The sequence below is a fragment of the Papaver somniferum genome, chromosome 7 (genome assembly GCF_003573695.1).
Source record: "Papaver somniferum cultivar HN1 chromosome 7, ASM357369v1, whole genome shotgun sequence".
Classification (NCBI taxonomy): Eukaryota; Viridiplantae; Streptophyta; class Magnoliopsida; order Ranunculales; family Papaveraceae; genus Papaver; species Papaver somniferum.
In genome coordinates, this window is record NC_039364.1 from 227,459,558 (window position 1) to 227,531,646 (window position 72,089).

General features: G+C 37.0%; 4 protein-coding genes across 4 annotated transcripts; 2 read left to right on the forward strand and 2 right to left on the reverse strand.

The window, feature by feature from the left end:
* Window positions 1-36,063: 36,063 nt before the first annotated feature.
* LOC113293442 (GDSL esterase/lipase At4g16230-like) lies at window positions 36,064-37,572 on the forward strand. Its single transcript, XM_026542077.1, has 4 exons — window positions 36,064-36,335; window positions 36,427-36,557; window positions 36,650-36,895; window positions 36,990-37,572. Exons 1-4 carry the CDS (start codon window positions 36,065-36,067, stop codon window positions 37,485-37,487), a joined length of 1,146 nt encoding a protein of 381 aa, XP_026397862.1. The 5' UTR covers window position 36,064; the 3' UTR covers window positions 37,488-37,572.
* On the reverse strand, window positions 37,540-38,927 carry LOC113293440 (omega-hydroxypalmitate O-feruloyl transferase-like). Its single transcript, XM_026542076.1, has one exon. The coding sequence runs from the start codon at window positions 38,925-38,927 to the stop codon at window positions 37,542-37,544; it is 1,386 nt and encodes a 461-aa protein (XP_026397861.1). The 3' UTR covers window positions 37,540-37,541.
* A 743-nt stretch (window positions 38,928-39,670) lies between these two features.
* LOC113299733 (psbP domain-containing protein 5, chloroplastic-like) lies at window positions 39,671-42,203 on the forward strand. Its single transcript, XM_026548808.1, has 11 exons — window positions 39,671-39,774; window positions 39,857-40,056; window positions 40,155-40,272; window positions 40,656-40,705; window positions 40,800-40,867; window positions 40,951-41,049; window positions 41,152-41,211; window positions 41,430-41,489; window positions 41,570-41,624; window positions 41,711-41,760; window positions 41,877-42,203. The coding sequence occupies exons 1-11, from the start codon at window positions 39,701-39,703 to the stop codon at window positions 41,973-41,975; spliced, it is 933 nt and encodes a 310-aa protein (XP_026404593.1). The 5' UTR covers window positions 39,671-39,700; the 3' UTR covers window positions 41,976-42,203.
* A 157-nt stretch (window positions 42,204-42,360) lies between these two features.
* On the reverse strand, window positions 42,361-58,804 carry LOC113299732. The gene is made up of 23 exons (XM_026548807.1): window positions 56,473-58,804; window positions 55,811-56,009; window positions 55,594-55,653; window positions 54,632-54,736; window positions 53,649-53,789; window positions 53,311-53,373; window positions 52,683-52,913; window positions 52,498-52,581; window positions 52,159-52,316; window positions 51,490-52,012; window positions 50,885-51,058; window positions 50,736-50,795; window positions 49,384-49,506; window positions 48,513-48,785; window positions 47,412-47,477; window positions 47,054-47,185; window positions 45,617-46,417; window positions 45,222-45,502; window positions 44,857-45,113; window positions 44,009-44,247; window positions 43,715-43,906; window positions 43,167-43,439; window positions 42,361-42,825 (listed from the first exon to the last, which is right to left on the reverse strand). Exons 1-23 carry the CDS (start codon window positions 58,563-58,565, stop codon window positions 42,679-42,681), a joined length of 6,675 nt encoding a protein of 2,224 aa, XP_026404592.1. The 5' UTR covers window positions 58,566-58,804; the 3' UTR covers window positions 42,361-42,678.
* Window positions 58,805-72,089: the final 13,285 nt, after the last annotated feature.

The following is a 72,089-nucleotide window of genomic DNA, read 5'->3' on the forward strand; positions in this document are numbered from 1 at the left end:
AATTGCTCAATTGAGGGTAGTTGCTCAATTGATGAGTTAATGATCTCGTGTTGTCAGTTTGACGTGAGATTGATGATACTGATGATGATCCAATCATGATTCAGAGACTTATTTATATTGCTGGAATTTTAGACAACATGATCCCATGAAGTGTGACAGTTGACGGAATCAAGGAGTGGGGAAGTGGAGATCGTGTTTGAAACCATTTGCTCATCGTGTGGAGACTTGGTCGATTTTCCACCCACTACCTCGTGAATTCCTTCAACTGATTGCACGACTTGCTCACATTCCATCGTGTGTTTGAACACACGTGTCGTAGACCGCCAGACCAAAACCCTAAGTCATATCCCCCCAAGTGACACGATTGACGTCTCGTGGTTTGTTAGTCAATTGATGACTTCGTGGTTTGATGGGACGATGAGTCCATGTAGTTGCTGAGTTGAACATAATGTTCTGAAACTCATGAATTGAACATGTCATGAGACAGAGGTATAGTTCTTACGATGAAGTGAGCAAGTATTGCTCATTAGATGGATCGATGAATATTGATTGATAAACCAATATTCCTTGGTTTGAACAAATATTTATCATCCGAGCAAGTGTTGCTCATGTGATGAATTGTTGAATATTTGGTGTGTTTCTCGTTTGATGGATTATTGGCAGCGTACCAAAAATATTAATTAGGATACTGGTCGTTGAACCGAGTATAATTAATAAAATTAATGACCATGAGGTCGTCATAAAATTATTAAAGTTAGAATCTGGAATAATGATCCTTGGATTCAGAAACCTTAATTTGATCAATTGATGATCAACTCATGGTTCGTCAGAATTTCAACCATGGGACGAATGAGGGAGCGATTACATGGGACCGTGGATCAACCATGTAGTGTCCATATGCTCACGTGAGCAAATTTGAAGAACTCCTGAAGAGTTGACGATTTGTTGGTGAAAGAATGATTAAATGCTGGTTTAATCATTTATTCGAAAATGCTCGTCTGAGCCTTAGGTGAGAAAACCTAATTAAATATGACGAGGCGAGGCGAGGGACCGAACATGGAGTCATGAAACCGGCCCTGGGTTGTCGCGTGACCGCCTGACGATCACTTCATGAAAATCCAAAGTGTTTGGGAGAGTTTTGGACCTAATACGAGCGATTGTGCAAATTAGGTCAAAACTGTGAAAATTGATGGGACCGGCTTCCGTGAGCCAAATAGCCAATCTTGGTCGGTCAAGATAGTGTGCTCGTGTCCCCAAGGCGTTCGCGTCTCAGTCCTGAGAATTTTGATATTTTCTGGCGTGCAATTGAGCATCCATTCGAGAAAATATGCCAAAATTAGGGTTTCGACGAAACTGAGGAAAACACCATGAGATGATGAAAAATAATTATAAAATAAGGAATGAGAGGCGTGTGACCGCCGTGGTCAAGGCATGGTCGTCCGGTCGTGACCACGGTCCCGTGGTGCCTTTTCCTTAATTTTATAATATTTTGATGATTTTATGAAAAATTCATGAATTTTGAGAAATTTGATAAATTTTGGGAGTTTCCATGAATTGAAAGAGTTTTCATGAGTTCAAGGAAGCAAAAAATATTAAAATAATAAAACAAGGGCATGTGGGACCGTGGAAGGCATGGCCGGCCGGCTAGGGCCCGGTCCCACGAGTTTCCCTAATTTTATAATGATTTTATGAAAAATTCATGAATTTTGAGAAATTTGATGAATTTAGGGAGTTTCCATGAATTGAAGGAGTTTTCATGAGTTCAAGGAAGCAAAAAATATTAAAATAACAAAACAAGGGCGTGTGGGATCGTGGAAGGCATGGCCGACCGGCTAGGGCCCGGTCCCATGAGTTTCCCTAATTTTATAATATTTTTAGGTATTTTGATGATTTGAGGGAATTTTTCCTAATTTGAGAGAAATACCATGAAATCAAGGAATTTGATGAATTCAAGGAAAAGTAATAATAATAAAATAATAAAACAAAGGGGCATGTGGGACCGGCTAGTGCATGGCCGGCCTACCAAGGCCCGGTCCCACAAGTTTTCATAATTTATTTTATTTTATTATTATTTGATGATTTGTGCAAAAATACCATGAAATCAAGGAGTTTTTTCATGAAATTAGAGAAATAATAATAATAATGATAAAATAATAAGGAACCGTGGGTGTGGGGCCTGTTGGGACCAAGGCATGGCCGGTTGGCCAATGGTCACGCCCCACACTCCTTTCCTTAATTTTATATTATTTTTTATGGATTTATGGAAGTACCATGAAACCGAGGAGTTTCCTCAAGACGAAGGAGATTTGATAAAATGAGAGAATTTTCATCAAATCATGGAAAATAATAAAATGCATTAAAAATATAAAACTGGTGTGGGATTGACCACGACACGGTCGGTCGGTCGTGTGTCCGTGCTCCAGCACCCTGGTCAATATTTTTAATTATTTATTATTTTCTTCTCTATTTTGCATAGGTTCATCGTTTCGTTGTATTTTTGAAATACTCGTTCGTGCGGTGACTGTTAATGTATCATCGTTGAATACACTTTTACCATTTGAATCGGGGCTTACTTAGAGGTAGCTCAGACGCCCGGTTGTTGATTATTTATTACTAATTGTGGAATTCAGTAGAGAATAATTCACAAAACTGAGTAATAAGATGTTTATTATTAATTCATAGGATCAGCTGAGGATTCGACTACCAATTCAGAATAATAAAGTGAGCATTACCATTCCATGGGATCGTAGATTCGACCATAGAATCGGAGTAATTAAGGTTTATCTATTACCATTTATGAGACCAGTTGTGGATTCGATCATAAAATCGGAGTAATGAGATAATATAGTTATTGTTATTCTATGAGATCAAGTTGTGGATTCGATCATAGAATCAGAACAATTGTTATTGTCATTCCATGGGACCAGTCGCGGATTCGACCATGGAATAGGAGCGATTGTAATTAGGAATAATTAACTTTGTGGCTCTATACTAGCATAGCAAGCTGTCTAGGAGCATTAATTATCCTGATACGAGCTTGCCGATAAGTCATATCCTTTATATAGTCAGGGTAAACTTGTTGTTTGTTCCTGAAGACGTTATCGCTCTATACTAGCAGAGAAAGCTGTCTAGGAGCCGTCCATCTCGCGATGCTATATAGAAATAATCACTGAAAGTATTCCGTATTCATGAGATATGCCGTTGTCCAGTCGTGAGACTACATATCTACATGTACTTTGAGAGAAAGTACTCCCCGTTAAAAATTCGATGAGAGACCCGTTTCTCGATACTCACGTCTGATTGCTGAATCAGAGCTTCATATAATTATGAGTTTACGAATTTATCCTTTATCGAAAATCCACCATCTACAACGTGTGGCACTATGAGATGGTTTTCCACAGTTTTTGTACACTTTCCACATGGGTTTATATTGTTGCAGATGTAATTTATCTATTTTTTCTATGAAACTCAATATTTTTATTCTATTTATTATATTATTACATTTGTTTCATCTCCAAAAATGGTACCTGACGACTTTTTAAATAATATAGACCCTTCATGGTGGATGAAATCAAAATTTTAAATGCAGTTTCTACGGATGGAAGACTTACAAGAGGCGTTATTGTCCCCTCCTTTTACTAGGTCTTTTGCTTGTTGTTTTGGGGAAGAGGGGTCACACTGAAGAATAGAATCCCCAAGTAGAGTAGTGGAAAAATGCGCTCCTCGGTGTTCTTTTTTTGTCATTGTAAATCATGGTTTTTGATCTTATACATAACTTGATAATGATTTTTTGTGTTTTAATACATTTACAAGGTTATGGATAAATAATTGACACCTCTTGGCATGTATGATGTGTTCTTGTTAGGGATGTATCTGTAGATGGGGGAAAACGATTTACTGGTTTTTACGGAATTGATGAGACGTCCGTGTGGAGACTCCTTGAACCGAGCAAAATTTTGAACCTCACATAGATGCACTTCAAGAAGGGAGTGCTTTAAGTTCGAGAGATCAATCTGTAAGACTCCATCCTAAACCAAGAACAATGGTTGTTCCAGAGTCAATTCGGTCACAAGAGAGGATGGGTTGATCTGTAGGAGGGAAGCTTAGAAATGTGTGAGATCAATGGTGATCTGAGATTGTAAGTGTGTTGTGAATTCAGCGGAAGAATGCTCTGAATGATTGAATTTTACTCAATTGAGAGTGATTGCTCAGACGATGAGTTCGTGTAGACGAAAGATTGTCTGTATGAACTTGCCGAGAATTCCTTGTCCTTTTCAATCATGATTCAGAGGTCTTTTTATAATACTAAATTAAAAATACCATGACCCCATGAAGTGTGACAGTTGCTGGAATCAGAGAGTGGGGAAGTGGGAAATCATGTCAAAACCAGTTGCTCATCATGCGGAGACTTGGTTAATTTTCCACCCACTACTTTGTTGACTCTTCCAACTAATTGCACGACTTGCTCATATTCTCGTCGTGTGTATGAACACACGTGCCGTAGACCACCAGACAAAAACCCTAGTTAATATCCCCCCATATGACACGATTGATGTCTCGTGATTGTGGAGTCAGTTGCTGACTTTATGGGACGATGTGTGCATGTATTGCTGAATTAAACATGATTTGAAAATGTTCTGAAACTCATGAATTAAATACGTCTGCTGAGACGAGGTATTATTATGTTGATAACCTAAACGAGCAAATTGTGTTGCTGAATTGTTGAATATTGATAGTTGAACCAATATTCTTCAATCTGCGCAAATATTGCTGGTTTGAACGAATATTGCTAGTCTGAGCGAATATTGCTAGTTTGAGCAAATATTGTCGATTTGAGCAAATATTGCTCGTTGATGAATTGTTGGTAGCAGGACCAAATAAAATAAAATATTAATTTAAGATACTGACTGCTGGGCCGAGTATAATAAATAAAAGTGTTGATCATGGGATCAACATAAAACTATCAATATTTGAATCTGCTCAGAATTATGTTTTGCAGAGCTCTGGATTCAAAACTCTAATTTTAATGAATTGATGATTTATTTAAAATCAACCAAAGAGCGACGCAGGGACCGGCTACATGGGATGATAAGTCCACCATGTAATACCCAGATGCTCGAATGAGCAAAGTACCAAAGTTTCTTGAGGACCAGTTGGTGAAGGAATGATTAAATGCTGGTTTAATCATTTATTAAAATAATGCTCGTGTGAGCGTCAGATAATAAAACCTAGTCATGAAAAGATGAGGGACCGACCAAGAGGTCATGAGAACGGCTCTTGGTGGCCGTGAGACCAATTGATGGTCGTTTGAGCAAAATTGTTTGAACCTAATATGATCAATTGAGCAAATTAGGTTAAAATCATTAGAATGTGTGGGACCGGCTGTTTGCAATCCTTAGGGCCACCCTTGGTCGGTCAAGGGGATGTGCCCGTGTCACCATAGTGTCCATGTCTCAGCCCTGAGAGTTTCAATATTTTCTGATGCGCGTTTGAGCAACATTTTGAGAAAATATGCAGAATCCAGGGTTTTGCTGAAACTAGGAAAAATACATGAGATGATGAAAAATAATTAATAAAACAGGGAATTGCAAGGTGTTGGACCGGCCAAGTCTAGGGCACGGCCGGCCGGCTGACAAGCACGGTTCCACACACTTTTCCCAGTTTTATGTAATTTTATGTATTTTCTCTGAATTGAGGGAAATTCCATGAAACTGGAGAGTTTTATGGAATTAGGGAACTTCCATGAGATGAGAGAAATAAAATAATAATAAAATAGGGAATGATGGAATGTGGGACCGGCAATGGCTAAGTCATGGCCGGCCGGCCAACGGGCACGGTCCCAGGGCACTCTTCCAAATTGTATGTAATTTTCATGATTTTAAGGAATTTTCATAAAATCAAAGAGATTTATTGAAACCAAGGTATTTTGTTGAAATCAGGGAGTTTTCATGGAATGAGGAAATCAAAACAAGTAATAATTAAAAAATAAGGGGCGTGTGGGACCGGCTAGGGCATGACCGGCCGGCTAGAGCCCGGTCCCACGAGTTTCCCTAATTTTACAATATTTTTCATGGGTTTAGGGAAAATTCAGGAAATCAGAGAATTTTCATGGATTAAGGGAAATAATAAAGGACCGTGAGGTGTGGGACCGGCCACGGCTAGGGCATTGCCGGCCGGCTAGTGGGCGGGTCCCGCGACACCTCTCCTGATTTTATTATTTCTCTGATATAAGGAAATACCATGAGACCGGGAGTTTCCTTGAAACAAAGGAGGTTTTCTCAAATGAAATAATTTTCATGAGATCAAGGAAAAATAATAAAATGTGATAAAATATAAAATTGGGCGTGGGACTGGTCACGGCATGACCGACCAGCTGGTGAGCCCAGTCCCCTGGCGCCTTTGCATATGTTTTATTATTCTTATTTTTCTTCCTATTTTGCATAGGTTCCTCAGTCCTTCATGTTTTGGAATGCTCGTTTGCGCATTCATGTGTTCGTTTGTGCATCATTTGCTGAATACACTTGCACCATTTAAATCAGGGCTTACTCGATAGCTGCTCAGATGCCCGCACGTTGAATATTTATTACTAACCCATGGATCTGCTGGAAAAACCATAAATTGAAGTAACGAAACATTCAAAGAATCGTAGAATATAGTTGAATATTCAGCTACGATTAGAGATAATTAATTGATGGCTCTATATTAGCAGGGCTTCTTATCTAGGAGCATTAATTATCTGAGAGTTGAGCAATATAAAATTGTTGGAGTGTCATATTTCTCCTATATAGTCAGGGAAAACCTGGTTGCATCTTGAAGACGTTGTTGCTCTATACTAGCAGGCATGTTGTCTAGGAGCCGTCCAATCTTTCGATTATATAAAGAAATAATTACTGAAATTGCTCAGTATTCATGAGATGTATCGTGGCCTCAGCTGGGAGACTACACATCTTCATATACTCTGAGAGACAACCTTATCAGTCAGAGACTTTATGGCATGAGCTTTCACGCCTTATTGAGAGACATGAGTCTCAATACTCATCCGATTGCCGGATCCGGAGTATGCATAATTATGGTTTTACGATTTTTCCCTTGTCGAAAATCCACCATCTATATTAAGTCCCTTGCTTAGTGAGGGACAGTCATGTTCCTTAGTCAGCATTGAATGGTGATTTTCTAGGTACTGACTAAAATAAGTAATTGAACTTTAAAAGATAAGATATTACCGGATTTAAACTGAATGAGTAAACCATGGTTTGAGCGCAAACCCCAGTGGCATAATAGAGCATCATCCAGCAAGCATAAATTGGTGTAGAACCGTTGATTTGATGACGGAACCTTAGTTGGTTTAGAATTCACGGGTCGGGCCCGACAAGAAACTCTTGTCTTAGGAATAGACGCTCGTTCGTTCGTTAGTTTAAGGAACAAACAAAATAGACCTGAGTCTAATGATATAAAATTTTATCTATGAGCTTTCACGGAAACCAAAATTTTATTTTTTAAATATGTGAGATTTCGTAAAGTGGAATAAACTCTCGTTTCAAAGGTGGATGCTCGTACGAGAGAAAAGTTTTTTTTTTTGAATAGACGTGCGTCTGTTAGTAATAAAATTTTGTTTATGAGCTTTCATGAAAAATTTTATCTTCGAGCTTTCGGAAATCTTTGAAAATATACTCTCGCTTCAAAGACATATGCTCGTGCGAGGGAGCAAAAATATATAGATATATTTTTCAAATTTAAGTGAGTCTCACGTTAAATATATATATATATATATATTGTAAAATCAATGTTTTGATTTTGAACAACTGTTGAAAGTAGACAATTATACATGGTGAAATAATGTCTGTATGCGAGTTTTCACAATTGTAGAATGAACGTCTGTCCAATTTTTAAAAATCAGTGAATGTTCACATAATAAAAATTTATGTAGGTTGTTCACGGTTTTATGTAAATAAAGTCATGATTTTGAATAATGAATTTTGCTCGTCCTTGCAGGTTTGAAGGAATGAGCAAGTTTTCGAAATTCTGACGTATAATCACTACAGCTAGTGAAATTGTAAATAGGTAAAAGTTGGATTGTTACCATTTTTGTAGACACCGACGTGAGCACCTTTGTTATGCTTTAATTACACTGCTTTGATGAAATTTGCACCTCTGAATGACATTCTGAAGTAGAAATATCACATGGATACCGCAACTACTTTGTAGAGATGTCAAACGGTGGTTATGAGACTCCTTTAGTTGATGAAGAGGAAGAAGCGGTGACTAAGAGTTATCCAAATGCGAACTACGAATTCTTCTTGGTCCAATATAAACCCGAAAAACGTCATCCAGGTTCGAGCACTTTAAAGTCCCCTGTATCTTTGGTGAGTTGTTAGCGATCCTTTGATCATGACTTTTTCTTGTCCGTGCAATTGGGATCACGAGACCAAGGTTTGTTATTTCTTTTTCATAATTTTGCTCCGGCAAGCCTTGACAGTCTTCAATTCTCTGTTGCTGGGAAGACGGTTTCTGACTTGAGTATTGAAGAAGAGGCTGAAGTAAGTATTTCTTCATGTAACAAATTATGATGCTTCGCAGATAAAATGCTAATTATTGAGAATATATCCAGAAGGATGTCTCCATGGAAGTGGAGAGTACTGGTGATGCTCGCTCGGAGAATGGCGATAAAGAAAAACTCCCAGAGCTCAAAACCGAATGAATGTAATGGCATTGTCGACGTTGACGCGAGCAATTCTGGTTCTTTGAACGCTTCAGAGACCACCCAAGTAAGTATTTCCCTTGAATTTTATCCATAAAAGTATAAACTTGTTGATTTATGAGTGAATGAACGAGAATCCATGTGCATATACGAAAAACTTGGTCGAAATTCGTCGTCAGAAAATTTAGAACCCACTCTTTTAGCAAAAATACCATAAAACCTTCATCTGAAGTCGGATTTTCATGGTCCGCATATGTATCTTTAATCCCGGAGAATTTCCAAGCTTTAGCAAAGAAGCTTTTTAAGTTTTGAGCGCGTTCAGAGCCTGAAAAAGGCGAAACAGTAAACTTCCAGGATACTTTCAGAACTTTTTCAGACTGTACGTTGTCCGATGTTTTAAGCACATCTCCTTGCTCGTTTCTTCAATTGCTGTGAATTTTGGCATGTTACAGAGGACATCCATACGAAGAGAATGGTATATGATCCATCCCCAGGTTCTTCACCAATTGCTCCCAGCTCGTCGGTTTGTACATAACAGTGTAAAATCATCTCATAAAACACTCATGTTGTGTCTTTATACCATTCGCTTGTGTCTTGAACGGTAGGTGAAGGATTTTAATGTCATTGATTCATTTGAGATTAGGACCCCTTGATTGATACATGAGGTTGGTGCTTGCAGCGCCATCTTGTTTCTGTCAGTCGTAGAAACATCACATCTGAAACCATGGTCACGAGACCATAACTGAGGTTGCTCTCGAGAGGGGATGATGTAACGACCATGGTTTCATGTCCCGGAGGTAGCATTACTTTTATGATGAATGATTAGCACATGAGAATCTGGTGCCACGAGTCTTGGACTGTGAAACCCGTCGTCATGATCAGTGGACCGTCAGTCCCCAGTATTTTGTTAGATCTCTCCTTTTCGTTTTCTCTTCTTCTGGCAAGACTTGGATAGAGGACCCAGGTAGAAAAATTGATGTAAATACCTAGGTGGTCGAAGTTGGAGGTACCTTGATGAAGTAGTTAGTGGAAAGACCTAGTGGACACCGATCGACTGTGGAAGTCATGAATCCCGTCTAAGAATTGATGCTTGCATGTTGTACACTCTGGAAGCTGTAGGGACCTCATACAGGGTCGGAATTCGATGCTTGACCCCAACTTTTGAAGTTAAGAGTCTGAGTTATCACATAAGAAAAGAATCACTCAATTTGGCGTTGTAGATTTCAGCCAACGGAGCGTGCACATTTGTAATTTGTAATCCCGTACAAATTTTTTCAGATTCCGTAGACCTGACGGTAAAAGCCATATCTTTCATCTCGTATGTCTGATTGATGCGCCCTTTTGGAATGTTGTATAAGAAACATAGGTGAACATCTTTCATTGAGGAAGTATTGTCCCATTCCTCACCCACTGGTACGTTTTTGTAAACCCATGGCCTGGAGCATGTCGTATCTCATTTGTAGAGCGATGATAACATCTTGTAGAAGACTTTGATTTGTACCCGTCCGTGTGCAAGCTTTGGGAAGATGTTCATGTTTTCGTGTTTTCATGTTTACATATCTTGATATGAATCATTAGGGCTTGGAGAAGTACGATCCATCGGGTAACACTTCAGAGAATGGATAGTTGATGAATCCGGATGTTGTGCCTGAAACTATTATTGATGCTGAGATCATGATTCAATTTTCTCCAGAAATTATTGTTGATGCTGAGACCATGAATGGAGTTTCTCTACATATCCTTTCTAATGTCGGTACTATGTTTGGAGTTGCTACATAGACCGAAGATGATAGTCTTTGCTCCTCCATCCAGTGATCCTTTACGAACTAGTTGGCGGGTTGAGAATTCTTTAGATGAAGGTGTACTAGGATTTCAACCCAAATTCTCTTGAATATGACTTTACAGTGGAGTGGCTTCGTCAGGGAATCGATATTGTTGTGGCAGATAACAGCGGCAGTCTCCATTCTGGATGTGATTGGTGAAGACGGGAAATTCCTCAGTCGTGCGGACGTTTCATGGAATCACATCAGGTTGCAATAACTTGTTATTTCTTGAATCTTGTCCAATAAGATCAAGTCCCCAGTACATCTCTCATTCGCTTAGCTAAGCAAAGTTGAAGGAGCTTGTGCCATCCATGGATGAATGATGTTTCATCTGCTTCAGAAGTATTATCATGGGATAATGAAGACTTTATCGATTGTAGTTCAGTCACACTTTGATCATGCTGGTGTTGAATCAGTATGTCATCATCGAGATATTCGTGTTGAAGCCATATGCGCCACTATCGAAGGTGTACTCTTTGATTGGGAGTACAATTTGAAGGCTTCTTAGATGCTTGAGCGTTGAAGCGTATATTCCTTAAGCATCGAATGTCTTAGGATTGATCGTCTCGGCCCTGAGTATCTACTGTTGATTCAGCATTCCTTTAGTCGTGGTAGTGGGATTCAACACTTGTGCAGACATCAGAGCTTTCTGATTTTGTGGCACACATGAACACTCCTGCAAGGCTATGGAGAAATGAACAAATTGTTCTTTGACGTGCTTGAACATCATCTCAGTAATGAATGTCTCAGTGAGATGCTCGATTCGTAAAAATGTCAGATTCAACCACTTGGTAAAATATTGCTGAAGTGAGATTACCCACTTATAGCATAGCATAGATGCTAGAAAAATTGAGTCCCCATGCTAGAATAGCATGTGAGGAAATAAATGATATAGGCATGGGAGGAATGAGACTTGCCTGAGTACATGACCTTTTGATGAATGTCTATGCATCTTTTGCAGGTTCTTGTTTCAACCTCGTCAAAGTTTGAAATTCCTACAAGTGCTCTGATGATGGAACGTCCGCCAAACCTTCTGGATCGGAACTTTCTTCGTTGAAGAGATGTGTAACCAAAGCGCTTTGTAAGTACCCATATTTTCAGCATGGATCCACGCTCGTCTGAAGGATATGTCATATCCTGGATCTCCTGATTATGTGAAACTTGGTTTCTGTCCAGGCCGAACTTATGTTCGCTTTGAGAGTGATGTAGCCATAAGTATTTCCGAGCGTTCCTTCAAGGTCTCTGATTGAGATGGGAGCATGAGTATCTCCTTGCCGAGTGATGCCTGTGGATCTATGGTTTTCAGTGGAATGTTGTTGATGGAGGTGCCAGCATCGATCAACGTTCTTCCAAATTCGTTTCTTCTGGGATTGACTGTGGTAAGCAGTCCCCAGTCATACATCTCTTGGTCTGTGGCTGGAGGCTCAAGAAGTATTTTCGGAATGGAATTCTTGACACGATGTGGTTCAGTACTGTGAACATGTCTCTCCTTTATGCCTTCGACAGATAAATCAATTCACGTTGGACCAATGATTGAACTGCCTATTTGATAGGTTGTTCAGAGAGTGTAAAGGTTCTGAATGGGAGAGGATTCGTGGGTACTCCTTCAGTCCCCAGTTGAAGCTATTGTGGATCAACCTTCTCTTTGAAAATGTGTTCCAAAACTCCGCAGTCGCTTGTGGGATGATTGACGAAACTGTGGAAGCGGCATAAACGAGGACTTTCCATGTCTTCTTCAGTTGGTTCTTTCTTGACATATGGAAACTTGATTGCACCATCTTGGACCCAGACATCCAGGAGTTCAATCACCTCTTCAATGGAAAAAGGAAATTTAGGTGCTTCTTGATCAGGAACTCTTGTACGTTGGTCAGAGGCATGTGCATCTTGCTTATCCTTCCTTTGTGCTTTTGAAGGAGCTGGGGTATGCTTGCGTGGCGGTTTGGATTTCCGTTTGCTCCCTTCTGAAACAGTGTTTGTGGAAGGATGGAGGTTTTACTGCTTCTTGATCAGACGCCTGCTACCTCGAGTGTCTCGCGGTTCTTCAGCCTTTGTAGCTTTTGTTCTTTCCAGTAAAGCGGGCGCAGTAGTTGCCGATCCCTTTGCCGCTTCATGAAGCTCTGAGAAGGTCTGGAAACGAAGATTTTCCAATAAAGCTTTGTAGACCGGGATCATATCTTTGATACACAAGTCTACCAATTTCTGCTCCGTGATGTTTGGATCATGACAGTCCAGGGCCTGGACTCTGAATCTTTTCACGTAGTTATTGGGACGTTCATTGTTCCTCTGAAACATTCTTCCAAGATCAGAGAGTAATTTGCTCTGACACAAAGAAGTATTTTCTGTAGAAGATGTTAATCATTTCTCCTCAATTGTTGATAGTTCCTGGTGCGATGTTGTTGTACCAGGTGTATGCCCTGCCTTTCAAGGATTTTCAAAATTCTTTGAGGCGGACAATATGGTTATGTTCATGTTCACCCAAGGCTTCCAGGAACTGATAAACATATTCCCGAGCATTGCATGTTCCGTCGTACAAAGTGAAGGTTGGAGAGGTATAACCTTTTGGAAGAAAAATCCTTTGCGTGGCAGCAGGGTACGGAGGTTGGTGACAATGGACATGTAATGTCGTGTCTTTTACACGGTTCTCCAAGATGCGTTCCAAATCTTCCCGAGTAATGAAATTTGATAATTCCTTTGCTGATGGATCGTCTGCAGATTTGCGGACTTCGTTGCCATCCACTGTATGAATTGGAACTACTTCAGGATCAGCATCTGGAGATGTATCCTTTTCCTTTCCCTTTCCTTGAGTTTTCTCTGACATATTGTCAGTGAGAGTCTTCGGATGGTCAAATAGATCCTTCTGTGTTGTAGCCATATCGTTTTGATTCTTTGCAAGAGTCTCTTGCACTTTGATGAGATCAGCAATGGTAGGAGGTGGGTTTGTTATAATTTCCTCAGGGTGTCGGACGAACATGGGATGACCTTCTGAGGAGGAGTAACATCACCACCGCCAGTGTTAGAGGCCGTCATTGTTTCAGGGATATCCTCATTATTGTTGTTGCTAGTGCTAGCGTCGTTTGTATTGGAAAATGTAACTAACCCAAACCTAAGACCAGCCATCTTGTGAAATTGTGAGATTGCAACCGAGAGATTAATCTCCCAATGTGGTCGCCAATCTGTAGATGGGGAAAAACGATTTGTTGGTTTTTACGGAATTGAGGAGACGTCCGTGTCGAGACTCCTTGAACCGAGTGAAATGTTGAACCTCACATAGATGCACTGCAAGAAGGGAGTGATTTAAGTTCGAGAGATCAATCTGTAAGACTCCGGCCTAAACCAAGAACAATGGCCCTTCCAGAGTCAATTCGGTCACAAGAGAGGATGGGTTGATTTGTAGGAGGGAAGCTGAGAAATGTGTGAGATCAATGGTGATCTGAGATTGTAAGTGTGTTGTGAATTCAGCGGAAAAACGCCTTGAACGATTGAATTTTACTCAATTGAGAGTGATTGCTCAGACGATGAGTTCGTGTAGACGAAAGATTGTCTGTATGAACTTGTCGAGAATTCCTTGTCCTCTTCAATTATGATTCAGAGGTATTTTTATATTGCTAAATTGAAAACACCATGATCCCATGAAGTGTGACAGTTGCTGGAATCAGAGAGTGGGGAAGTGGGAAATCATGTCAAAACCAGTTGCTCATCGTGCGGAGACTTGGTTAATTTTCCACCCACTACTTTGCTGACTCTTCCAACTGATTGCACGACTTGCTCACATTCTCATCGTGTGTATTAACACACGTGTCGTAGACCGCCATACCAAAACCCTAGTTAATATCCCCCCACACGATTGATGTCTTGTGATTGTGGAGTCAGTTGCTGACTTTATGGGACGATGAGTCCATGTATGTCTGAATTGAACATGATTTGTAAATGTTCTGAAACTCATGAATTAAATACGTTTGCTGAGACGAGGTATTATTATGTTGATAACCTAAACGAGCAAACTATGTTGCTGAATTGTTGAATATTGATAGTTGAACCAATATTCTTTAATCTGAGAAAATTTTGCTGGCTTGAACGAATATTGCTAGTCTGAGCGAATATTGCTAGTCTGAGCAAATATTGCTGGTTTGAACGAATATTGCTAGTCTGAGCGAATATTGCTAGTTTGAGCAAATATTGTCGATCTGAGCAATTATTGCTCGTTTGATGAATTGTTGGTAGCAGGACCAAATAAAATAAAATATTAATTTAAGATACTGACTGCTGGGCCGAGTATAATAAATAAAAGTGTTGATCACGGGATCAACATAAAACTATCAGTATTTGAATCTGCTCAGAATTATGTTTTGCAGAGCTCTGGATTCAATACCCTAATTTTAATGAATTGATGATTTATTGAAAATCAACCGAAGAGCGAAGCAGGGACCGGCTACATGGGATGATAATTCCACCATGTAATACCCAGATGCTCGAATGAGCAAAGTACCAAAGTTTCTTGAGGACCAGTTGGTGAAGGAATTATTAAATGCTGGTTTAATCATTTATTAAAATAATGCTCGTGTGAGCGTCAGATAATAAAACCTAGTCATGAAAAGATGAGGGACCGACCAAGAGGTCATGAGAACGGCTCTTGGTAGCCGTGAGACCAATTGATGGTCATTTGAGCAAAACTGTTTGAAAAGAGTTTGAACCTAATATGATCAATTGAGCAAATTAGGTTAAAATCATTAGAATGTGTGGGACCGACTATTTGCAATCCTTAGGTCCGCCCTTGGTCGGTCAAGGGGATGTGCCCGTGTCACCATAGTGTCCATCTCTCAGTCCTGAGAGTTTCAATATTTTCTGATGCGCGTTTGAGCAACATTTTGAGAAAATATGCAGAATCCAGGGTTTTGCTGAAACTAGGAAAAATACATGAGATGATGAAAAATAATTAATAAAATAGGGAATTGCAAGGTGTGGGACCGGCCACGGCTAGGGCATGGCCGGCCGGATGACAAGCACGGTTCCACACACTTTTCCCAGTTTTATGTAATTTTATGTATTTTCTCTGAATTGAGGGAAATTCCATGAAACTTGAGAGTTTTATGAAATTAGGGAACTTTCATGAGATGAGAGAAACAAAATAATAATAAAATAGGGAATGATGGAGTGTGGGACCGGCAATGGCTAAGTCATGGTCGGCCGGCCAACGGGCACGGTCCCAGGGCACTCTTCCCAATTTTATGTAATTTTCATGATTTTAGGGAATTTTCATAAAATCGAAGAGATTTGTTGAAACCAAGGTATTTTGTTGAAATCAGGGAGTTTTCATGGAATGAGGAAAGCAAAACAAGTAATAATAATAAAATAAGGGGCGTGTGGGACTGGCTAGGGCATGACCGGCCAGCTAGAGCCTGGTCCCACGAGTTTCCCTAATTTTACAATATTTTTCATGGGTTTAGGGAAAATTCATGAAATCAGATAATTTTCATGGATTGAGGGAAATAATAAACGACCGTGAGGTATGGGACCGGCCATGGCTAGGGCATGGCCAACCGGCTAGTGGGTTGGGTCCCGCGACACCTCTCCTGATTTTATTATTTCTCCGACATAAGGAAATACCATGAGACCGGGAGTTTCCTTGAAACAAATGAAGTTTGCTCAAATGAAAGAATTTTCATGAGATCAAGGGAAAATAATAAAATATGATAAAATATAAAATTGGGCGTGGGACTGGTCACGACATGACCGGCCGGCTGGTGAGCCTAGTCCCCTGGCGCCTTTGCAAATGTTTTATTATTCTTATTGTTCTTCCTATCTTGCATTGGTTCCTCAGTCCTTCGTGTTTTGGAATGCTCGTTTGCGCATTCAGGTGTTCGTTTGTGCATCATTTGCTGAATACACTTGCACCATTTAAATCAGGGCTTACTCGATAGCTGCTCAGATGCCCGCACGTTGAATATTTATTACTAACCCATGGATCTGCTGGGAAAACCATAAATTGAAGTAACGAAACATTCAAAGAATCGTATAATATAGTTGAATATTCAGCTACGATTAGAGATAATTAATTGATGGCTCTATACTAGCAGGGCTTCCTATCTAGGAGCATTAATTATCTGAGAGTTGAGCAATATGAACTTGCTGGAGTGTCATATTTCTCCTATATAGTCAGGGAAAACCTGGTTGCATCCTGAAGACGTTGTTGTTGTATACTAGCAGGCATGCTGTCTAGGAGCCGTCCAATCTTTCGATTCTATACAGAAATAATTACTAAAATTGCTCAGTATTCATGAGATGTGTCGTGGCCTCAGCTGGGAGACTACACATCTACATATACTCTGAGAGACGGCCTTCTCAGTCAGAGGTTTTATGGCATGAGATTTCGCGCTTTATTGAGAGATATGAGTCTCAATACTCATCCGATTGTCGGATCCGGAGTATGCATAATTATGGTTTTACGATTTTTCCCTTGTCGAAAATCCACCATCTATAGTATCATACACAATTTGGTTGTCAGTAAAATTTGAGAGGAATAACTATATTATCCATATTTTCATCTATGGTTATCTTTTTGAACTTGTCCAGTTTTGAATTTTAAATTTTAAACTAGTTTGGTTTAGTTATTAGAATTTCAAATAATAAGGGTATTTGAGTAATATTATAGATTTGGATTTCCATGGAATCCAATTAACCCAACCAAACAAAAAAAAATATATAGGAATCGATTTCTGGGAATTCATTCCTAGGAATTGGATTACCCCGTAATCCAATCCATGGGCATTGAAAATATTGAAAACGCACTCTAAATAATTTTAGATTTAAGAATAGATATAGATGTGAGTTATATATTATATATGTGATATATGTGGTATCACATATAACGCAAATTAAATCCTCCTTGTTGTTATATATCGTATAAAGTCTTTAGATAATATCTATTAGAACAAAATGACATATTTCTTGCCAAATCCAAAACATTAACATGTGACAAAAACAAAACTCTTTGTTAGGTAACCAACTGAAAAATGGATAGTTAACAACTAATCTATGTGGTAGGTGAAATGGCGAAAATAAATGATTATTCATCCCAATCACGTCATCAAAAAGAAAAAATATATAATTTTTCTAGCCAGCTATGGCCATTTGGAGAATGCAGACTAGGATGTGACAGGTAAACAAGATGACAATTAATTGGATAGTCGGATGAAGAGAACTTGTTGCATCTTCCCCTGAAATGATAAGCTTTTCCTCGGTTCCAGCTACTAAGGTGCCTCCCCAACTACTTCCGCATTGGCGTCACGGTCATCTACATTTCCGTTCTTCTTCATTTTGAACTTATATGTTGGAAGGACATCAATGGTTTCTGCGGGAGACTTGTTGAATTTATATGATGTTGACGAAATTGAAAATATGCCTAGTTTGCTATTTGACAAGAAAGACTTGAGTGATAGTATATATTCTTGAAATGATTTTTTTTATTTCTTTAGATCTATTTCATTACAATGAAAATAGATTTTTAAAAGAAATAGAAATATATATAGTGTGATTATAAACTAGTTTTCACTCATTTGATTTAGTGCTAATGTTTTTGAGATTGTGTGTGATTGCACTAGACATGAGTATGGTAGCTTGGTATGGTTTTTGCTACGTGATTGACTATATATATATTTTTTGTAGTGGGAGTGTAATAAATTACTTCCGTAGTGGGGGTTTTATATTTTGATTTACCAATCCTAGTATGGAAAATTGGTGAAATATTGAGAAGGTTATGAGGTGTTTCAAACACATATTACACCTAGAAATACACTATCTAAATGGTTACCGCAATCATTAAGGATATTAAGAAGATGATCGGACATCCTTTCAGGATAATCCTCCAAGGGATGGAGTGATTGGATCCTCTACAAGATAGAGGAACATGCATATTAATCTAATATGATAGTACCGCGGCTATTGCAAGAGTTGAGAAATGTAACTATCACTATAAGAGTTGATGTTACGAGAATGGATTATATAGTGTCTGAAAAGAGTATTCGTTAATCCTTTGACGAAAGGATTAATAAGAAGGTGTGAATACATATTATGGTATGAGGTTGATGCCCATTGAGATTGAGTCATTTATGATTGATACCCAACCTAGAAATAGGTTCAAAGGGACTAGACGAAGTCATGGATAATATGGAGATGCGAGAATCATGCTTTTGAAGAATTCATCCCATGGCATGACATCCTGAAACGAGTAAAGGTTGAGTTTAATTTTTTATTTTAAAATTTTAAACTCTTAAATGATGTTTATATCTCTATTTAGAGTGGGGTACTTTCAGGAGTACTCTTGATAAACTCACCTATATGAGTGTGAAAGTGTGGAAGCTTTCTATGAGAATATGAACAGTTCTCTAATTCATTCATTAAACAGAGATACAAGCGCAGGGCTGTAATGTACTGGCTTTAGACTTTAAACTAGTAAATTTGTGTGTGTAAGTAATCTTTTTATCTCCTAGAGTTCAAGACTTATGTTCACTCTATGGTCATATTTTAAGAGAGCTTATTAACACTACGTAAAGGTTCAAGTCGCCAGATACCTTTGCTTATGCACAACTCTGTACGTTCTTGCTCAATGTTTTAAAAATATAAGTGAGGGATTGTTGGGAATATATATTTAAAACATAAATTGAATTCCCAATAAAAATGTTTTTAATAGCAACTAAATTTTTAATAAAAGAAAATTTAATTTTGTTGGCATTAATTTTGACCGTTACATATTTGTGGTTTTAGTGGTGTTAACTCCACCATAATAACATTTTTAATAACATTTAAATGTTTTGAAACTCTTGACTAAAAATCATAATTTTGGTTGGAAAAACAAAATGCGAGATGAATGTTCTTTAATGTTTTAGTTTTTGATGAAAAGAATTGGGAGAGTTGTAGAAGACTTTTTCTTATGTGAGAGTTTTCTATTATGTCGCTTGAGTTTATTAGAAAATGAATTTTTGTGAGAAAGAAAAACAAGTGTGTGATCATCCTTAGTTTTTCTAAAGAGTTTCTGGGAAAGAATGAAGTGTAGAAGTTTCACATCCTCTCAACGTGCAAGAGCGATTATGTAAGAGATTGATCTCAGCTGTTTTATCCTGGGGACGACGCGCAATTGAAGAACTGCTTGCACAATCTTGGGCAGAGCCGCAAAACGTCTTAAAGAAAGCGACCTAGTCCGCGACTCAGCCATAACGTTATTTTTTTCGTCTTTGATTTAATTTGTTGTGCATGCATAATTCGGAAATTGTTCCAACAATTTTAAGACGTTTTATTCTCCATGGATATCAAAACAAAACGATTGCTGAAACGCAATAAGTATCACTGTTTTAATTTGTTTTCTAGAATTATATGAATGGTATAATTTTTATTTAACGATTTAATATGATGCTTGGAATTAGGTTACTTGGTTCCTAAAGTAAATTTATTTTTGATCTTGATGCACTAGGCATATCATGGTTAAATATTTTTCTTCGTTAATATTTAGCATAAAAAAATATTTTTGATGATAAAGAAATGTTTTTAACATGCTATAGAGTTTTATTCTTATCTCCTACACGGAGTTGAATTTGGTGTATAAATTTTTACTAGAGATATTAGACATCCCGAAGATTTTCCATGTTAAATTTCATAAATTTTGGACACGGAAAAGTATTTTTAAGGTATTTTACAAAACTCCATAAAGTTGCTGAAAAATTTTGACGAGTAAAAATTTACCCCTAATTAAATTTGTTTGTCTGATTCTTGTGTAGAAATTTTGAATTCATGTGTGACATGAGACATCTAGATCAGAAATTTATATTTAATACCCATTTTTGAAATTTCGCATTTACATTTTTATTTTAAGAGATGTGGTGATTTCAAAATCGTTGTGTGTGTCTATCAAAAATAGGAGATGTAATACTTGAGTTTAGAGATTAGAGATGTAAGAAATTACATTACAAATCATGTTTTAATTCTAGTACTTCATAATCTTGTTTTGGTAATGAAAAATAAGATCATTGTTAGAAATCAAACTTATGCACCGCATATGCTTGATAATATGCTTATTAGAAAGTTGTAAATACATGATGTTATAACTAAAGAACTTTGTATCTTTGTTTGATATTTAAGAGCAGCTTGGAGTACTAATTTTGTGAATATTCTTGAAGTAATTATGTAAGTGCATACCTTGCTTATTTTTGGTTTCAAATACTCACATGTAAATTATTATGACACGTGAAAATTCACTTACTTGAGAAAGTTTTTATTTTCCAATGACATAAAAATTGCGGAAGATTAGTCGATGTGTGGAGCAATGGTGTTGCTGATTTCTTTGTTGTTGTGCAAAGAATGGACAATGTTTTATGACCAATTGAGTTTTCAAAGCAAAAGAGATATGTTTGATGAACTATTTGTAGTTATTGTAGTGATCAAATAATTGCAATCTGAATTGAATAAATTGATTATTAAATCTTATAATAAATTTTAGGGAAACAAGATATTGAGAATTATTGTGTATGACAATAAACATGTGACTCATATGAGTTTGGAATTTATGAGATAGAATTTGATACAAAACCAAAACCCAAAGAATGAAACCTAGTCAAAACAAATTGAAAATCAACTCTCACCAAGAAATGAACATAATTTTGATTATGAAGGTATTTGATATGCTTACACGACATTGCAAGGATATCAAACGTTATTAACAATTCTTTTTAATCTAAGTTAATGTGAATTTTGGATACGGTGAGAGGTCGGTATATATTGGTGTTTTACACCATGTTTGTTTTGATAGGTTATACGTTCAAAAGTTGGACCGAATCGTTTAAAAGAAAGTGGTGCTGAGGTACACTCACATCATTAGAATTTTCGGTATTGGTATGGTCTCAAAGTTTACTTCGGGTAGAACAATTCTATCAAAAATGTTCATTCTTTCGGAATGAGAAAAAATCTAGTTTCCGCCTGTCTTGTTATTAACAAGATTGAGATTAGAAATTTGTTGAATTTTATCATTCCACTACTACAAATGATATGTTTTGGATAAAATGTTTGAATATAATATTAGAATTTTATCGTAACATTAATTGAATTTTGAATTATGAGATTTTGTCATGCTTTTAGGAAATCAATGAGTTAGTGATGAATATGAGCATGTTATATTTTCTTACGAACTTGGTGAATTTTTGAGTAACATGTATGTAATAATCTTACCTAACTCATAAAAGCATGTACATTTTCAAATCTTACGCAACTTGTAATGATATTGAATGAAATAAAATATTTGAGAATTTATAAAGATGCTTCGAGGAACTTGTCTTGATATCAAATATGATCTTTTGAGTAGTGAATTAGGCAATGTTGTTTTCACAAAAATTATTTGAATCTTTATTCTCTATATTGTGCAAAACGTTTTGGGCTTAAATCATTGGTTCATTAGTTCTTCACAATTTTTGGAGTCTTTTGATATTGTTTTGAAATTCTTGTTTGAGTTGAAAATTAGTGGGGGTTGCATACCTTATGTTTTACCAAATTTGATTTAAAATTAGAGGAACTAGAAAAATGAAGGTAGCAAGTAATTCACTAAGAATGAACCTACAAAAGCATATTTATAGTGAGACTAAACTTTATCCATGAATATTGTGTTGCTTATAGTTTTGGAAGATAAATTCTCACAGAGAGTAACTTTGTTCTTCAAAAACAAAAATCTTTGGCAAAAGTTTTTATGAACCTACTGTATTTAGATAAGCAAACAGAGAATGTACATTTCGTTGACACTTATATTTGTGTCGCTAAATTAACTTACATTATTGTTTTGTTTATGTTGTTTTAATGTGCATGATTTGTTATACTCATAAGTAGAAATACACTTGATTATGTAAGTTAAAGATAAGAATCTATGTAAGCTAAGCATGGAAAACTGTGTAGTTTTTACAAGAAAAGAAAGCATATAGGATAAATAAGTCATCATAATATTCTGAAAACAACTTTGAAGCAATTGAAAGAAAAACTTGTTTACTTGATTAGTTTGAATCATTTCAAAACTGATGAAACTGAAATGCATAACACTCTTTGTTTGTATGCAAAACTGATTTGTTGAATTTATATTATAATTTATATGATGTTGACGAAATTAAGAATATGCCTAGTTTTCTATTTGACAAGAAAGACTTGAATGATAGTATATATTCTTGAAATGATTTTGTTATTTTTTTAGATCTATTTCATTACAATGAAAATAGATTTTTAAAAGAAGTAGAAATATATATAGTGTGATTGTAAACTAGTTTTCACTCATTTGATTTAGTGCTAATGTTTTTGAGATTGTGTGTGATTACTCTAGACATGAGTATGGTAGCTTGGTATGATTTTTGCTACGTGATTGACTATATATATATATATATTTTTTGTAGTGGGGGTGTAATAAATTACTTCCGTAGTAGGGGTTTTATATTTAGATTTACCAATCCTAGTATGGAAAATTGGTGAAATACTGAGAAGGTTATGAGGTGTTTCAAACACATACTACACCTAGAAATACACTATCTAAATGGTTACCGCAATCCTTAAGGATATTACGAATATGATCGGACATCCTTTCAGGAAAATCCTCTAAGGGATGGAGTGATTGGATCCTCTACAAGATAGAGGAACATACATATTAATCTAATATGATAGTACCGCGGCTATTGCAAGAGTTGAGAAATGTACCTATCACTATAAGAGTTGATGTTACGAGAATGGATTATATAGTGTCTGAAAAGAGTATTCGTTAATCCTTTGACGAAAGGATTAATAAGAAGGTGTGAATACATCTTATGGGATGAGGTTGATGCCCATTGAGATTGAGTCATTTATGATGGATACCCAACCTAGAAATAGGTTCAAAGGGAATAGACGAAGTCATGGATGATATGGAGATGCGAGAATCATGCTTTTGAAGAATTCATCCCATGGCATGACATCCTGAAACGAGTAAAGGTTGAGTTTAATTTTTTATTTTAAAATTTTAAACTCTTAAATGATGTTTATATCTCTATTTATAGTAGGGTAATTTCAGGAGTACTCTTTATAAACTCACCTATATGAGTGTGAAAGTGTGGCCTCTTTCTATGAGAATATGGGCAGTTCTCTAGATCATTCATTAAACTGGGATACAAGCGCATGGCCGTAATGTACTGGCTTTAGACTTTACACTAGTAAAGTTGTGTGTGTTAAGTAATCTTTGTTATCTCCTAGAGTTCAAGACTTATGTTCACTCTATGGTCATATTTTAAGAGAGCTTATTAACACTACGTAAAGGTTCAAGTCGCCAGATACCTTTGCTTATGCACAACTCTGTACGTTCTTGCTCAATGTTTTAGAAATATAAGTGAGGTATTGTTGGGAATATATATTTAAAACATAAATTGAATTCCCAATAAAAATGTTTTTAATAGCAATTAAATTTTTAATAAAAGAAAATTTAATTTTGTTAGCATTAATTTTGACCGTTACATATTTGTGGTTTTAGTGGTGTTAACTCCACCATAATAACATTTTTAATAACATTTAAATGTTTTGAAACTCTTGACTAAAAATCATAATTTTGGTTGGAAAAACAAAATGCGAGATGAATGTTCTTTATTGTTTTAGTTTTTGATGAAAAGAATTGGGAGAGTTGTAGAAGACTTTTTCTTATGTGAGAGTTTTCTATTATGTCGCTTGAGTTTATTAGAAAATGAATTTTTGTGAAAAAGAAATACAAGTGTGTGATCATCCTTAGTTTTTCTAAAGAGTTGTTGAGCAAGAATGAAGTGTAGAAGTTTCACATCCTCTCAACGTGCAAGAGCGACTATGTAAGAGATTGATCTCGGCTGTTTCATCCTGGGGACGACGCGCAATTGAAGAACTGCTTGCACAATCTTGAGCAGAGTCGTGAAACGTCTTAAAGAAAGCGACCTAGTCCGCCACTCACCCATAACATTATTTCTTTCGTCTTTGATTTAATTTTTTGTGCAGGAATAATTCGGCAATTGTTCCAACATTGGGCCTTAATGTACAAGTAGGCACCTTAGATGAAAAAGACTCGTGGTTTCCAAATACGAATTTCCAAAGATTTCCAATAATAAGCAACACCAGAAAGAAGATGTGCGATCCAGGTATATGGACGTCGACCCTGATTATCATAATTTGGTCATCTTAAAAATAGTACAAATCCTGAATTTGGCCCATGCAAGCAGTTGAGGGTCCTCAAATTTCGATAAAGATAACACAATGGTGGAGGCCAGATGTAAGTCCCCAAAATTAAGCTACTTAATTATCTAAGCGATCAAACAACATATTGAGGCATTAGGGATTTAAATCAATAATTCAATATTAAAATAGAGATTCTTGACAAAGATTAACCCAAATATAAACCCTCCTTCAGAATACATATATGAACATCTCTCAAATGATATATACATAATAATAAGTTTATTTTCAAATATAATAACATCACAAATATATATAACGTAAAATTTTAGAGCACTGCTCGGTTGAACCCACCAAGCGTTGATATGTCAAGGTTGGTTGTTATATTTTAGTATAAAAACTCATAAGTCGCTTGATTAGATTACTAGAGTCGACTTCGTCAGGTTAAACTAGAAATTTTAGAATTGTTGAGACATACAAGTATTACTCTAAAGACTTGAAGATTCCGAAGACTATTGAATCAACGATAACATCATCCTTCCACTTGAGGTCAGTAATACATGACTTGACTTTTCCATTTCTATATCGTATGCTTTCAAGTCGTTTATGATTGAAAAATATAACATGCGGAGTTATATTTATGAAAATCTAGTATATTAGACTTGATCATCATATTGTGATCAAAGTGTCAAGGAATAATATATATATGTATTTTGTGTTGGTATATTGATTTACGAAGTATAATGCTTATCTTTTGAACTTCGTAATTGCGACATCAATATAATCTTTGTAACTCGTTACTAGATTGTGTAATGAACATAGGTTTGATTTCATACCTAGAAACACTATCTTTAATTATATGAGTTAAGGAAGTAGACGTACGGACTGTTTCATAGTCGAAAGGAAATCAAGGGGATTGATGGTCGATCCTAACCGATATAGGAATCAAGGTAGAACCGATCCTGTCTTATGTTGGAAGTCAAGGTAGAACCGCTCCCAACCTATATTGGAAGTCAAGGTAGAACTGATCCTAACTTGTTTTAAGAGTCATGGTAGAACTGGTCCCAGTACGCAAAACCGATTTCTTCAAGTCATGTACACTTTAGGGTTTGTGTGATTTGGAAATTGGATTTGCAAAATAGGAAAGTTCAAGATGTCGACATAATGAGTAATTTGAACATGTGCTGAAATCTTATTTCTTAATTTTCCAAAGATATTCCTTGATACTCAAAGTGAAATCCCAAACCGAAATAGTAGAGAATCTTTTTGAGATTTTCGAAATTAATATGTTTTGTTTTAACAACAATCAAAACATATCTATGGAAAGATATATTAGTTAACCTAGTGCAAGCTAATATTGAGTTGTTCATGAAGATTTAGGTTATACAGTTGGATATTGGTTGTACAATCCCTCTCTTTCCTCACCTTTGCCGATGTCAATTAAGATTTGGTACTCTAAGTGCGCATCTTAGCAATCTGTAATTTTTGTTATACAATAAATCTTTTTCTTGATTGATAAAAAATTGTAATTACTGAGTCTTTTGATTTATATTGTTATCTGCTTGATATTCAGTCAAATTTATATTGTAACTTTACCAAAGTATAATAAACTAATTTATGGAGTGAACGATTTGGTCATATAAACTATAGAATGCTTGAGAGGCTCCTTAATCATCAACTTTTCAAAGGAGTTCCAAAAGATCCCACTTAATTCTGTCAAAAGCCTTGAACATATCAAGCTTTATATCCATTAAATATTACTTGGCCCTATTCTTTTTCGTAGTATATGCAAGTCCATGTGCAATCACTATGTTTTCCTTGATTTTTCTAGAAGATAAGAAAACAACTTGATAAGAACTAATGAACTTATCCATGATTTTTTTCGGTCTACTGCAAGGATCTTAGAATTAGATTATAGGAAACATTACTAAGACTAATATGACGATATTCAGAAGCATGCTTAGGACAACCTGACTTAAGAATCAAAGTAAGAAAGTTATAATTCATTTGTTTGAACAAGTGTTTACTATGGAAAAAAGGTTGAACCACACTGACAGTATTAGTACGAACCAAGTCCCACATATTCTTGCAGAATCGAGGTGGTAGCCGTCTGGACCAGGTGAACACATGCTGCATTTGAAAGACAATCTCTTTTACTTCATCAGAAATGAGAACAACAATGAGAGCCTCAATTTCACAGGAGTAATACAAGGGATAATATTTTGAAGAAAACCATCAGGTCTATTAGGATTAATACTTTTACTCATTTTTGAGAAATAATCTTTAAGTTCTTTAGCAATACTATCCAAATCAAAATTTCTATACTAGATTGCAGATAGAGAATCAATTTTTTTTCTCTTTTTTCTAAATTCAACTTTATCATAAAAATATCTAGTATTCTTGTCATTAAAAGTAAGCACAATATTTTTTTAGACCTTTGCATATAATACTCACGTTGTGCCTCATACCACAATTTCAGCTTATTTTTGAGGTCCACAATACTACTTCTACAACTAGCTTGGTTAAGATGCATAAGTTCATCTTGAACCATTCTAAGTTGACTTTGAATATTAGCAAAGTGGATTGTATTTCATTTTTTAAGCGCAATATTAAAACTCCGTAGTGACCTAGTATGTTTTAAAAACATGAGAACCATTTTGTAACAACATTCTAATAAGCATTAATGACCTCCCTACAAGTATCATCAAGGTGCCAACATTTATTAAACTTATAATGGATTCCTAGTAGTGTTTTTCTCCCTTGTACTCACAAGAAGAATTGGGGAGTGATTACGTCCTAGTGCAATTAGATGGTACCATTTGGGAAAAGATTGAATCATTCTCTATTTCTACATCCTATTAGAGCATAGCTCGGTTGAACCCACCAACCGTTGATATGTCAAGTTTGGTTGTCATATTTTAGTATCGAAACTCATCTAGAGTCGCTTGATTATTTACTAGAGTCAACTTCGTTTAGGTTAGATTGGAAAGTCTAGGAATGTTGAGACGTACAAGTATTACTCTAAAGACCTGAAGAATGTGTAGAAGTAACGACTGCAACGAAGACATCGTCCTTCCATTTGAGATTAGTAATACTGACTTGACTTGTTTCATTCCTAGCATATCTTTCAAGTCGTATTATATTGAAAACATAACATGGGAAGCAGTATATATAATACTCTAGTGATTAGACTTGGTCATATCATTATGATCAAAGTGTCAAGGAATTATATTGAAGTATGAAGTAGAACGCTTATCTTTTGAGCTTCGTAAATACGACATCAACATAATCTATGTATTTAGTTACTTGATTATGTGTAGGATATAGGTGTGATTTCATCCTATTGGTTTAAGGGTGTTAGAGCACTGCTCGGTCAAACTCGCATGCGTTGCTATCTCAAGCATGTTTGTCAATGTTAGTGATCAAAACTATAAGTCTTGATTTCTAGTCTATTATAGCTAAGTCTCAGACTAGGATAGTAAGTGTAGTTGAGCTCAAGGACTTCATGGCGATTCATCATACAAGTAGAAGGTCCACTCAAGGAACCGGTGGAACTTCTCGACAAAAAGGTATGTGGAGACTTGAACTTATCTATCACTTAAAAGTCTATCTATTCTATCTCCTACTCTTTGAGAAAAAAGTCGTATGATATATATATATATATATATACTAGATCATACATATTTGGTATTTTGAGCTGAGTATACCTCGCCTATGTATATCTCGAAATATGTGTTGGTAAGCTTTTCGCTTCGACCAAGATTATCTTTACCTAGTCACGAAAGTCATGAATGTTTCAATTACTTTGAAAATTGCTTTGATGAGAAATAGTGTAACAACTATATAACGTCCTCTAAGAATGTTCCAATGATTGGAATGAGAGTTTATATTACATAACCAATGCATTCCTTGAACCGAAGTTTTCGACTTTGTTGATCAAGAGAACCGTAAGTATGGCAAGTGCCAAGTCCGCGAACTGTCGAAGTTCTCAAACCCGAGAATTTCTGCTGGAGTTGACAAACTACTTGCGTGAGCCAAGTCCGCGAACCCAGTCCGCGAACCGGCGTAGTTCTCGAACCCGAGAATTTCTGCTGGAGTTTATAAACTCTATCCGGTGTCTTAAGTCCGCGAACCTAGTCTGCGAACTTGAGAAGGTTATATATCTAAAGATGATTTCTGAAATTAATCTTAAAAGACTAAGGAATGAATTTGCAAACCATGGCTATTAAAGTTCATGAACCGATTCGAGTGAATCAAATCATCTTTGCTTCAATTGTGTCTTGTGTAGTTACATAAGATTTCCTTGCAAGTGAACAACTCTCTTAACTAGTTCATTTGAGTCAATTGAACTAGTTATGGTGAAGAAGAACATGGTTGGTATGAAACGCTCATATGGTTAACCTCTTTGGGTAGACTATCGTTGAACCAACAATGTACACATTTGGGTGCGGTTAACAAACCTAGAAGCGTACAGTAATTTGTGTATGACAAGCTAAGTTTTCGATCTAACGGTTGAGAAATATTAGCTTGAATCTAAATTAGGTTTTCATCTAACGGTGAATATTAATTGCTTTGTAACTAAGGCAAAACCCTGATTTGAAAGGCTATATAAAGGAGACATCTAGTATTGTGCAAAACTAATCCCCACACCTTACGTGTGATACTAGTTTGCGTGCTAGAGTCGCTTCTCCTTTAAACTTTGGTTTTCTTCTTCTAAAACCAGGTTAACGACTTAAAGACTTCATTGGGACTGTGTAGCCAGACCGATACTACTTTTATCGTAGTTGTGTGATCTTATCTTGCATCTTCTATCGTAATAGTACAATTATATTGATTGGCTTGAGATCGTGAGAGTTCTCCGATAGGCAACATATAAAAAATGATCACAAACACCTTCGTCTCATCGTTTGTGATTCCACGACATCTTGTTTCGCTACCATACGATTAAGATTGTTGTGAGGTGATTGATTAATCTAGGATGTTCTTCGGGAATATAAGACCGGATTATCCACCTTGATTATTATCAAAAGACGGAGCAAAAACTTTTAGGGTTTTTCTGTGGGAGACAGATTGATCCTTTGATAGACTTGTCTGTGTGAGACATATTTGTTTATTGTTAAAGCATGCGATTTTTGGATCGTAGCAACTCTTAGTTGTGGGTGAGATCAGCTAAGGGAATCAAGTGTGCAGTATCCTGCTGGGATCAGAGGCGTAGTGAGTACAACTGTACCTTGGATCAGTGGAAGACTGGTTTGGGTTCAACTATAGTCAAGTCCGAAGTTAGCTTGGAGTAGGCTAGTGTCTGTAGCGGCTTAATACAGTGTGTATTCAAGCTGAACTAAGTCCCGAGGTTTTTCTTCATTTGCGGTTTCCTCGTTAACAAAATTCCGGTGTCTGTGTTATTTCTATTTCCGCATTGTATTTGTTTATATAATTGAAATAATACAGGTTGTGCGTTTGAATCAATCAATTGGAAATCCGACCTTTGGTTGTTGATTGATATTGATTGATCCTTGGACATTGGTCTTTGGTACCCTCCAAGTTATTCCTTGTGTTTGATTATAGACTCGCTGATTTCTATTAGCTTGAGTGAATCAAAACAAGAGAGAGATATTAACTCCTTGAGATACTTTTACCTAGATTGAGTCTGACTGTCTAGTTGATTCTCTAGAAAGTTTTTCAAAGTTACTCCATACAGATTTCTAAGCGAAATATTGGGTGGTGGTGTTAGGCCCCCGCTTTTTCAATTGGTATCAGAGCAGGAAAACACGTTAACACCTCACAAGTCTGCGTTTATCAGAGATAAGAGTACTATCTCTGATAAACACAATACCAGAAATAAGAGTTTATCTCGTCTAATTCTAAAAATAAGGGTTCTACTATATTGTACTTAGATAAAATTTCCACACTGAGGAGACAAACTAACACCGTCATGTGTTCTTCCGATAACCCTTCAATTGAACGGGAAACAGCTGAAGAGAGTCAATTGATTCTAAACCTTGATAGAATCCAAGCTGATAGATTTAATCGGTTAAAACATCATGTCGATGTTCTACTTGGTATAATAAGAGATTGCAAACCCAAAGGAAACTATGATGTTCAGTCATCGTGTACGTCTCTTGAAGCTAGTCTCAGAAAAGATGCCTTGGAAATTGAACATCGCTTGAGTAAACTCTCTATTCAAGGATGATCAAAGTAATATAATATACCAAGTACTTCTGACACAAAATATGGTTCATGTTCAGAAGCAAAAACAGAAACCCCTTCTTGTAAAACGAATGTGCCTGGAGTCACCATCAATCAAAAGGGCTTCACATCAAATAAATGGAGGAAATCTTCTAACGATGGTTTTAAGGATGTACTATCTAATCATTCTGATGATCAGAAAGTATGTCTTGTATGTGAAACAAAGAGTTCGGTGAAACAAAAGGGAACCTCTAAGTTGAAGAAAAACTCCTTGGTTCAACTTCAGCACACCTTAGTTTGATTCCTAAAGGTGTAACTGACATTCGTATGTCTAAACCAATTGGTTTTCGTACCTACCCTGTGTATGTTACCAGGAAAGTCAGTTCAATGAGTTCCTCAAACACTAGAGAACAAAACAGACATCTGAATAAACATCGTCTAAAGGTAGATCGTGTGATGATCTCTGAAAATAACATTGCTCCTGTTTAGAAAGAAATTTCAGATGAAAGAAGAAATATTGATGAATTGAGAGATAATCTGAAGAAGATAATTGAAGGGTATAAAGAATTCGTCAACAGGTTGTCTTCCTCATCAAACCAAAATTCTTCTGGTAAGAACTTAAATTATGTCTCGTATTTTGATGACAGTAAGTTTTATGATAATTTCTCACATAACAAGGGATCATTTCCTCGTCTCGGAAGGAAAAAGAAACTTGGCGACAAACACAAATCTCTTGATGAGCATATTGCTCATACCTGTGCTAATTAATCACAAGGTTTAAAGAGATTACTCATAAAAACCATGTTGACTAAGTTGTGTTGATATCCAGGTATACTTTCGGCATGTGCATCTGTTAAGTTGAGCTATCTTCTTATCGTCCATAGCGAAACGATTGTAGACTTTCTGATCTTAGAGTATTGTTTTGGTCTAAAGTTACTTCTCATTTTCTTTAGGAATTCCTCCGTTGAATCTTGGTTCTTGCTACATCCAGGTTCAAAAGTTTTTTTAAGCCATGTTTTTTTTTATTTTTGTTGGGCTTCTTTTTCTGGGTCATGTTGTACTCGAACGGATACCCGTGTTCTGGCACGAGTCAACTGTTAAGAAAACCCTAGAATCTCTTCTCTAAGAGACCCTTATATACCAACTTGTGAGTTTCAAGTCACGTACGCATACTCTAGGTTGGTTTCTGGGTTATCAAGTATGTCTTCTTCTTCATCTTGCTATGGTGGTTTCACAAGAGGATTCCTTGACAAAGAAGTTGTTGTCGATTCTAAGAAGAAAAGAATTCTTGTAGACGAAGATCATCCCAATGCTTCATGTTACTTTTCCTATGTCCATGAGGATGCTGAAAAGGATAATATGATTTCTGCTGAAGTTGTTCACGACTTTCTTAAGTACTTTGGAGAAGCAAAACAAGAGCTCATTGCTACTCTGAAAAATATTGATGCTTTGAAAACTGAGTTGAAAAAGGTTACTACTGACCTTGGTCTCATAAAGCCATGCATTAATGATCTTCGCAAAGAGAATCACCACTCTGATGTTGCAATGAATGTTGTCTTTCACAAGCTCAAAGACCCCATGACTCGTGTAGTTTCTGAACCGTCCATATGATCTTAGTTCGTGTTCGAAAAGTGTATTGGAGTCTGTTTTCCTTTAGCTTGTTGATTTACTATTGTTTCCTAGTATGTCTTCTTTTTGGTTTAGTTGGAAGAATAACTAGTGCTTTGAATAGCGATGATTGTGACTACACATGGCTATTATTTTCATCTTCTTGTTTTTAGGGTTTTTGGTTTAAAATTCGAAAACTATTTGGAGGATGATGTTTTGCAATATTTTTGATTTTGTTATATTGCAACTTGTTATGGGATATTTGTGTTTACGTCCGTGAACTTTGTTGTCCCATATTTTTGTCAAAAGTAAAGTCGTTCACGATCAGAATTCATGTATTGGTTTAAGAATGAATAGACTTTTGACATATACAAAAGTTAAGCCTATATTGTCAACCCTTGACGGAAGATAGGTTAAAATCTTTTATATCCAAGGATTATTGCAATTGTATATGCTTGTGCAAAAGAATAAATCCTTGTGTATTCCACGGTATAGATCTCCATTGATCCATATTTTTGTATTACCGTAACGCTCCATGATGTGTCTTATGTTGAGCACGATACAACTAAGTTGATTATTTTTGATTAGCTTGGTTGGTTATTCCGTGAGGTACGTTATGTTGAGCATTTAGAACTAAATTAATCATCTTCTTGGTTATTTAGTTATTACTCCACAAGTTCTCTTGTGTGGAGTACATAAACGATTAATCCAATCACTCTCTTGTATGGTTAACTTAGTCGTTGCTCCGTAAGTTTACTTATGTTGAGCATAATGAATTAAATTGATCACTTTGTGGTTAATTTGATTATGTATTCCGATTAGATTATTCATGGGTTTATTTATGAATAATTTGATTGAGTGTTGGATATAAAAATCATTCTCATGGTTTTGGTGTCCAATAAAATCCTTCGTTTCTCTTGAAATTAAGGTCGCTCGTTGTTGTTCCCTTGGGAATGACATCAAATGGGGGAGAGTTCTTTTGAACTTGTGCTTAATGGTCATATCTTGAGGGGTGTGCGGCTGTGGAATTTTAGAGGGTTATCTTGTATCTTTAAACTCCTTGATGAATGTTGTTAGCTTCGGCTGTATGATTGCATCTAAATAAGATGATGTGTGTTTTTTTCTCTCAGTCATGAAATGTCTCTTACGGAAATTTCATTATGATCCCGTTCTTGTACCTTTGCCAATTTTATTGACAAAAAGGGGGAGAATTAATATGTAGTTCACACTACAAATACATATGGTTTTCGGATCATTGTGTTAGGGGGAGTGGTTTTCATGTGAGATGGAGTATTGACTAAGGGGGGGTGATACATATCACCATAGTATTATTGTTGAAGTTGTGACACAATTGGACTTTGACACTGTATAATAATACTATGACACTGTATAGCAATGATCGAGACCGATGCTTTCTCATTGTTATAGCTACGGATCTTCAACAATGATGATGCTAAACTTACAACCTTTGGGATCATTGGAGTACTTGGAAGTGACGAAGATTTCGAGGAATGTTGAAGATTAGACATGTGGAATAGGAACTACTAAAGTTTCATTATATTTTTTGTATTCCATATGTATTGATAGTTTTGTCACTAAAATTGACAAAGGGGGGGATTGTTAGAGCACTGCTCGGTCAAAATCGCATGCGTTGCTATCTCAAGCATGTTTGTCAATGTTAGTGATCAAAACTATAAGTCTTGTTTTCTAGTCTATTATAGCTAAGTCTCGGACTAGCATAGTAAGTGTAATTGAGCTCAAGGACTTCATGGCGATTCATAATACAAGTAGAAGATCTACTCAAGGAACCGGTGGAACTTCTCGGCAAAAAGGTATGTGGAGACTTGAACTTATCTATCACTCAAAAGTCTATCTATTTTATCTCCTACTCTTTGAGAAAAAATTCGTATGCTATATATATAGACTTGATCATACATATTTGGTATTTCGAGCCGAGTATACCTCGCCTATCTATATCTCGAAATATGTGTTGGTAAGCTTTTAGCTTCGACCAAGTTTATCTTTACCTAGTGACGAAAGTCATGAATGTTTCAATCACTTTGAAAATTGCTTTGACGAGAAATAGTGTAACAACTATATAACGTCCTCTAAGAATGTTTCAATGATTGGAATGAGAGTTTAGATTATATAACCAATGGATTCCTTGAACCGAAGTTTTCGAACTTTGTTGATCAAGAGAACCAGAAGTATGGCAAGTGCCAAGTCCGCGAACTCAATCCACGAACTGCCGAAGTTCTCAAACCCGAGAATTTTTGCTGGAGTTGACAAACTACTTGCGTGAGCCAAGTCCGCGAACCGGTGTAGTTCTCGAACCCGAGAATTTCTGCTGGAGTTTGTAAACTCTATCCGGTGTCTTAAGTCCGCGAACCTAGTCTTCGAACTTGAGAAGGTTATATATCTAAAGATGATTTCTGAACTTAATCTTAAAAGATTACGGAACGCATTTGCAAACCGTGGCTATTAAAGTTCATGAACCGATTCGAGTGAATCAAATCATCTTTGTTTCAATTGTGTCTTGTGTAGTTACATAAGATTTCCTTGCAATTGAACAACTCTCTTAACTAGTTCATTTGAGTCAATTGAACTAGTTATGGTGAAGAAGAACATGGTTGGTATGAAACGCTCATATGGTTAACCTCTTTGGGTAGACTATTGTTTAACTTGTGTTGGTGATAAAATGGTTTAATAGTTTAGGATCAGTAGTGGGTCGCGTATGCTTGCGAGGTTCGATTTGGAAACTTACATCACGTTTGCATTTGTTCTTTTGATTCTGACTCATGATCTGAAATCACTTGATCCCTCTGGATCTGGATCTGTATTTGTTTTTCGAGTCAGTGACTCGAAAATATGTGAACCGGTGGTTTGGTCCTATGAATCAGGACCATTTTAATCCCTGACTCAATCGGGTCTGGATCAAAATTGTATTTGAGTCAGGTCGTGAATCAGGTTTGACTCAAACTAGAAAAAACTAACAATCCAACATACTCGTGTCGAGTCAAGGAACGAATCAGCAAAAAACTTTCAAGCGGACTAATCTGAATTCTGAACCAATGGGAAAATAGAATGCCCCGCACCAAGATTTATTGGATATCATATATTATTGGTTGTTACTAAGTGTATTGATCAGAAAAACCAAACTTGGAGCAAAAAATGCCAAAGTAATCAAAGCTTGTTGATAAGCTTTCGACTTCCTTCAGTAGTGGTTATAAGATACTAACATTCCAAATGAGGAACGTGATTAAAAGCTCATCAGTTGCTTATGCGATACATAACTACATCAATTTGGCTTGAAAATAGTGAGATATAAGTAACCAAGATATGACTCATAACTCACTATGTCTAAGAAAGCATTATGGTTCAAGTATCCACGATCACCCTTTTATAACAGGATGTTATACGCATTTACACGTCTCCATGGCTAACTTTGTACTATTAATATATGCAACTACGTTCAGTTTGGCCATGCAATTATATCAGAAAACTACAACATACCAACTCTTCGGCTATATATATGTATGGAGGTTGAACTAGTTTTTCATAGTTCAAAGTTGAAGTTATGGGTACAAAGATTTGGTCACACAGTTATTTGTGTTTTCTTCTTAAGATTGTTGTCTTAAGTGCTTTGTTTAGGATTTGCTTGGCATATAATGACAGTGAAAGCAAACTTTCAGCATTCTTTGTATTTGGAGATTCTTTAGTTGATCCTGGAAACAATAACAGACTTAATAACATTGCAAAATATAATGTCTGGCCGAACGGAATCGATTTTCCAGGCGGGATACCTACTGGACGATACACTAACGGAAGAACTGCTGTTGATTTTTTAGGTGAGTTTCCTGATAAATCCGACTAACTCACTGTGTTTGAGATGATTATTCTAATCGCACATTCTTAGAAGCTGTTTTTATTTTTTTGTAGCTCAAGGTTTGGGTTTCAAGAATTTCATTCCAGCTTACAATAATCCAGCTACTGCCGGGGAAATTGTTTTTCATGGTGTCAATTATGCATCTGGTGGTAGTGGAATTCTTGATAAGTCTGGTTACATCTTTGTAAGTAAATCTTACTCCGGTTGCTATTGCCAATCATTTCTCGGAAAATTTCATATTAATCGGATCATTTTATTTCGTCGAAATATGCATAGGGACAACGAATTTGTATGAATGATCAACTCGCTAACTTCGCGAAAACAAGGCAGTACATAATCTCCAGTATTGGTGCTGATGCGGCTACGGAGCTGTTCTCGAATGCTATTTTCGCAGTTGGTATGGGTGCAAATGATTTTCTTGTCAACTACTACACTCCAGTTCTTTCAATACTTGAACAGACGTTAATTGCTCCAGAAGAATTTGTAGATGCAATGATCTCCGAATATAGACCTCAACTAACAGTAAGTAAAAAATTACCTCAAAATTTTACTTTTTTACCTTCTTTTTTTACCCTTCAATCTTGTGTGTTTAAATGCCTAAATTTTTTGTACGTAGAAATTGTATGAAATGGGTGCAAGAAAGTTTGTCATTGAAAATGTTCCACCCATTGGTTGCGTCCCATTAGAGAGAGACTTGAACCATCTATGGGTAGGGGATTCCTGCGTCACGTCCATGAACGATGCAGCGATGTTATTCAACGCGAAACTGAAAACATTAATGTCGGAATTGAACTCAAATCTTGCGGGATCAAAATTTGTTTACGCGGATCTCTACTACATTGCTTCGGATATCATTGAAAATTATCAGTCTTACGGCTTAGAGAACTATAACTCTGCGTGTTGCCGTCAACTAGGCCGATACGGAGGACTGGGTTTGTGCGGTCCAACAGCGAAAGTTTGTTCAGACAGGTCGAAATATTTTTTCTGGGATGCAGTTCATCCTACTGAGGCTGTCAACTTAATCGTTTCTAAACGGTTGCTTGATGGCGATTCGAAAGACATTTACCCGATAAATATTCGCCAACTATGTACTGATACTGATATTGGTCTTTGAAACTCTTCAAAATGGCTGATATAATGTTACTAAATTTATGTCTGTTAAACTTGCTTATAAATTTAGAGTTAAAACTTCAGACAAATATTCTTTAAATCTAGCAGCAGCAGATTCAGACAAACAAATACATAGCACCATTGACCGGCCAAGAGATTCATTACTATCCGGCAAGAACACACAAACTTGTGGCGTTGGAGTTAGATCGATAGGTCCTGCGTAAATGGGCAAACCCCATCCAAAATCTGCAGATTCATACATGCCAAACCTGGTCCATTGTGTAATCATTAACTTACCAGCAAATTCAAGTCTTTGTGGTCTATCTACTTCAATATAATCGATTGTTGATCTTAAATACTCTTCGGTTACGCCTTTTCTAGCTTCGCGAACCAATTGAGTTGTTTCCGGTAAGTCTCCATTTATGACCTGCGAAACAGTGGCTGTAGAACAAGCTAAACATACCACGTTACCGTAAAACCCATCTTTTAATGACGGATTAATAAGCTTCGGTCGAGCATTGACAGAAAATGTAAGCCTTAGTTCATAATCTAATGGTTTTACATCAAGTGCTCTGACCCAAGATCTCCAGACATGAGCTGCCATTGCGTCGAAAGCTGTACAACCTTGCCCATCAGTTGGCTGAGCTAAGCTTTTAATGAGCGTCTGATACTCATCTGAAATGCGGTAGCACTTCTGAACGGCTTTCGTCTGCCACAGTGTCTTTGTAAGGCTTGAGCTGTCGTCTATTTTTGTGAACTCAACATGCCGGAACTGTACTTTTGGTGGATCTCTAGGCCGAAAAAACTCGCGATCCCAACATGGTGCAGGATCAGTCACAAGGGAGCCTGACCGCGCTGTGGCGGCCCATGCACTGACAAACTGCATTGCTCCGAGACCATCACAAAGGCAGTGGCAAAGGCGTAAACCGAGGCTAAATCCGCCGCACTTAAATCTAGTAACTTGAGCAATTACCAGTGGCATATCGATAACCTTATATGCTTCTTCATAAGGATATCTGAAAATCAAAGGAATCCATGCAGGATTTGGCACTGTCAGGTTTCCTAAATCTGACATTTCCATCTCCGAAGAAGCTTCAACGAAAAGCGCACCTTGTTTCGGTCCAAAAAACACCTCCAGTTTTCCATTTTGAGTCTCTCTAAGTCTCCCGGAAAATGGGTAATAAGGGACTAACACTTTGGCTAGAGCATCACGCAAGATTTTGGGTTCAAACTTTCGACCAGAAGAACTCTGATTGTTTGCTTCGAAAAAGTATAACGTCGGAGTGAAAACCCGTGCTCCAATCATGTCATCGAGATTGGATAGATAAAGACAGTCGCCATGAGCTGCAGGAATTGGCGATTCTGGTTCCACTGTATGGAAATGATCATGTCTTACAGGGATATTTAGGTGAGGGAATTGAAGCTCTTGAATCCATGAAGCCATGGGAGTGAGATATAGAAGAGAGAACCGAGAGTCTAAAGAGTGGAAACTGCTGTAATTTATAGTGGGAAATTTTATTCCATGACATGACATAAATTTATGACGTGACATGCAAAGTTTCATTTCATGGGTAGAGGAGGTTTGGTATGAAGCAGTTGATAGTGAATGCACACATGAAATTCAGTCTATGATTTTTCATTAGATTTTATAACTTTCAATGTTCTTTGTGCTTGTGTCATTTTTAATCTTAATTTCTTTAGGGGGTGTTTATAAATATACATACTATTTTATAAGGGGGTATAATGTTTTAAATATATTAAAGGATGATATTAGAAATTATGCAGTTGTGTTAGTCTTTATTTTGGCAATATAGCTTTCGTTTTAATACTAAGAACTTGTTTGTTTGCAGCTGACTCGAAGTCTGAATCTGAGTCAACTCCTGACTCGGACCGAGTCAGCAGTCAGACCGTTTGTTTTCCATTTTGAGTCAGATCTGACTCGACCTCTGATTCAGACATAACCTTTGACTCGGACTCATTTGAGTTAGGTAACAAAATATTCCTGACTCATGGGACCAAACCACTGACTCACTTATTTCCGAGTCAGATGAGTCAGATCTGACTCAAAACAAACATATCGACTCAGATACAGATGAGTCAGGTGATTTCACTCAGATCCAGATGATTCAGATCGTCAGGAGTAAACAAACATGGTGTAACACTAAGTGGATGAGCTGACAAGAAACACAGAGAAAGAAAGAAAGAAAGAAAGAAAGAATGGCAGCAGCAACTGCTCTTCTCTGTCAACCTCCATCTATCTCTAAAATCCTTACAAATCCATTGAATTCCAGGTAAATTCTCTTGCATTCCATCTCTAACTCTCTCTTTTCTAACTCTCTCTTGCTCTCTAACTCATTTTCTTATCTTCAACAGACCCCAGAGCACTAGTTTTATGAACCAGAAACTATGTCAAAATCCAGAGAAATCCAATAAAATTTCTTGTAATTATTCAAAACCCACCTCAGAAAATGCATTTCCAATGCTAAATTCTGTGGAAACAACTCATTTGGGTAAAAGGGAATTAATGCTGTTTGGACTTTCTTCTTCAGTATCTATGTTCTTATCAACTCCGGGTATAAGCTAAACAGAACAAACCATTTTAAAATTACTATGAAATTTCATGAAAAATGTCTGAAATTTGGATATTTCTTTGTGATTTTGCAATATTTAGGTTCAAATGCTGCTGTTGAGGTGGAGAAAGAGAAAATGGCTTTATTTGTTGATGATATAAATGCTTATTCATTTATGTACCCTCTTGAATTGCCATCAAAGAAGTTTGTCTTCAAATGGTAAGTTAATTTTAGAATCAATTTGTTAAGTTCATCCTGGCATAGGCTATGAATTTGACTAGTTCTCATGAATCTAAGGTTTACCTTGAAAGGGTCAGTGTGGGGACTGGAACCACTGACCTCAAATACGAGAGTAGTACCCTGACCAAACTGGCTTCCCAGCTGGTTTATAATCTAAGTTAGTCCAGTTTGATACTATTTGGAACAATCTTATTGACAAATGTGTCTCTTCACTGCACTACCTTTAACTCATATTGCGCATTTTGGTCTAACACCACTGGGCAGTCCTTTTTCGGTATGGCAAACATAAGGTTGTTGCACTATGGAGAAGTTATGAATGAATTAGATGTATCTGAAAACTGACTTTGTTCGTCTAATTGAAGGGTGGAATCCAGAAAGCCCGAGCGTTATTCATCAGCTGCACCACTATCTCGTATGTTTTATTATCCAAACCATTTCTAAGATAAGATAGCGGTCTTCATGAGGACTTCTAATAGAATTTTCCTCTTGGTGTTGTTATTAAACAGCTGATGCGAAGATGCGAATTGTATCTGAGCGCGTTGACATAATTGATAACCTTATCATTTCTGTTTCGGTAACTACGCTGAACCCTTATAAAGCAGAAACAATAGTGATCCTCTATTTCATGATTTGTGAATTTGACGCTCTTTGGTTCAGATAGGTCCTCCGAATTCTCAGTTCATAGCATCTGCAGACAAGAAAGAATGGAATGCAAAAGATGTTGCTGATTCTGTTTTGTCGTACAAATCTGCACTGGTAATTGGATGTTTTGGCCTTCCCCAGTAGTCAATTAAATTCATTGATATTTTGTTTGTCATTGTCACTTGATGCTTGAACTCACATGCATAAACTGTGCAGCGAGTAACCTCAGCAGAGCGCAAGGCAGAGAGTCAACTTCTTGAGACTCGTACAAGCCAAGTAAATTCCTACTCTCCTTGTTTTGACCTGTTCATTTTAGAAGTCCTATGTGCTCTGCCAAGGATAACTTTCTTTGGTCTTATTTTTCGCTTTTAGTTAAGAAGATACTATTGTCTTCGATGCGTTGTTACAACACCATGATACCAACTTAGCCTAGAAGATGTACTTCTTTTGTACACAAATTCAAAAGCTTGACCATGTCTAGTTTTGCCTGACAGATTGACGGTGAACCTTATTGGTACTATGAATACCTTGTCCGGAAATCACCAACAAATTCTGTAAGTTTTTTCACAGTCAACAAACTTGTCAGTGTTTTCTTGTCGAATGATCACCAATTATCCTTGTGGATGAATTGCAGGTTCAAGAATCAAACATATTCCGGCGCTATGCTGCTGTAACTGCAGAACGAGATGGTAAGACATTATAGCATCAAATTGTGTAAAATATTCTGTTCCTTGCGATTATGGTATACCATAAAGATTTTCATGATTTCCTGTAGGTTTTTTGTATTCATTGAACACTTCCACTCTTGATAAGAAGTGGGATATGGTAAGTCCCGTCCGCCTCCACTAACTAAATTGAATCGACTCATTCAGAAAGATCTATGTTCTTAAATATTGTATCTGACAAAGAAATGTTTTTCTTTCATTCTCATTGTGTTGCAGATGGGACCTGTTTTAGAGAAAACGGTTTCCTCATTCCGCCTTCTTCCTCCAACTGATAACTACGTTTCTCCAGGGCAAGATCCTTGGAGATTCTGGTGACTGCAGTAGACAGTTTCCTGCAACAATTTTCAATTTTCTCTTTTGAATTGTAGAGTTCAAGGCTGGCGACCAGTATCATTCACTTCACAATGCGCACTTTTGTAGCATCAGTGATTAGAAAGAGATTTTTGTTTTAAGCTTTCTGATGTTCATTCTGTAGATTTAACATAAAACAATTTTACATTGTAAAATCCTCATTGTAAAAGAGTTCCAAGAAAAATTGTTTCTACACTGTTATTGTGCATTCTGCATGCCTGACATCACAACTACCATAACAAACCTTGCTGCATTCTATTTTATGAATGACCTAAAAGGCTAAAACCAAACCATAAGATAATATCGAACTATTCTTGGAGTGCAACAAAAATCTAATGAACAGCGTTCATTATAAAGAAAGAATTGATTGAATTGATTTTAAGAGCTTACAGATGCAGACAAGCTCGGTATGTACTGAGCAAAAGAATGTTCTACTACTATTACTATTACTTTTACCACTAGAGTAACTTGGATACTTTTCATATTTACAGCATCTAACTTTACAATTAAAATGATTAACTGAACAAGATGTATGTTCTGTAAGTCCATAATGTACACGAGATTGACTGAGCACTTGCAGGACCCAAATCCCCAAAATGTTTCGGGCCATTCCTTTCCTGGTGAAAAATGTGAGTTGCTTCCAACTTTACCAGACAGATGATCTGGATCAGTTCTGCGATGTAGCTGAATACTCAAACAGGAGGCGTTTGGATGGAGCAGACTGAAGGAGCACACGTAGACGACTTGTAAGCTGATATGTTAACGTCCATTGAGTTGCCATTTCCGAGTCCTTGATTTGTCTCACCATTGAGGCCTAACAATTCCAATAGGAAAAAGGGAAATCAATGAGCAAGAAAAGTTTAACCACCATAGCTGCATGCACATCCGAGTATGGAGTCTGCTCAGTAATCAGAGAAGTAGTCTAGTAGATTTGTAAACCATATGTGACGAACATGCCTATATCAGAGAACTCGGTTTAGCTTTCAGGTGTGTGAATGGCCATTAACTCTAAAACCTAAGCTTTTAGTAAGGCATTGACTTCTAGGGCTAATGATTATTGTTTACGAGATGATCACCACGCGAAATGGAAGATAAGCTAATGTGATGGAAGATGACATCAAAAAGAACATGAGGCCTCTGTGAAGCTAAACTAACCTGGAGTCGTTTCCCAAGATGGATCTCAACTTCAGCACCAGAAAACATATTATTCGCAAGTGATTTGAGAGGATCCCCAGTGGGATTAAGAGAAAGCAAACTAGGAATCTGAGGGGCATATGCTAGCCTCCACCGAGCCTGCCCAAATTCTCCCTTTCCTTCTATCCTCGGCATCAATGTCTCAAGTGTTGCAGTTGCGAGTTTTTTGAATGCAAGCTTACCATCACCTTCCAAGATAGACTCTGCCAATTGGCTCTCAAAGACTCTAGCAGCCTGCAGGTAGATGAAAATACAGAATCTTAGCCGAATGTTTTTGGCTAGGTCCATGCAACCACTCATAAGAATAATAAACACAATAAAACTATGATAAGATTGAAAAAAAGATGACGGTAGAAAACAAGTGAAGAAGCTTCAGCAGCTAAAATTTCAGCTGCAAAAGCTTCCATAACTGATCAAGGATTAACCATATTTAAATAATGGGATGAAGTTAACAATAACCATATATGCTGCAAAAAACAAGGATTGGGCCCTAAAGGTAGTGGCAGTACCTCGGTAGGTGAGAGGACATCTTGTTCAACGGAGCGTGTTGAGGTCACCACTAAATTATCCTGCCAATTACTAGCTCGGCCTTGAATCCGCAATTGCCATTCAGACCCGACTAGAGCAAAATCTAGTATGGGATCTAGCCCAAGATCAGGCTCGAACTTAGCTATATTTACATGCTCTTTTTTTAACCTCATCTGGATTTGAACAGGAAATAAGCAGAGTCAACATAATATTGAATACAGAGAACAATCTAAATTTTAAGTCAAGTTACAAGAGATAAAAGATGATAACCTCACCTGGGTAGCCACGAGATTCACATCACCATTATCGAATGTTAAAATTCCTTTTGGCTTTATGCCTTTGGGATGAGCCACACCATTTAGCTCAACTTCTCCACTGGCAGCAAAGTTGAGAATTAATGGATACACTATTCTCAACTCAGGCCCAAGGACCAGCTTTAGGTCAGTAAGACGGATATCAAATCTTGGCTTGCCATTTGCTTGCTCCATTTTCTCTTCATCTTCAACTTGTTCACCTGAAAACCCCAAGTAAGCATGTGAGGCCTCTATGGATTGGGCAAGACTTCAGCTAATTATTCTGCCTATAATCATATCTTCTAGTGGCATTCACGAAAACACAAAAACGCCTAACAAAGAAGCTAGAACAATATACTACTAATGGTGTAAGCAACGCCATTCGACTGCTTTTGATTCTGTGCAAACAAGAAGTGTCGGTGTACCCTAAAGCTGTAGGCGCTAGATAACTTGGTGATAGTTCTAGTTAGTTACAGTTTCAGTGTAACCAGAAATGGATAGACAGTACTGTTTCTTAAGCGTTCTTGTTCATTTCAGTTCTTCACTATCTGTATGCTTGTACTTCCTACTGTTTGATTCCGGTTCCATAGGATATCAACATATCAAGAACTGAGTAGTCTTAATAGTAATATTTCCTATTCCTAGAGAATCCTCTACTTATATGTAGAACCAAAACTGGGAAATCGGTTCTACCCGAGTTCACAGGTAAACAAGTACCACGGGACACCTCAGAGGAACCAGATAAAGTTTGAATATTTTAACATAATGAATGTGTGTAACCTTACACGTACTAAAATATAGTCAAAGCAAAAGCCTAGTATATACAGCACCTGAAGGAGGAGGGGATTTGGCCTGTGAAGCAGCAGGTTCCAAACTGAAGAATCGTGAAACATATCCAGAAGCAGTCATTCGACTCTGTCCTCCTGTAGAAAGGCTTGACTGATTTGAATTCAACCTATTAATGGCAGCAGTTCCGCTACCCTTGTCATGGGGGAGATATGTTTCTCCATGGCTCAATTTCACCATTCCACAAATGTTTGGTTGCAATATGGAACCAGATACTTGCATCTGACTGTCGACCTGGCAACTGTTAAGTTAAGTAATGTACTGTAAGTTTGCTTCCGTGGAACTAAGGAAAAACGTTGAAGCCCTAATTTATGTGAAATTCAAATTTCTCATGGATAGCATAGAATACCTTAGAATATTTTTTGCCAATACTTCAAGAACCTCGCATTTCAGATCAATTTTATCACTGGGTAAGGCTTCACTCGTTCTTAGAGGAAGGTTCCCTTTAACAAGCAGCTTACCCCTTCTGCTAACTCTACCTTCCAGAGAACTGATACATAACTTATTTGAATTCACGTGCACAGTACCCCCGAAGTTTGTTAATGGCTTTCGGAGCACTGGTGACAATACGGATGCCCTGTGAAATGACGCAGATCCATCTAGAACTGGTTGTTCAATTGTACCTCTAACCTATTGATTTAGAAGTTCAAATCTTAGTCGGGAACAAATCTTTCAATTCCTTCATGATCTATTAAAAATTCAAGAAATGGAAGTTCAAAATATACTTCCAAGAAACCTAAATACCTGGATCATAATGTCAGCATTGCCATGAAGCCACTTGGCATGAGGGCATAAGGCTGTTAACAACATCATACCCCCATCCTTAATATCTGCATCAACCCTAACTTCTCCTGCATCTAATATGTTCCAGTTTAACCCTTTAAGACTTTCAGCTAATTGAATATCCCAACCTTCTGATGATTTTTTTTCACTAATTTCATCAACTGACTCTTTCTCCTTTGCCCATCCTGGTGTCCATATTGCTCCTTTATCAATTTCTTTATCTTCTTCCTCTAACATGTTACTTTGGATAGAAGTTATAGGGATACTTCCTTGGACATGAACGTGACCGCTTTGGATAACAGGTTCAATGTTGGCTTTGAAGAGAAAACGACTGGTGGAGGTTAGGGAAGCAACGACTTCAGCTCTTCCAAGATCAATGCCCCCAATAGCACCATCAAGTAATCTCACTTGAACATCACATTCCGGTTTCGCAATACTTCCTCTCAGATCCCCTTCCATATGTAATATACCCTTAATGGGTGTTATTAGTTGCCGCAATGAATGCAAGGCATCCGTGGCAGAAGATTCAATGACTTGCACAAGTGTAGGGACCAGACCGACGGGGAAATTTAAAACAGCAAAGTGAAGGTTTGATTTTGGCCCAAGCAAAGTCCCATCAGCATGAACGGTGGCATTATCTCTTTGGATGAACATTTTCTCAAGGCGAAGACCATCATTGTTGCTGTAAGCACCTACAGCCAAAACTTTCTGGGTTTTGTAGGTTCCCCATTCCCAATCCTCCCCACTGAAGTCAAAATCGGCCTGAAAAAACATGGCTTAGTCAGTTTATCCAAAAACGGGCAAGTCATTAACTAAGAAGTCTTAATTATGGGGATTAAACATGACAAGTTGAATACCCATCTTTTTTCCTACAATGATTTTACCTAATGTTGTCCTTCCAATCTTTTTTATTTAAATAAAAATTTTGGGAAAATAAGAAAGTACATTTCAATACCTATAACACCTGAAGATAATGATCAAAACCTTGTCCCAAACACAACGGCTGATTTATTAAAAAGAAAGAGAAGAAACTGAAAAGCACCTACTTTCATAAAGAAAAAATAGGTCTACATATATAATAGGAAAGCCTGCCACAGTTCCTAAACAGATTTTCAGAGTACAAGAATTCAAATTGGTTGCCGAGTCTGACCACAACGAGCTAAAATAGTCAAGCTTAATGAGAACATTCTTTATTGACTAACGTTTATCCAGACCTCACCAATTGCAATTTCTGCTATGTAAGATGAAAACTATACTCTGGCGTCTTATATCCACCAGCCTCCAAAGTAAAGAAAATGATTTCTTATATTAAATACTGAAATCAAGTTCTCAAGGAATTCTTTTAACTGAACCAAATGAATGTATAACACACATGGGGATGGTTCCCTTAAGGCTTACCATCGTGTCTCCATTGCCTCCACCACTAGCATCAAGACAACCACGCCAATGGCCGTTTAATTCAGCCAAGCCTGGAAGGCTTATATCTTCGAGAATAACCTCATCCAATGGAGCATGATCTATGCGTACAAGCTGAAAAGTCACTGAACTACTTAGATATTGTAAAGAACAAACAGCAAAGCCATGATTAATAAAAGGTTACATTGAATAAAATTATCATGTCTACTAATATTTACAATATTCCCAGGCAATATGTTCATGACATATCCCATGCTGATAAGGATATAAAACCAAGGTGCACACAGCAACCATTACATACACAGAAACTGCAGTGAGTGCATTTTGGTCTAAAAAGTACCTCAAGCAAGTCACGGAGACTCCCTGCGTTTAATCCCACCGACTGCAAATTGCGAATGAAGAAGTCCTGCAGTTGATTTAACAACAAAAAGAATCAGGACTAAAGAGAGAGAGGAGTAACCACAACAGAAGCCCAAAATAGAGAAATTATACACCACAAATTATCAAGACAACCCCAAGAAAAGGCTGGATTAGGGTCTCCAACATATCATTCTATACCAGTGCATGCTCAGATACGCAGTATGGGTTAAAGAATAAAGTACATGTTTTGGTATGTGGTAAGTTAGCTTAAGAGTATCCCTTAAGCTAGGGGTATACCAATCGAATACTCTTATTCATTTCAACAGAACAAAATTCATAAAATCTTATTATACCTGAAAGAAATCCCACTAACAGCAAACAACACTACTGAATGTTGTTCACAAGTCCAAAAGCTAGATATAAAAGAAAACAGAAAGAGATGAGAAACTAAGAAACCAAGTGTCATAAAATATTACATTGTCTTGTAACTTAAATCAAAAATAGGAGACTTCAATTTTTGTGTAAAATCGCTATGCGAACGGTTCCTGAAAGGATACACCAGTAGTGGAACTTGGTTCACTGGGGGATGAGAGTTAACGGCCAAAGGATGCATTGAAGAAGTCCAAAACAATGCTAACTATACAAAAGTAGTTAATACTTCCTTCTAAATAGTCAAGACTGGGAGGTGGCTAAACAATATATTTTGGCAAAGTGTCAATGAAGTCAAATTCAAGTTCCCAGCACTGAAGTTCTAAGACAATGGAAGGTGGCTTGGTCAAAGGAACATATTAAGCATGAGTCACACAGTTTTATGCCAACTCTTATGAAGAAAACAAGCAAACCAAACTTCGGCAGGTTATAGAATAATAGAACCCTTTTGATGGCATATTCAAATTTACCCAGTTTGCTAGAGAATGGTCGAGTATTGCAGGTACATTGTTAGATCACATCAGGGCTTCCAGGAAATTGAGTTCTCAAATCTCAGTGTCCAATTTGTGTATATAGCACAATGCACAAGTAGGAAAACTACAATTACTTGACAAGATAATGTCTGCACATTAACAAGTAAGCCAATTACTACCTTTGATCTAGAGAGAACAGCAGGGTCTGTACTCCGAGAAAGAAGTCGGGCAAGTGGAAGCATCTCAGACGCTTCAGCTCCAGGAACTTCTAGTCTCATCCGCCACCTTCCCATTGAAGATATTACACTACCCAGATGCCCTGCCATAGCCCTTTCCCACAGGCCACTTCTCTCCTTTCCAGTAGGGTGACGATCCCGTCCAGGCAATACATATTCTCCTTGGAGCTCATATCGACTATTGGCTTGTTCCAAAACAGTCTTTTCAATGGTAATCTGAGCAGCAGACAATAAGAAATAAGAATTCAATAAACACATTGAAAAATGGACGAGACATTTAGCGGAATCAAAAGTCTGTTATTTAAGTTCCATTCCTACAAATGTTTTTTTGTTTCTAGGTCCTCTAATAAGCTTGCCCTTTCTATAGTGAAGTGGCCAACGGGTGAGGCGCATCATCTCTTTCGCTTTAAGCTCCTCACAGTCTGTTAAAACTTAAAAGTGAAGTTCTCAGCTATTTACAAAATGACACTAGCCCAAGTATGTATGGCGACAGACTACTTTGTTTGTTCATTTTTTCAAATTTACGAAACTTCCTTTCATCCACAAAAAGTAGTAGTCCAAAGATTTGAGATGGTAATTCTTTCAAACACAAATATTTCAATTTGAAGTTGAAAATGTGTTCCTAACATCCACTAAACACTAAAGATGGTAATTCTTTCAAACACAAGTCTATAAATTTCGACAGTCCAACCTTGCAAGAAAAACAGTAAGAAACTAAAAACTAAGGTGACGCTCAGGCTTTTTATCTAAGTTATTGGAACTGCTTACAGCAAAAGAGACTTAGAACAGTTTTAGTTAGAATAAAGCTACTCACAACATCTCCACTCCACCGAGCAGCCACATCAAAGGCTTCACCGAGTAAACCACTAAATTTTGGGCGAAGTACAGATAACATTCCATGACCCCTCCTTTTCTGAAAATTAAGCTGGATTTCGGCCTGAAAGTGAGCAGTGTTAATATCGTCATAATTATGATTTCATGTTTGAAAGACTAGTGATGAACAATAATGACACATAAGCCTGCAGACACCAAATATTTGAAGGGATAGGGATTGAACTGTTGTAGCCTTCATAATGCGTCAAACATCATCTTTGATAAGAGGGTTATGGTAAACCAGGTATATAGGCTCTCGTATAAAAATGCAAAGACTACAAAGTGTGAAGCTGTAGAAATTTTTTGGTGAGCGTTAACTCAAAATGACTGTTCCTCAGGGACTGTCTCTCCTCGGGTACGATTAAAAGCATCAGAGCCACAACACAATATCATCCTTCTTTATTAACAAATGCTCTTCCTTAGTATTTCTTAAATGTCGCACATCTTTTAGATACATACAAACTAATTCTTTGAACATATAGACCATTCTCCACCTCTATTATGCACAGTTTTTTGTTTTTTTTCACACCATCTTGCATGATTAACATTTCAATCCCTGGAAAAATTTATACTTCATTGGCTCCTTGGCATGAGAAAACCTACCAACCTGACGTGATCAATCACAGAGAACGGATACCACACCTTTTTACTTAAATATGCATCAGCGATTGTTAACCAGAAGTATGCAGCATATTATTTCTGGTGCCTTAACCCTGGCGAATATGCAGCAGTACACATACGAATTGAGAGGAAGAATACTTATAAATGCAATAGAAAATGTTGTGTGTATATTAAAGCTGTAATCCACCCTCAAACTGAGATGTCTTTCATAAGTGGCTGTTATGACAACAATGATTGCTTAAATCATTTCAGCATCAAAGGTCATTGAGCTTTTTCTATCTCAAGGATATGCAAGTATGTTTTGAGTAGAAAATAATTAGGGTTTCTGATGTGAGAACAGCATTGAATCTGTACGAAGGATATGGATGAAATGTTGAGATATATAAATTAAGACTTCTGTGTGACCATATGACAGAAAAGCTTAAGTAATTACGACCAAGTTTAGGCTGTTCACCTGTCCAGGCCCTATGTGAGACTAATACCAGAATCTTAAGGCTGTACATGATTCACTAGGCTGACTCGACCTTATACGGGCGGATAAAACAAAAATAACAAAGCAAACTCTTAAGAATTCAAACTAATAAGCTACAGACTAAATGAGAATAACAAGGGTGCCTTGCAGAAAAAAAAAAATATTAGCACGAACTACAGATACAACAAACTATTTCTCACCCTTTGTATTGTTCCTCTTAGTGAAGCCAGCTCCAGCTCATCAAGCGGTAAATGTTTCACCTACAACATTACAGCGTGAGAAACAAGTGAACAGCATAACCGAAACTACTCAAAAAAACTAAGACCACTAGTGGAATGAAGTTAGGTACCTCAACATTAGCTGAATATTGAGGTTGATAGCAGACATTGGCTTTAAGTTGACCCTTTTGAATAGCAAGGGACAACATTGTTCCTTTTTGCAAGTTCTCTTCCTTAGATGTAGTGAGTAAAGGACCAACAATCTCCACTGCCAAGCTCTCGTCAGGCCTCCCTGTGGCATCCAACTGCAAATAAGAAAACAAACATAATAGACAATGAGATTTCGGTTAATGTGGAGTATCGCAAGAAATATGCTGAGCAAATAGTTGGATATGATTCGTGAGGAAAGTCTATACAAGCAACTCTAATGTGAAGGATACAGCTCTTATGTTAAATTAGTTCTGACTGTATAGAGGAAATATTCAAAGGGTGATCTAGTCGTTGGGTTGGCCATTGCAAAAATTTATGCTACATAGAAGTCTCAAATGCCAAGCTAGGAACTTTGTGAGTCCTAAATTAGGAAGTTCTCTGATAACTCAGATTGACCAGAAAAAAGAAAATGACTGACTAAATCCATAGTGGAAACTATTCTAGAAATTCTCACTAGCAAGTAGAGGTTCGTTAAGAAAATCTGCAATATAGTAACATATGCATTTTTCATGGTCGTAACTCGTACCTTAATCTTTTCATGTGATATGCTCAAGGATCCAACCAATTGAGGTGCTATCATCAGCTGATTTAGCTTGATACCGGAGATGGAAACCTCCCCAACAAGACCAGTTTCCTCTGCATCGTCCATCATCTGAGTGCTTGTATTCTCATCACTTGCTGCCAGTTTAGTATTAGAAACACAGATGGGGACAACCTTTCCTTGAAATTTGATCCTTCCAGTAGCTTTCAAATTCATAGGCCTTGGAGAATCAAAAGTATAAGAGGACATCAAGCTGAAGAACTCAAAGCCACGCATACGGAAGTCCAGTTCAACTCCCTCAATAGTCAAGGGTACATCACTCTTAAAATCATCAGGTTTTCTGTCTAACCGGCTTTCTTCGGGGTAAGATGTTTGAACTTTCGTATATAAGTCGAAAGCAACTGATGACGAATTGACAGTAATGTGTTCATGGGAAATAATAATATCTCCACGTGCATCAGTGAAGGATCCTTCTGCTTTTGGGGCAGCCCACTTGATATCAAATCTCCTGGCATATCAAGTGTAGAATGTTAAGCCCGTTAAACTGAAGAAAACATCTAAAATTAAAATGGAAAAAATACGAGAAAGGATGAGAGAGATAGTCACGTCATAACTTTAAAAGAATCATAAATTGTCACATAGAACGAATCTTACGGTCTCAAAAGCGCCCCAGAAAGTTTGGTTTCTCCTTTTAGTTCCCCTATCTTGAGAGGCATCAGCTGAATTTCACCTGGTACATATCGATGCATAACTTTATCGAACGACAAATTTCCAGAAAAGTTCACGTCCATTGCCGTGTCATCGACTTCACCCTGAGCAAATGAAGATATCAGGAATATATATTACTTAATTTGACTTTTAGTCAGCCGAAAGGGTAACTGAACTGGAGGGAAGGAGGGGTGGGAGCGAGATTATCTTTTCACACAATGGCACTTCAAGGACACCAAGCAAAGAAGATAAAGAACCACGACATGTAGCAGAATTAGGCATTACCTCCGGACAGATCCATGCATTTCCAGCACCTCTAATTTCACCACCATCCAAAAGGGTGGCTCTGATTCCGTACAAGTCAGCAACCTGTAACCAGACAATAAGAATTTTTAAAATAATAAACTGGGGAGAGAGAGAGAGAGAGAGAGAGAGAGAGAGAGAGAGAGAGAAGAGAGAGAGAGAGTTACACAGTTATCGGTATTGAAAGTGAAATTTGCTGACACATATGTCAATGGAATACGGTCAAATGCTGCCACAGCACCAGCCTCTTTACTCCTCATCATAGCCTCAGATGCCTCGGATGATGGGAAGTCAGGAGCTGAGTAGTTTGTTTTTCTCGAAACAATCCCACTCCCCACAAATACAGGAGCATCTAAGGGGCCTTGGCAATTAAAGACCGCAGTTACTGAGCCTGCCAACTGCAGTAAACGTGATGGTAAATGAAATATACACAGATAGATAATTCATTCAGCTTGCTGTATCTATAAATTCTTTATACGATAGAGAGAACGATGGGTCATACAAAATGAAAGTTACTCCTGCCCGTGATAAGAATTTCTCAAGCAACTGTAGCAAGCTCAAGAAACATGGTCATCCACATGTATCCCAATAACAAGCATTTAACCATTTGTACAGGAATGTCAGAAGATATTAGCTCTTAACGCATGAAACAGCACGAGCAAATGGAAGATGGTCTGCTTAGAGTTTTATGTAGTAAATGTTCATTCACCAAACAATTGGCAGGTATATGTGACTTATCTAGGGACCAGAGTTATCATCATGAGAAGGTCAGGCACCAGAAAAAGGTAAACATACCGGAAACAACAAAGGCTTCATCTTGAAGGTCTTCATAAGAGCATTAACTTCAACGCTAGGGACCTGATAATCAGAACAGGAAAAAAATTGCATGTCAGATGAGCTCTGCTCTGACAAGAACATATAACGAAGAAATGATTCTCCATACATTGTAAGTTTCAGAGAGAAAATGTCCTCAGAAAATTTAAGAACACAAGTCCTGCTTCTAGACCAAGAGGCGGGATTAGGACTTTAAGAACATGAGAGGAAATTGGGTCATTATGTACTACTTTTAAACAAAAGAAAGTCAGTAATTTCAGATTCCAATATGACACTCATGAAAAGTTTACAAGCAATACCTGACACATAAGATGAAACTCTCCATCGTCAGGATTAATTCCAAAATCTCCAGAAGCTTCCACAGGAACAGCGCCAAACCAACCCCTAGCATTGTGTAGAAATATTCGCTGACCACGAAAACATAAAATTGCTGCTAATTCCTGCACATAACCAAGTAAAGTTGTTTATAAGTAAATTCAAGTCTCTACTTGGATAAGATATCAACAAAAACAAGCACTTATGCTTTCCTCACTTCAGTTGAATCTGCAACCTGCAAAAAAAAAAAAAAAAAAAAAGAAAAGAAAAGGGAAAGACTAAGAGGAAGGGGGAGAAGTACATATTTCGTGTATCCTATATGCTTTATTAAGACAGATGAGAGGGACTGCGCAATTATCAAATTCGTGTATCGTATATGCTTTATTAAGACAGATGAGAGGGACTGAGCAATTATCAAAGGTGGCCACCATAAAAAAGGGGAAGTAGAACAACTATCAAAGGTGGCCATCATATAAAAGTGAAAATAGTTGGCCAAGACTCGTCATCTTTAGAAGAACCATTGATCATAGGATCAGATAGGAAAGGTAAAAGAAGGGAGGACATGTAATACAACTTGCAGAGTTATCTCAAATTTACTCCACAGGTAGCTGAGAATCGTTTCAGTAGATCTCAAGGTCTTTACAAGTCGTTTGACTCATCAGTGCAGTGATCACATAACATTTAACATCTGTAGAACATCGAGATTCAAAACTCGTGATACATATCAATCATGCTTCGGTTGAATCAGATGAAGTACACAAATGACATCTAAATCAACACTGTTATAGAGTTTTTAACAACGTCAGTTTTTCATCAACAAATGCTCAAATAATATATGAACACCAACCTACATCAACACTGTTATAGAGTTTTTCATCAACAAATGCTGAAATATAATATGAACATCAACTGCTTCAAAAATAGAAATCCAGGGGGTAAAGAAAATAGAATGAGAGTTAGAACTTACTGAAAAACATGAAGGAGCATCGAAAATCTGAAATCCCAGCCCCTTCACGTCAAGCTGACCATGAATATTGGGAAAAGTCTCCCCTCTTGACATGCAAACGTGAACCTGTGTAAATTTTAGACAACTGAAGTTCAAGTAACAAAACCGTGGGGAACAAACAGTACGCATTTAAGTCAGACAACAAACAACCCTTATTACAGAAAGTATTTTATGATCCAAGAAAACTTGGGTCCCAGAAATTGCCAACATCTTGCACTATCACTTTTTTTACCATAATACAAGTCATTAACTCAAGAAATGATGGCACTGAAAGGATGAAATATACTCATAGTAATATACATAACAAACTACCCACCTAAGCCTTGTAGACAAGATAAGAGATCACAAGCACTAATGGTAACCATCTAAATACATAGAAATTCATAGATCTGATATCACTAAGAGTCTAACACAGTAGTGTTTCGGGTTTGCTCCACCTTACCCCAACTACCCTTCTGGAGTGTTCTATTATTACCCTATTTCACCCTTAAAACTCTATTTGTAAGATTGTCATCCGTCGTAATGATGGAACAGGCGTTCCGTGATGGACACATAATTAGGATGATTTTTATGTTGTTGTTTCAGGTGGCCAAAATGACTTGGAAAGCATAATCAAGGCGCTAGCTATCAAACTAATTTTCCAGTATACACTCAAATTAAAAACCATCAAGGAAAAAAGAAACGAAAAGAAAAGAAAAATTATTATAGACATGGGGAACGGCTTTAGGATTGCCTACCTAGCCTGGTTTGTTATTTCAAACAAACACCAGGATTCATTCCTGCACAGTCACATTCCAGAAGCCAAATAATCACTAGCTTAATGTTGGATTAGTGACATGATGACACCGATGACTACACAGGAATACAGATTTAAAATAACTTTTATGGAAACTAATTGAGTTGGATTGAAGTTGGAGAAGCACCTCACCACTAGCTCTTCCTTCAGACCACGTGATTGGAATATCTAAAAGTCTTTCAAAAAGCTGCAAATAAATAGAAAACCTAGAAGTTAACACCAAACAATCTATTCCATTGCAAACTTTTTAACTTTAATACTAAAACCCAACAACTTCGACCTCTTAGAAATTACTTTTTTCCAAGAAAGTTGATAAAAGACCAAGACATCAGTAAGTACCTTACCGGAACAAATAGGTCTGCGATCTTCAAATTGACATGCCATTTATCTTCAACGGTGTCAACAAACACGTTTACAGCCAGAGACCCACCATCTTCGGATGTTGTAACTGATCTCCACTCCTTACAGTTCCCACTCACCTGTACATGCACACGACCATAGTGATTCTGAAATTTCACATGTCCGCTGGCATTCTCCATCTCCCTATCAACGAATGTAGAAAATCACACATTAGATAAATAGGCAGTTACATCAGTATTACATACAGAATCAGAAGATCACATTAAATAGATTAAAGTAAAGACCATATCCAGATCAGCCGGAAGTATTCTATGATCCTTAACCTTCGTGTATTTCAAAAAAAAAAACCTCACTCATCCAAAAGAAAAAGAAAGACCCCTCCAAGAGGTGCCAAAAATCCAGAAATAGGTATACACATTATAACCCGCTGCTCCAAATTTAAGGACCAATGGAGCCGGATGCATTAACACCAAAGATAACATGTAAACTGGAGTAAACAGTACTGCACAACCTAAGATATTGCAACAGGAGTCTCCTCCAAGCTGTTATCATGTTGGTATTATTGAAGCCGTAGGCACTTTTCTAAGTCAACAAAAACAAAAATACTAGACCATACTAGAAACATTTGTAGTTGCAGTTATCTCACCTAGGCTCGCGGTCCCCATATCCTAGTAGCATTAGTGTTCCTCCTGAAAAATGGACAGAATCCAGCGTAATTGGAAGCATCTTCTCAATGCCCACAGGCTGGATCTCTTCTACTCCTTCAGTAAGCTCGGCAACAAGGTCATCAAGTTTTAGATTCACACATGACTTCAGCTTCTGCATTTGACATCCTAAATAACTAGATGATAGTTCTCCAAAATCCTTCGAAAAGGAGGGAAATCCTGATTTCAGGCTCAAGGGCCAAATGGGAACCCAACGGTTTGTCAATACCCAGGGGCCAAGCTTTACAGAACTTGCGGCCAGGAATGAATATCTGTTGTGGCCGTCGGATCTTTCTTCAACAGACCCCAGTTTCTGCAAACCTTTGGACCTGATTCTAGAGTTGAAATGACTATCCTCATTGTCAAATATTCTCGGCACCCCATCAGTTACATCATAACTAGGTGTTTTCTCTGCTTCGGCAGAAGTGCTACTCCCAGGGATATGTTCATTAGATGATTTTAATGTACTGTGTTTTCCAATACTTAGAGATGGGTCAGTTGTACAGCTGAGATTATCAGTTTGGGCCTTATTTGTTGTATCACTAGTATTGCTTGCATAACCATGATCATCCTGCATATTTTTAAATAAACCGTTCTTTCCATCCGGTTTAGAAAACTCAGCAGTTATTCCAGAGTTTCCTGACTTGCTATGTTTTTCCATCTTCGTGACAACTGGTTCATGCTCATTTGCTGTCTTTTTGTTTGAATCACTTGCATCCCCACCTTTCGACACAATTGCTTCAAGTTCGACAGCATCCCTGCTTCCAGATGAAGGTGCTCCTCCCAACTGAGAAGGGTCACTGGATTTCCTACCATCTATACCCTGGAAATGTGCAACTGCAGCTACAGCACTATGCTCAAGATTTCTTTTTTTAGCTAAAAAACAAGCCTTGGAGATATCTTTCTGATGACCCTTCCTTTTGAATCTGCGCCTTAAAGGAGCGGCTATGATTCGAGACCATAATTTGAGCCCCGACCCAGGTAGTTCAACTCCAAGTGATTTTTCCAAATCCCCATGTTTCAAGCTATACTCAACACCTGGATCCATGGAATTATGATCCCTCCTATGCAACCGTTCATCCACGCAAAAAAATGAATTCGAGCTTGTCATATCATCAAATTGAACAACACCCTCCTTGGAAACCTCACCAGCTGACGAACCAGAAGCATGTTCCGGAACAATATACCCCATCTGTGCAGCTTCCTTCGCTGCAGTTTTCCTTTCAGAGGCCCAACTAACAGCGGCTCCCTCTCTAGCAATTCTCCTGGTTTTGGTCCGATAATCAATCCCTTCTTCAGCTGAAGAGTGCCTATTGAACACACCATCTGACGAGGGGATCCCTAACCAAGTAAAATCTTCCTTCTGTACAACCAATATATTCGGCCGCGACAAAACTGCGTCAATCACAATCTTCCCTTTCCTAAGACTATCAAATGGACGAACACGAATTTTAATAGTAGGCACTTCACCACAGGAGAACTCTTCATGATGCGGTCCAATCGAACAAGATTCCAACGTAATACCCAAAGGTGAAATCCTCTTCACCTTACCAAAATCAATCTTACGTTCAAGATACTCACTCAGCACTAGACATACAGAAGGCAATAACTTGGCTTCAACTACACTCTTAGCTTTTAACTGACCATACCATACCAACGTTCCAATAGCAGAAATCACCGCAACAAAAATAGAACATCTAATCAAAACCAACCCTTCATTCCATAACGGAACTAATGATTTAACTAGAGCTTTACTTCGTGAGAATCGTTCTTCTATACAGTTCATTTTCAACCTATCCCTCAATTTCTCCCCTGATATAAACTTATTATAGTTTCCCCAACCAAAATGTGAAAACAAAGGCCCTTGTCCTTGCCCTTTACCATGACCCTTGTTGTCATGGTCTTGCTTTGCACATTTATACTTAGGGAAAGAAGAAGACCTAGTTCCTGTCTTACCTCCAAATGATGAATTCTTGTTGGTTTTTCCATTCAAGGTGAACCCTAAAAATGGAGTGTGCAAATATTTGGTGCTCATTATATTTGGGGACCGAGAAAATGATTCTCAGACCCCTAAATTCACACAAATTATATGAGTTGGGATAGTAATTTCATACCTTTAGTTAATGAATCCACCATTCTGAACCCTAAATCTGTAAGATATATATTTGGGGAATTTCTGAAGAGAATAACTGATTCTAGGGATTGCTTGCTTGCTTGGCTCTCTCTACTCTTCTTTTTCTCTTTTTCTTCTTTCGAAGTACTACAGAGAGGGAGACGGAGAGAAATATTTTTGTTTTGTTTAAATGGCTTCTTTGAGAAATATAAGGATCCGAAAAATTTGCCGAAAGTATGCGTTATCTGGTTCGTAGTGTACCCAGTGAAAGAGTCCAATTTGCGGACTAGTCATGCTACTGACACAGTGACACTAGTCTAGTTCTAGTAGGGAAGCATCCATGGGCCGCTATAACCAGTGAGCACCGGGATAACTTTGAGGTGTGATGGGGGATCTCGTGAACTTGAGTTTGGTTTTGGATAACTTGGAGCGTTTACGCGACATTTCAATTTAGCTTGTTGAAGAGGATATAGACTTGTTTGCTTCGTGCAACTTAGATTTCGGTAATTTTATTTTGTTATCCGAAGAGATGGGTACTTGGAGCAAGTCTGATGGCCGGTGGAAGAACTTTATTTTCTAAGTATTGATGTCATCGTAATACGGTGGTAAAGTCGTTGAGTAATGATGATATTAATGATTTGAGTTTGAAACTCGTCAATACCAACTTCTTTATCGAGCTGGAAAGAAAAGTTACATGTCACCTCCCACCATTTGAAATATATCATAGAAATGCAAGTCTTTCCAAAACGTGAACAAGATTGATGCTCAATGTCGAGAGGATTGTCGTTTTATCTTTGGCCCACGAGATCAACTGACACAAAAGGACAGTCCTATTTGTAAACAATATCAACCATAAGATTGAGCATCAATCCTTTTAACTTCGAGAGTCATTTCATTGAACCTTGGAATATGGCTTGGTAAAAGTATGGATGATACCAACTTGGAAGCCATTAGATATGACATTCCATATTTTTTCCGAACGTAGAATAGCTTGGATTCCATTACTAGACATGCCCTTACAAAACACAAGGACCTTGACCTTTCTGCTTCATCACTAGACATGCCCTTACAAAACACAAAGACTGTGACCTTTCTGCTTTATTCCACAAGAAATGTTGATCTAAAGGAGTGTTGATTCACGTGCGTGACTCTAGAAGTCGAAGGCGCATGGATACTAAGGAAATTAAGTAGCTAGGGGTAGTCTACTTGGTCTCAACTATATGAAGTTGGCATTAGATTTTGTATAGCAGCTTAATTCTGAGAGTATACAAAACTGGACTAAGTCCCGGGGTTTTTCTACATTTGCGGTTTCCTCGTTTACAAAATCTTGTATTGTGTTATTTACTTTACTTCTGCATTATAATTGTTTTTATATTATAATAAAGTAAATACACTTGTGTTGTTGTGCGTTAATCATAATCACTTGATATTGATCATATGGTGTATCGGTTTAAAACTGTACATATTATCAAGTGAACACTTTGTCGTTGTATTGTCTCGATCTCGTATCCATAGACGATTACACAAAGTGTATACCATAGTTGTTGTATTGTCTCGACTTTGTTCATAGACAATCACACTTGGTAAAGGACTTATAGGTTGATATTCGAAAGGTTATGGTGTATTTGGGTACCTTCATCTTTTCAATTGGTATCAGAGCAGGCTAACACGAAAAGATCTAACAATATGTGTTTGGTGCGATCCAACCTATAAGAATTGAATCTATGGCTGATTCAGATAGCGTACTATCAAGAATAAAAGTTCTACAACACAATTTATTTGGTGTAGAATCAAGTTGTTATGTGTTATTTAAGATGTTAAAAGAACGAGTTGAACAAAACTAGTCATTGGCTGAAAATATTACCAATATCTTGGTTGATAAAGGACTAGTCAAGCAACCGTTGAAACTTCACAAAAAGGAATCTCATCAAAGTTCAACTCTATAAAACCAAATAATAAGGGATTTTACATAGAATATCTTCAAAAAACGTGTAAAGTTTTCAAACAGAGAATTTGTTGTGCAAAAGAACTGATTAAACATGTTGAACAATTGTTTGGTATAATCAAAAAATTTTCCAAACCACAGGAAAGAACTCCTAATGGTGTTTCTAAAAAACGAAGTGTAAATTATGTCCATAATAAGGAACCAGTTGAAAGATGTCTGGGAGCTTTGCACTCAAATCCACTTCACCATTTCGATGGGTCCTGGATAGTGGTTGTAGTAGACATATGACAGGATACCTCTCTTGGTTTATAAGGACAGAAGACTATTGAAAAAGCGGGGGTCTAACAACCTCACCCAATATTTCTCCTAGCAATCTGTATGGACTAACTCCAATATACTTACAAGAGAATCAACTAGAAAATTAGACTCAATCTTAAGAAAAGTATATAAAGGAGTTATATCTCAATTTCTAGATTCAACCCGCAATCAAACAAATATGAATTTGCGAGCCTGATTGAATATAAGAGAAATAACTTGAACGATACCAAAGACCAATGTTTAAGGATCAATCAATTTCAATCAACAATCAAAGGTTGGATTTATCAATTGATTGATTCAATGCACAACCTGTGATATTTCAATTATATAACAAAATATAATGCGGAAAAGAAATAACACAGACACCAGAATTTTTGTTAACGAGGAAACCGCAAATGCATAAAAACCCCGGGACCCAATCCAGATATGAACACCACACTATATTAAGCCGCTACAGACACTAGCCTACTACAAAGCTAACTTCGGTCTGGAATGTAGTTGAACCCTAATCAATCTCACACTGATTTAAGGTACAGTCGAGCTCCTCACGTCTCTGATCCAAGAAGGATACTATGCACTTGATTCCCTTAGTTGATCTCACCCACAACTAAGAGTTGCTACGACCCAAAGTCGAAGACTTGATAAACAAATCTGTATAATACAGAAAATTCTATTGAATAGATAAATCTGTCTCCCACAAATATACCTACGAGTTTTGTTCCGTTTTTTGATAAATCAAGGTGAACAGGAACCAATTGATAACCCGGACTTATATTCCAGAAGAACAGCCTAGAATTATCAATCACCTCACAATAATCTTAATCGATTAACGAAACAAGATATTGTGGAATCACAAACGATGAGACGAAGATGTTTGTGACTACTTTTCTATCTTGCCTATCGGAGATATAAATCTCAAGTCAATCTTGATTGTACTCAATCACGATAGAAACAACAAGATCAGATCACGCAACTACAGAGAAAATAGTTGGGTCTGGCTTCACAATCTCAATGAAGTCTTTAAGTCGTTAACCTACAGGGTTTCGTGAAAAAACTAAGGTTAAAGGAGAATCGACTCTAGCTTATACAACTAATATCACACAGGGGGTGTGGGGATTAGGTTTCCCAGTTGCTAGAGTTCTCCTTTATATAGATTTCAAATCAGGGTTTGCAGTCTAAGTTACCTTGGTAACAAAGCATTCAATATTCACCGTTAGATGAAAACCTGATTAGATTCAAGATAATATCTTTCAACCGTTAGATCGAACTTAGCTTGTTATACACAAATGAAACGTAACTTCATTTAGGTTTGAGTAACCGTACCTAAACGTGTACACTTAGTTGTTCAACAATAGTTAACCAATGGTTATCCATATGAGCACTTTCATATCAACCTTATTCATCTTCACCATAACTAGTTCAAATAACTCAAATGAACTAGTTAGAGAATTGTTCAATTACTTAGATCTCATAGAAGTATACAAGACACAATCGAAGCAAAATCGGTTTTGATTCACTCGAATCGATTCATGAACATTATAACCACGGTTCACAAAGATTTCATTCCTTATTATATAAATGTTTTAGTTCATGAACAAACCGATTTTAGAAAGTAACCTACCTAAGTATGCAAACGGGTACGCATACTTAAGTAACCGGATTGAGTTTGTTTTTCACTTTCAAACTACAACAGAAATTCACGGACGTGAACTTTCCGCCAGTATGCGTACGGGTGCACATACTCATCCGGATTTCCAACAACCGCCAGTAAGCGTACGGGTACACATACTTTGGGTTCCCGGTTTTGGACTTTTGCACAAATGTGAGAACACACTATGTTTATATCCAAAGATGGTTACATGTTCTAAACTCTCATTTCAATCATTGAAACTTTCTTAGAGGATGTTATAGTTGTTATTCACAAACTATTTTCATCAAAGCGATTTTCAAGTTATTGAAATAATTAACATGACTTTCGTCACGAGTAAAGATGAACTTGGCCAAAGCGAACTTACCAACACATATTTCGAGAAATAGATAAGCGAGATAAACTCGACTCGAAATAGGAAATGTGTATAATCGAAGTCTATATAGTTGTAAAGACCTGCAAGCTTGTCAACGCTATTAGACTGGTCAAGTGTCGAATTAGCCGATAATAACTCGATTAGTTTAACACGAACGATAATTAATAGGAATTAATCTAACAACGATCTAGATACGAAACTAGTACCATCGGTTAGATCTCGAAAAGTTATGCGGAATGGACTACTCGAACGTGTGAATCAGATATTGGATGAAAAAGAAAACATCAAGACAATATGAAGGGTAAAATCGTTATTTCCGGAAAAACACTTTTGATGCAACAAGGACACGTTGTGGCGTTCCCTTATCCGTTCTCGGGTGCCTTTAGTATTATGATCGGCCTTATCTCTAAAAATAGATCGAGAAGAATTCATTTCTCTCTTTTATTTCTCTTTCTTCTTCTTCCTTCTTCTCTTTCACTGTTCTTCTCAGCTCGTGATTTTTGGGATGACTATATGATTTTGAGATCAGAAAACTTAGGGGAATCAATAAGATTTGATTGTTGGTCGTGCTATTGATGTTTATTGAGTTCGGGAAAGGAAGGAGATGATGTTGTTATAATCTGAAGTTAGGGTTTGTGACGGATTGAGATGAAAACTGAGTTGGTGGTGGCTGCAGTGTAAAAGGGTTGTTGATTAATTGATATTCAGAAGTTGTTTGGATGAAGAATTGAAGAAGTTAAAGTTAGGGTTTCTCAGGACAACCTCGGAGAAGAACTAAGAGTTCGATTTGGTGATGAAGAGTTCGATTTGGTGATGATCAAAATGAAATTAAGGATGGGTTTCAGGAACAGATCATGAAGAAGAAGTTTGTTGTGTTAATTATGAGTTATATTTGATAAATTGAAGGGGGTTAGGGTTCTTGTGTTCTTCCCCAATTTGTAATTAGGGTTTCGACGGAATTTGTTTGGTGAACTGGCAATTCAAAGGAAGCTAGTGAATGGGTAAGTTTCTATGTTGTTTAAATTCCGTATTTGGTGTTGAATTGTGTATAATCTGATATAGTTGAATAATGGGATGAGTTTAAGGAAGATGTTGATATTGTTGTTATATTTGGATGAGTGAGTGATTTCAAGAGATGTGATTGGGTAAATGTGGTTGTATTTAGTCTGTATTTGAGATGATATGAGTACTTCTTGTGAATATGTACTTGGTGGTGGTTTGCTGAGTTAAGCTATCAGGTGGTGGTTTATGTGTGACGGGGATTTAGGAATGAAGTTGTTGTTGATCTGAGTTGCAGGTGTGTTACTTGAGCTTTGCTCAGCTGATAATGGTTGTAAGTTTTAGGTTGGTTAATGGGTATGTGATGGAGATATGATTTTGGTATTGTGTTGTGTTTGAGTAGTGTTGATGGTTGGAAATGTTTTTGGTGCTGAGATGAAGTTGCAGGTGATGTTGGTTTGGTAATTACAGGGTTATGGAGTGGTTAAGGGAGTTGAATTGCATATTTATGGGGTTAATGTGAACTGTAGGATATGATATTGGTGTCAATGTTGTGAGAGTGTAGTTGTAGAGTAAAAAGGGGATCATGGTGGTGATTCAAAAAAGAAGTGGAACTGCATATGTAATCAGATGGTGGTAATATTGTTAAAGTTCATAGAACTGTGATTGCAGATTAGGATTATGTTGTGAAAATAAGTAAGAGAATGGTGTTGCTGATTTGGAAACTAGTGATATTTATAGTAGTTTATGGAGTGAATGGTTTCTGAAGTTTCAGTTCATGAAGAATGGTGAATTCAGAGTTGTAGATTGTATTTGTTGTGAAAGCTTGCAGCTACTACAATTGCAGGTAGACATAGTCTTTGTTTGTAAATTGAATTTGAAGTTTGTTTACTTTATTTTGAACTGATGTTGAAATATAAAATTGGTAGATGAAAGTGTAAGAATTAGACTTACAGGGGGTTAGTCGTAGGAGAGTTCGAGAGATTTTAATGTATTTAGGTTTTCTCCTGTTAGTCCTGAGGGAGTTTGAGGGAGTCTCTCCAAATCTCCGTTAGTCGTGGGAGAGTTTAGAGGAGTCTCCTAAACTCTCTAGAAAACACCTGTTAGTCGCTGGGGAGTTTAAAAAAAGCTCTTGAACTCCCTGTTAGTCATAAAACTCTACAATACTAGGGAGTTGGTTGCTTTGGGGAGTTCGAAGGAGTTTTTAGTGTATTTTGGTCTCACGACAAATCTCTCAAAAGAGTAGAGATTTGGTAAGGAGTTTGGTGCGTAGAAAACCATAGGAGAAAGAAGAGGAAACGTTTTTTCCAGGTATGTTTTTTTTCTTCTTTGACCTCCATGATTGTTTATAATAGTTTGATTTGTGTACTATTTTGATTGTTTTTCATATCTTTGATCTCCATGATTGTTTATTTTGATTGTGTGAATAGTTTTTTTTTGTGGGTACTCTCTCTCTGTCAAAACCCTAATTTGTGGTTCAAAAGATCTTGGTAAGAAATTGCATGATTTGATTATAATGATATCCTTAAATTCAACCGTTGGAATATGATATCTTTAATTTGAGTATGTCGTAGTTTACCTTGTTATATAAGTACAGTAAAATTTTCACGCGGATCAGGTCACGTTTGCTACTGCAAAGCTTGCACAATATATGACTATGGTCTGCTGAGTTTAAATCCCGAATAGGGGACTGATTCCTATTTATCTCATTCTCCGCTTATCGGACAAAGCTGAAATTTTAGTATGATGTTTGTATATATGAAGGTTACCTACTGTAGAAATTTCATGAAGTTCTGATCACTTTAGGTACACCAAAGTGTGATAAATCCGGAACTGAATTCTGTATGCACGTATTGAAAGTAGTCGGGTTCTGAGTAATGTATCTTTTTAATGAACCGTTGGGATGCTATGATTTTTGAGTGTGTTGTGGAATATTGAGTTTTAAGTGTACCATAAAAATTTAAAGAGGATCAGGTAAGTATTAGTACTGAAAAGATCGGACAATCTGAAACTGTGTTTCGGTGAAACAGAATTCCTTTACAGCTATCTTCATAATTTGTTATGTCATCATGCATTAATTGGCTTGCTACTTTGCATGGGTGTCATTGAGAATCACTATCACTTTTTAAGTCATCTTATTTAGATACATACTTCTCTTATATTCTATATGCGAAAGTTCAATACAGTGGCGTACTTCATTCTATATTGGCGTGTTTTAGCCAATTCATACGGTGCTTTTGTCATAATGATATCTTTAAATTCAACCGTTGGAATATGATGAAATTTGAGTATGTCGTATTTTACCTTGTTATAGAAGTACAGTAAAATATTCACGCGGATCAGGTCACGTTTTCTACTGCAAAGCTTGCACAATATATGACTATGGTCTGCTGAGTTTAAATCCCGAATAGGGGACTGATTCCTATTTATCTCATTCTCCGCTTATCGGACAAAGATAAAATTATAGTATGATGTTTGTATATATGAAGGTTTCCTACTGTATAAATTTCATGAAGTTATGATCACTTTAGGTACACCAAAGTGTGATAAATCCGGAACTGAATTCTGTATGCACGTATTGAAAGTAGTCGGGTTCTGAGTAATGTATATTTTTAATGAACCGTTGGAATGCTATGATTTTTGAGTGTGTTTTGGAATATTTAGTTGTAAGTGTACCGTAAAAATTTCAAGAGGATCAGGTAAGTATTAGTACTGCAAAGATTGGACAATCTGAAACTGTGTTTCGGTGAAACAGAATTCCTTTACAACTATCTTCATAATTTGTTATGTCATCATGCATTAATTGGATTGCTACTTTGCATGGGTGTCATTGAGAATCACTATCACTTGTTAAGTCCTCTTATTTAGACACATACTTCTCTTCTATTCTATATGCCAAAGTTCAATACAGTGGCGTACTTCATTATGTATTGGCGTGTTTTAGCCAATTCATATGGTGCTTTTGTTGCAAGGAGTTGCTAAGGGATTTTCTTTGATTAACAATTTGGCTAAGTAGCTCTGCGTGTTAGTACTGTGTAATCTAGTATCACATTTTTTTAACATGCGTCATGCTTCTTTGAGGAATGTAGTTGAAAGATTGTTCGGTGTTGTGAAGTCTCGTTTCTTGATCTTTAAGTCTCAACCTCCATTTCCGTATCAGGTGCAAGCGGAGATAATGACAGCTTGTGCAGGCTTACACAACTTCTTACGAAAAGAATGTCGTTCAAATGAGTTTCCGGTCGAGGAAGAGGAAGATAGCCATCCATCAACGCTTGTAAATGACGATGAAATTTTGACATAACAAACTCAAGAACAACAACGTCAAGAAGCTAATGCATGGAGAAAGAGTATAGCGGATGATATGTGGGAAAATGTTCGTGAACAAAGGGAGTTAGAATTGTATGGAGACCTTTAAATTGAAGGGAAAAAAAATTATCTCGTTGCACAAAATAGCATACTATTGATACAGAGATATGATCATTTTCATTTATTTTTTTCTTTTGATTAAAGATCAATGTTATTTGCAAATAAGGGTTTATTGTTTCTTAAAAGAGAATGAGTTAGGAGTGAACTCTCTCAAACTCCCCTAAACTCCCCCAAACTCCCTCTAATAAACTCTCTCAAACTCCCTACACTCCCCCAAACTCCCTGAACTCAAAAACACAAAACTCTCTCAAACTCCCTACACTCTCTCAAACTCTCTCAAAATCCCTGAGATTTAAAATACACTCAACTCCCCCGAAATCACTCGAGGACTAACCCCATGTTAGAGTGACATGTAACATGGTGTGTTTAGTTAAGCCCGTCTGACTGAACTTATTCAGTCTGACTCAGTTGTATTACTGTCTGACTTAGATCATCTGACTGAGTTAACTAAGTCTGAACCAGACTTAACTCACTGAGTTGACTCGTGCGACCAGATCGTTGACCAGACTTGATTATGGACTTGACTTGACCCTTATTTCTGACTTACGTTGACTTTTAGTTGACCCGTGACTGTTAATTTGACTGCTAGTTGACCAGATTGACCAGGCCTTAGATTATTGGGCCAGTTTGGTAGACATGGGCTTGGGCTTAAGGCTATTTTTCCTATTATAATGAATTGGACCCTTATGGTCTGATTTAGACTTTGGTTCCTTCTACAAAGTTATGGATATTCATAAGGCTTAGCTAGTGGACTATAGAACCAACCTAATTCAATTAGCAAACCTTAGCTATGCTAAAGATAGATAAATAAAAGATGTAGAACCTTAAATGGACCTAGAATCAATAGAAAGACTTGTATGTTTCTTGTGTGAGCCTTTTGGGCTAGATTCTTAAACTTCTTGTGTGATTAACAGTTAGTCTATATTAACAACGATCGATTCAAAGGATGAACCAATGGATCGTAGATCTCGAGGTAGGCGTGGCTTGTCATCAAAAGAGGTGGGAATACATTTGACTCTTTTGTAACCATTATTGTTGTTTTTACAAAAGTTTATGCTTAACAAACTCATGCATTGTCTGTCCGTGCATTCCATGCTTTGTTTAAATTGCATTATGATAATTCTGTTGATTCTGTGAATCTTTCCACGATTTGGAAAGGACTTGTAATGTTTTGTTTGTCATTATGAATTGTGGTATATAGGATACACTCTTTCACAATTATATTTACATGAATTCAGCTTTTATTGCTTAGAGTGGGTCATCATGGTCTTGGTGATATCAATAGCTAATGAGTGTGGTTAGCACGAATATTATACATTGTTTGAGGAAGGAGTTTGTTCATATACATATTGTTTATTTTAGTGACTTGGTCACTATTTATTGTTTGGGAAAACATTATAGTTTTCCCAACTCTTGTCATGATTACTTAAAAGTTAAATGTTATTCATGCTGGGCAGCCCTTTTAGGGATGATGTGCTCACCCATTCCCACTTTCAGTTTCAGAGACAGATCAGAGTTGCGCAGCGAAAGCTTCAAACGTCCAGTTCGTTAGTTAGTTTACTTCTGCTATGTTTATTATGTTGTATATTCTTTTGTAAACCAAATGACTATTTTATATGTATCATTTGAGAGGAGTTCTTGTATATATGTATATTTCAGAGAGGGGATAGTTTTTGGGTTAAGTTTTGTAGCATATTTCTTAATTGCATGTTTAAGTAAATGATTTAGATTCTTAGTGCCTCTTTATTTAGTTTACCACTTGGATTAGTCAGCTGCTAGCTTTGGGGGTGCTACAATAGCAATACGACTTTTGTCTCAAAAGAGGAGATAAAATAGATAGACTTTTGAGTGATAGATAAGTTCAAGTCTCCACATACCTTTTGTTGATGAAGTTCCACAAGTTCCCTTGACTAGTTCTTCGTCTTCAACCAATGAACGTCGTGGAGTCTAAGGCTCAACTACACTTACTATCCTAATCTGAGACTTAGCTATAAGTAGACTATAAATCAAGACTTATAGTTTTGACAACTAAACTTGACAAACAAGCTTGAGATAGCAACGCTTGCAAGTTCGACCGAGCAATGCTCTAACAATATCCCCCTTTGTCAATTTTAGTGACAAAACTATCAATACATATGGAATAAAAAATAAATAAACTTTGTAGCTTCTCATCCAAATGCTTGATCTCCTTGGTTCTTCAACATTACTCGAAATCTTCGTCACTTCCAAGTACTGCAATGATTCCAAATGTGTTTAATTCTGCATCATTGTTGTTGAAGATCCATAGCTATAACAATGAGAAAACAATAACTCTCAATCATTGTTACACAGTGTAAGGCCCGTCCCAATTTTTTTTTGGGTACTTGTGTCATTTTACTCTCGAGGCTAAAATAGTCATTTTTGCTTTAGAAGGGTATTCTGGCAATTGTGCTTTAAAATGATATATCAACGGGTTAAATAATGTGCGTGAATTAATTTGGATTAGTATATTAAGCTGATGCCCTATAAGTCAGAGTTGGTTAATTTTAGTAAGATGCTCGTTATAGACATTTGGTGATTACAGTGCATAATGGAAAACAAATTTGGAACATTCTTTTTCTTTAGCTAGCATATTTATTTAGTTATGTCTTTTTTTTTGTTACATATATTATTTTAATGTTATACGTTTTCGCTAGTTGTCTTGTTTCGATTGGGTGCTATATTCTCTTTGATTTGGGCATAGTTGAACAAATTCTAGTTGGTGGACTTGATTCCTTGGTGGGTAGCACAAAAGCATAAAATAAAGGAAATGTTTTACTCCACAATCAAAGTGATTGAGTAATGTAATTTAAACGGTTAGAAACGTGTTGTTATATGTGGTACTTGATTTTGTTTTAGCTTATCATCTTGCTGCATGTTTTGATATGATTGGTTCTTGGCTTAGTTTAGTTAAGAAATTAAGAGAACTTGAATTAACCTTGAGATTCCGTTTGTAGATCGGTCAACAGGATTTGTTATCATCTCAGGCTACTTGTGTAACTCGTGTGAAACCGAACCACATGGCTAACTACATATGTGAGATTAAGCCTGACTAAGACTAAGACCACGGACGGTATATATACCATACTTAGTATTGTTTTAGGGTTAGATAACTTTTTATGTTCACTTCTTCCCTAGCCGCACAAAACAGAAACATAGAGAACAGAGAAGATTTGAGACCTTGGTGACAGCACTACTTAACTTTTGGTTTTGGTTCTTGCAAGAGGAGTTGCTAGTTTGTTTGCTATTGTTCTTCCTTAGGATTATTTACTAGCGATTGAGGTAGGCGCAACACAATCAAAAACCTTCTTTTTATTTAAGTTTCTTTTAATTAATTTTATTTTATAAGTTTTGATTCATATATGAATGATAATCGATGTTGTGAGTATGATTATGTATGTTGGGCTGCGGTCCATAGATTGTGATTCTTAAAAACAACTATGATGGGATACGAGATATCCTTGGGAACGGTTTTGTTCCCTAAACCCACGTGGGGCTCCCTGGGGCGAGCGGATTTGATGTGATTGATTTGATTGTTCTTATGGATGTGGTGTTTCCATGTATTTGTGATGCTATTAACCATACTAGTTGTTTTAAAAAGAATTGAAAATGTTTGATAAAATGTTTTGTTGCTTCTTTTCCTACTGGGTGTCACAACTCACGTCGTTTAATGACAAAAAATTCCAGATTTTATGGCACCACAAGGAGTTAATGGCGGAAAAGCGTAGAGATTGGTTTTTGGTGCTATTATTAGTAGTTTGCATAGGATTTATGATTGGGATTGTAATAAAATATCATCAACTCTTTTAGATGATTTAATTAGTTATTTATTTGTTATTAAAGCTTTAAAGATTATTGGGTTAATGTATAACCAAAGAAAACAATGCTTTGTAATTATTTTGGATTTAATCTGGAACTTTTAACGGTGAAATTAATTTTTCTGATAAAGTATATTTCTTTAGGGTTCATGTAAATTAAAAATCACGTCAAATTAACGGTTAGATGTTCCGAAAAGAATTTTTATGTATCCGCTGCAACAGAATTTCTGAATTAAACATAAATAAAGATTAAACAAAGAATTAGTCGTTTGGACTTGGGTCAAGTATGGAAGTCAGGGCCTGATATTTAAGGTAGCATTTTGGATTTTGGGTTTTGGATTTGGGTTGAAATCCAGGCCCGAAATTTGGGTCGTTACACACAGTGTCATAGTATTATCACACAACATCAAAGTTCAATTGTATCATAACTTTGACAACAATACTATGGTGATATGTATCACACCCCTTAGTCAATACTTCATCTCACATTAAAACCACTCCCCCTTACATAATGATCCGAAGACCATATGTAACTTGTAATGTGAACACATTAATTCTCCCCTTTTTTGTGAATAAAATTGGCAAAGGTACGAAAATTAGTGGGATCCAAATGAAATTTCCATAGAGATACTTCATGACCAAAAGAAAAGCACATATCAACTTTTTTAGATGCAATCATATATCCGAAACTAAATGCATTCATCAAGGAGTTTGTAAAGATACAAGATAACCCCTATAATATTCCACAGCTGCACTCCCCACAAAGATTTGGCAATTAAGCACAAGTTCAATTAAGAACTCTCCCCCATAAAATGTCATTCCCGAAAGAACAACAAGAGCGACCTTACTTTCACAAGAAAAGAAGGATTTATCTGGACATTAACAAATCACATAAGAA

Coding starts and splice junctions, on each gene's coding strand:
- LOC113299732 (XM_026548807.1), bottom strand. CDS start 58,565: ATGAGCACCAAATATTTGCACACTCCATTTTTAGGGTTCACCTTGAAT. Junction 55,654..55,810: donor TCGCAGACCTATTTGTTCCG/GTAAGGTACTTA, acceptor ATTTATTTGCAG/CTTTTTGAAAGACTTTTAGA. Junction 43,907..44,008: donor TGAATCTCGTGGCTACCCAG/GTGAGGTTATCA, acceptor GTTCAAATCCAG/ATGAGGTTAAAAAAAGAGCA.
- LOC113293440 (XM_026542076.1), bottom strand. CDS start 38,927: ATGGCTTCATGGATTCAAGAGCTTCAATTCCCTCACCTAAATATCCCT.
- LOC113299733 (XM_026548808.1), top strand. CDS start 39,701: ATGGCAGCAGCAACTGCTCTTCTCTGTCAACCTCCATCTATCTCTAAA. Junction 40,273..40,655: donor AAGAAGTTTGTCTTCAAATG/GTAAGTTAATTT, acceptor GTCTAATTGAAG/GGTGGAATCCAGAAAGCCCG. Junction 40,868..40,950: donor ACCTTATCATTTCTGTTTCG/GTAACTACGCTG, acceptor TCTTTGGTTCAG/ATAGGTCCTCCGAATTCTCA.
- LOC113293442 (XM_026542077.1), top strand. CDS start 36,065: ATGGGTACAAAGATTTGGTCACACAGTTATTTGTGTTTTCTTCTTAAG. Junction 36,336..36,426: donor AACTGCTGTTGATTTTTTAG/GTGAGTTTCCTG, acceptor ATTTTTTTGTAG/CTCAAGGTTTGGGTTTCAAG. Junction 36,896..36,989: donor AATATAGACCTCAACTAACA/GTAAGTAAAAAA, acceptor TTTTGTACGTAG/AAATTGTATGAAATGGGTGC.